At 47.6% G+C, this 65,020-nt stretch overlaps 1 protein-coding gene and 1 long non-coding RNA gene across 5 annotated transcripts; one reads left to right on the forward strand and one right to left on the reverse strand.

Annotated features, from left to right (window-relative positions):
* Window positions 1–9,016: 9,016 nt before the first annotated feature.
* LOC120385930 (zinc finger protein 2 homolog) lies at window positions 9,017–33,962 on the reverse strand. The gene is made up of 7 exons (XM_039504535.1): window positions 33,924–33,962; window positions 29,778–29,891; window positions 28,900–29,403; window positions 22,929–23,042; window positions 13,219–13,722; window positions 11,839–11,952; window positions 9,017–11,468 (listed from the first exon to the last, which is right to left on the reverse strand). Exons 1-7 carry the CDS (start codon window positions 33,955–33,957, stop codon window positions 10,873–10,875), a joined length of 1,980 nt encoding a protein of 659 aa, XP_039360469.1. The 5' UTR covers window positions 33,958–33,962; the 3' UTR covers window positions 9,017–10,872.
* An 8,982-nt stretch (window positions 33,963–42,944) lies between these two features.
* On the forward strand, window positions 42,945–53,809 carry LOC120386417. Of its 4 annotated transcripts, XR_005589710.1 has the most exons (4): window positions 42,945–42,983; window positions 51,453–51,557; window positions 52,453–52,546; window positions 53,508–53,809. It is a non-coding gene; the product is annotated as an uncharacterized LOC120386417 (long non-coding RNA). The 4 variants fall into 4 exon arrangements; XR_005589709.1 differs by lacking the exon at window positions 53,508–53,809 and having other exon boundaries at window positions 52,453–52,634; XR_005589711.1 differs by lacking the exons at window positions 42,945–42,983; window positions 53,508–53,809 and adding an exon at window positions 43,052–43,280 and having other exon boundaries at window positions 52,453–52,634.
* The last annotated feature ends 11,211 nt before the right edge of the window (window positions 53,810–65,020 follow it).

The raw sequence follows: 65,020 nt of genomic DNA on the forward strand, positions 1-65,020 counted from the left end.
CTCCTGCACAATGCAGGCCACAGATTCTCACCCACCCACTCCTGTAACAAACCCCTAACCTATGTCTGAGCTATTGAAGTCCTCAAATTGTGGTTTAAAGACCTCAAGGTGTAGAGAATCCTCCAGCAAGTGACCCAGGCCCCATGCTGCAGAGGAAGGTGAAAAACCTCCAGGGCCTCTGCCAATCTGCCCTGGAGGAAAATTCCTTCCCGACCCCAAATATGGCGATCAGTTAAACCCTGAGCATGTGGGCAAGACTCACCAGCCAGCACCCAGGAAAGAATTCTCTGTAGTAACTCAGATCCCAACCCATCTAACATCCCATCACAGACCACTGGGCTTACTTACCTGCCGATAATCAAAGATCAATTAATTGCCAAAATTAGGCTATCCCCTCATACCATCCCCTCCATAAACTTATCAAGCTTAGTCTTGAAGCCAGATATATCTTTTGCCCCCACTACTCCCCTTGGAAGGCTGTTCCAGAACTTCACTCCTCTGATGGTTACAAACCTTCGTCTAATTTCAACTCTAAACTTCCCAGTGTCCAGTTTATATCCATTTGTTCTTGTGTCCACATTGGTACTAAGCTTAAATAATTCCTCTCCCTCCCTGATATTTATCCCTCTGATATATTTATAAAGAGCAATCATATCCCCCCTCAACCTTCTTTTGGTTAGGCTAAACAAGCCAAGCAATTTGAGTCTCCTGTCATAAGACAAGTTTTCCATTCCTCGGATCATCCTAGTAGCCCTTCTCTGTACCTATTCCAGTTTGAATTCATCCTTCTTTAACATGGGAGACCAGAACTGCGCACAGTATCCCAGATGAGGTCTCACCAGTGCTTTGTATAATGGTACTGACACCTCCTTATCTTTACTGGGATGCCTCAGACGAGGTATTTCCAAGACCGCATTAGCTTTTTTAATGGCCATATCACATTGGCGGCTCATAGTTATCCTGTGATCAACCAATACTCCACAGATTATTATATTGACTTTAGGTTTCTCAGAATCAGTGACTGAGGTAGCAAACTGTCCCAACAAAGTTGTCTTCATGAGGGGTCTTCAGAGTGGTATGCTGCAGTAGGCAGCTCCATGGTGTAATGGTCAGCAGTCAGGGATTCAAAGTCTGTGATCTGAGCTCAAGCCATGCACCTTGTGATAGCTCTGCATTGCTATTGATCTCTCTGCTATTGATATCATTACTGCATTGAAATAAGGTGAGGCCCTAGGGTTTGGCTTGCTCTCCCACCTGTGTTGCCCATTAGCTTTTGACACTTGAGCGCTCAAGGGGCGATTTGCTGCAGATGGCTGGAAACGCTTGGAGCCTTCGGGGGTAGCAGGATGAATGGATTTGCATGGAGTCCTGAAGCAGGGCTGTATGCGTAGAGATGTATGCAGCCAGATGTTGGAATTCCCTCCGAGACCTTTTCTACTCGGCTTATCCAGAATCCATTGTCCCGTTCTGGGAGATCCCCTCATCTAGGCCTCTGTGATCCAAAATCTCTGTTTGATGCCACATCATTATTCATTACTATATTAGGCATGTTATGGCTCTATGCCTGCCCTTGTCAGGCCCAGATGCAGTGGTTTCAGGTACAGGGTGATATCACAGTTCCCAATCATGTCACACACTACACAATTTGTATACATTGTTCCTAACTACTAACATCTACACCTCTGGAATATAATGGGTTTGGACATTGTAGAGATCATATGTGGACCACGCGCTTTGCAGGCCACATAAGGAGCAGACACTGATGTCCTCCCCTTATCTGCACTGCAAGCTTGTCAGTTCAGAGTATTCTCACACAGTCCAAAAACACCAGCTCCAGGACAAAGCCTTTTTTACAGTTTAACCTTGCACTCAAATCAAGCTCTGTGCCAGTTCTATGCCTACAATCCAGGGCTTCTGTTTGTCTTTGTATGTTAGTAGTTGTTTCATTTGCATCACATTCTTTTCTTTGTGAACAGTTTTTTAGTTTTATTGGCCAGCACCACATTCCCAGGAGCACAATAGTTTGAATTATTTAAATTTCCATGAAGACTAAACTTACCGTACACTCCAGGATGCAAGTTCATGGGCATACGGTGCTGGCCACAAATTGCTGGTGATGGGCTATCAGTTGGGTAACGGGCACCTATTGTTCTCTGTCTCTCTTTACTAAAACAGTTGGGTTAATGGATAAGGGAGGATGGGTACAAAGGGGTAATTATTATTATTTAATGTTTCCCATCACTTTCTCCACCATGCTGTCCTCAATCTGTACACCTGGCTATAGGGCAAGGGTTCCAGTTGAGACAGAGAGGTCAGGTTTATACAACATCCATCCAGGTGCACATGCCATGGCATTATCCCAATCAAAAAGTGATGGTATCCCAGCACGCTCACACTGTTGTTAACCGTGTTCCTTGTCGCTAACTTGTCACTAGGATAGTGTTGCTTATGTGGTCCATTCTCAATAGTACCCACAACATTAATATAAACTATTTCTCTAGGATGCCCTATCCATGTGGCAATAGCAATTGTGACTGGCACAATTCAATTATTCATGTTGTGTGGTAATAATTGGAGATATATCAATCTCTAGAAACTGAAGGGACCTGAGAAAGGTCATTGTCCAGCCCCTGCCTCTTCACTAGCAGAACCATTTTTCCCCCCCCCTCCTAAGCCCCCCTCAAGGATTGAACTCACAACCCTGGGTTTAGCACACCAATGCTCAAACCACTGAGCTATCCCTCCCCACGAGTGGACCTTCCAGCCTTGTAAATTGCAAATTTGCAAGGGACTAACACCAAGAATTTTTGATAGAAGCTGGGGATTTATCAGTTGGAAGAAATAGAGCATGCAAAAGACCTGGGTAGATTGGCAGCTCATAGTCATCCTGTGACGAACCAATGTGATGCAGCCATAAAAAAGTCTAATGCAATCCTAGAGGATGCATCAGGCGAGGTATTTCCAGTAGAGACAGGGAAGTGTCATTACCATTATACAAGGCACTGGTGAGCCTTCATCTGGAATAGTGTGTGCAATTCTGGTCTCCCATGTTTAAGAAAGATGAATTCACACGAGAACAGGTACAGAGAAGGGCTGCTAGGATGATCAAAGGAATGGAAAACCTACCCTACAAGACTTAAGGAGCTTGGCTTCTTTAGCCTAACCAAATGAAGGCTACGGAGAGAGATGATTACTCTCTCTAAATACATCAGAGGGATAAGCACTCAGGAGGGAAAGGAGTTATTTAAGTTAAGAGCCAATGTTGGCACAAGAACAAATGGATGTAAACTGGCTATCAACAAGTTTAGGCTTGAAATTAGATGAAGGTTTCTAACCATCAGCGGAGTGAAGTTCTGGAACAGCTTCCCAAGAGGAGCCATGGGGGCTAAACACCTATCAAGGTAATTATTGAAACCAGTTAAATTTCTAGAGGAAATGGCATGTAGCCCATCTGCAACTCCTAGTAGCAAATATCTAAATGGTAAGAAATGGGACATTAGATGGGGAGGGCTCTGAGCATGGGTGGCGGGTGAACCACCCCAAGTCCCGGCCTCTCTAGCCCCCGCCCTAGCATGCTGCTTCCCTGGAGAGGAGCAGCCTGCCTGGGCTGGGACCAAGGGGGAAGGGCAGACAAGGGGAGGAGTGTAGGTGGGGCCAGGCACAGCCTTCCCCAGCCTATGTGACATGCCGCCCATGGCTCTGAGTTAACACAATTAATTCTTTCCCAGGGGTCTGGCTGGTGGGTCTCACCCAAAGGCTCAGGGTTGAACTGATCATCATATTTGGGGTCAGGAAGGAATTTTTCCCCAGGTCACATTGGCAGAGACCCTGGGAGTTTTCATCTTCCTCTGCAGCATGAGGCATGGGTCACTTGCCAATTTGCAAATGATGGATTCTCTCTAACTTGAAGTCTTTAAATCAGGACTTGAGGACTTCGATAACTCAGCCGGAGGTTATGGGCCTATTGCAGGAGTGGGTGGGAGAGGTGCTGTGGCCTGCAACGTGCAGGAGGTCAGATGAGATAATCAGGATGGTCTCTTCTGGCCTCAAACTGTATGAGTCTGTGAGTAGCTCAAAGGTTGTGTCTTGCACCAACAGAAGTTAGTCCAATAAAACATATTTCCACACCTACCTTCTCAATTGTGTATTCAACCAATAGGCAATTAAATAAGATCACATCAGTGAGTCAATGAGTTAGAAATGATATTAGACTGGAATCAAGTAATCATATTAAAACAACAGAAAATCAACCCTTATAAATCCTAAAACAGTAATTCAGAGAGGCAGCTGTTCATTTAATTATAAGACCCAGTCAGAGAACTTCACACTGAGACAACTGAATACTGAAACCAAATGATCGTTCATGTTTAAGCTACAACCTCATGGCCAATTAAAGCTTCCTCCTTCAATTTCCCTATTGGCTAAACCCTTCTGCCTCCCTCTCCAACCGAGATCCAGACTCTACTGGGACTTCAATAAGCAGAGGTTTAACAGCTCTGACTGAATCGTTTACAGCTGAGTTTAGTTTCTTCAGACTTTCACAGAATGAGGAGTGCACGTTCAATCATTTCAGAGGACAGCGTGGAAGGGCTATTTGGATTTGGAGAACTATTCTATCTGGTGCCTTCCCTGTGTGGATTTTACAAGGGATCAACACTGATGCACACAATGAGCCACATCCTAATACAGGGGCTCTCAACCTTCCCAGACCACTGTACCCCTCTCAGGGGTCTGATTTGTCTTGTGTACCCCTGAGATTCACCTCACTTAAAAACTACTGGCTTACAAAATCAGACAAAAATACAAATGTGTCCCAGCACACTATTGCTGAAAAATGTCTTGCTTTCTCATTTTCACCATAGAATTATAAAATAACCAACTGGAATATAAATATTGTATTTATATTTCAGTGTATAGTATGTACAGCAGTATAAACAAGTTGCCTCTGTCTGAAATTTTAGTTTGTACTGATTTCGCTGGTGCTTTTTATGTAGCCTGAGGTAAAACTAGGCAAATCTCTAGATGAGTTGATGTACCCCCAGAAGACCTCCGCGTACCCCAGGGTACGTGTACCCCTGGTTGAGAACCACTGCCTTAATGTAACAGAAAAGCCAGGACATCTCCCCGTTAATAAAAATGAAGGCTAAAAAGCAGAAAAAAGAACACTAAAACGACAAGGGGTTGGAACTCTCCAGCTCTCTCAGTGTTTGGACTCACATATAGTTGAGGCGGTAACTGTAGTTGAGAAACAAAGTGATTGGGCAGCTGGCCCGGCACTCCACACCAGCAGGCTCTCTCGGATATAGGGCAATGGAAAAGGCTGACAGAGCCTGTCACTGATGACATGACTTCCTTCCCCAGAGGAGATCGATCTTTCTTAGACAGCTTGTTGACCTGAAAGGTGAAAGATTTCAGCCTTTACTTTGGTCTTTATGGCTGATGATTCCAGCTTACTCCATTTTATGGTGAGATCTTGGAGGTGATGTATGCCTTGGATACCGACACCATGACCCAATCCACTTGGAATGAGGCACACTTTGAGCTAACATCATTTTGGATAATTCTCCCTTAATCCAGCAGTTTTCTTAAAATAGCTGTTCTTGAAAACCACATTCAGTGTGGATCCCACAGATAAAAATGAAAGAAAAGCAAGGCCAGTTTTGAGGAGCTCTCCATAGCCTGGCCTAAGGAGACAATGTCCAGGCTTTAATGGGTGGCCTTCCCAAAAGGAAAAGGGGTCTGGGATTCCCATGAAAATAATTGGTTGCAGAAGTTTTTAGCAAAAAAATGCATCCATCATCTTTCTTATAAATAAATGTGGACGTCTCATCACAAAGGTCATGTCTTTCCTTTGCTAACAAGGGAGGTGAGGAACTAAGTGACCTTTACAGTCTAACCGGTAAAAGGATACACAGCTCGTCGTCTTGACTAGTTTTCCTCTTAACAGAATAAATTCCATTTGGAAATAATTCATGTCTATACTGACCCGTATTCTCAGATACCTCATTTCTCTCACATATTCCATCACCGCAACATTTGGAGTAAAGTTTTATTTCAGAATTCCTTAGTCAGAAGGGAGTAAAATACATCAAACAAGCCTTTAAGGATTAGCCACCATTTCCTATATTACCAATAAAAAGAAAACATAAATCAGAATTATACTGGAAAGTTGAAAGTCATCACATAATTAGTCTCTTGTTCATTAACAAATAATTAACGTCATGTTTAATTTCATTCTCACGGGTAACAAAAATTGTATGTGTTACTTTCCTTTAATTCAATTTAACACCCATTTCCACCAAGTGAACCCTATGTAAAGTTGTGGTTTACACCCATATAGAATCATAGAATATCAAGGATGGAAGGGACCTCAGGAGGTCATCTAGTCCAACTCCCTGCTCAAAGCAGGACCAATCCCCAACTAAATCATCCCAGCCAGGGCTTTGTCAAGCCTGACCTTAAAAACCTCTAAGGAAGGAGATTCCACCACCTCCCTAGGTAACCCATTCCAGTGCTTCATCACCCTCCTAGTGAAAAAGTTTTTCCTAATATCCAACGTAGATCTCTCCACACTGCAACTTGAGACCATTACTCCTTGTTCGGTCATCTGCTACCACTGAGAAAGGTCTAGATCCATCCTCCTTTGACCTCCTTTCTGGTAGTTGAAAGCAGCTATCAAATCCCCCTCCATTCTTCTCTTCTGCAGACTAAACAATCCCAGTTCCCTCAGCCTCTCCTCATAACTCATGTGCTCCTGCCCCCTAATCATTTTTGTTGCCCTCCGCTGGACTCTTTCCAATTTTTCCAATCCTTTTTGTAGTGTGGGGCCCAAAACTGGACACAGTACTCCAGATGAGGCCTCACCAATGTCGAATAGAGGGGAATGATCACGTCTCTCCATCTGCTGGCAATGCCCCTACTTATACATCCCAAAATGCCGCTAACCTTCTTGGCAACAAGGGCACACTGTTGACTCATATCCAGCTTCTTGTCCACTGTAACCCCTAGGTCTTTTTCTGCAGAACTGCTGCCTAGCCACTCGGTCCCTAGTCTGTAGCAGTGCATGGGATTCTTCCATCCTAAGTGCAGGACTCTACACTTGCCCTTGTTGAACCTCATCAGATTTCTTTTGGCCCGATCCTCCAATTTGTCTAGGTCCCTTTGTATCCTGTCCTTTCCCTCCAGCGTATCTACCACTCTTCCCAGTTTAGTGTCATCTGCAAACTTGCTGAGGGTACAGTCTACGCCATCCTCCAGATCATTAATGAAGATATTGAACAAAACCAGCCCCAGAACCAACCCTTGAGACACTCTGCTTGAAACCGGCTGCCAACTAGACATGGAGCCATTGATCACTACCTGATGAGCCTGACAATCTAGCCAGCTTTCTATCCACCTTATAGTCCATTCTTTCAGCCCATACTTCTTTAACTTGCTGGCAAGAATACTGTCGGAGACCGTATCAATAGCTTTGCTAAAGTTAAGGAATAACATGTCCACTGCTTTCCCCTCATCCACAGAGCCGGTTATCTCCTCATAGAAGGCAATTAGGTTAGTCAGGCATGACTTGCCCTTGGTGAATCCATGTTGACTGTTCCTGGTCACTTTCCTCTCCTCTAAGTGCTTCAGAATTGATTCCTTGAGGATCTGCTCCAAGATTATTCCAGGGACTGAGGTGAGGCTGTCTGGCCTGTAGTTCCCCGGATCCTCTTTCTTCCCTTTTTAAAAGATGGGCACTACATTAGCCTTTTTCCAGTCATCCAGGACCTCCCCTGATCACCATGAGTTTTCAAAGATAATGGCCAATGGCTCTGCAATCACATCTGCCAACTCCTTTAGCACCCTCAGATGCAGCGCATCCGGCCCCATGGACTTGTGCTCATCCAGCTTTTCTAAATAGTCCCGAACCACTTCTTTCTGCACAGAGGGCTGGTCACCTCCTCCCCATCTGTGCTGCCCAGTGCAGCAGTCTGGGAGCTGACCTTGTTCGAGAAGACAGAGGCAAAAAAAAGCACTGAGTACATTAGCTTTTTCCACATCCTCTGTCACTAGGTTTCCTCCCTCATTCAGTAAGTGGCCCCCATTTTCCTTGACTTTCTTCTTGTTACTCTTAACATCTCTTGCTAGCTGCAACTTCAAGTGTGATTTGGCCTTCCTGATTTCACTCCTGCATGCCTGAGCAGTATTTTTATATAGGTGCCTTCCATTTCTGGAAGTTAGTTTATTTATGGCTCTTCTGCCATAAGCATTGGTGGAAGGGGTCTCACACTATGTGGCAAAGTTTGCAACATGAGAAAAACCTTCTATTCTATTTTCACACTTTTTAATCTTTCAAAGTAGCAGGAGATAGAGACGCGATGCAAAGGCATAAAACACAAGACCAAAACCAAGAGATCAAAGCATAGAATCAGGATTCAACATTCATAGATCCTGCAGTCTGAACTTGGAGCTTGACCCACTCATTTCCTCATGGGTTACCATCACTTGCACAGAATGAAAGTGCTTATTGTCCAACAAGGCAGCGAGATTGGGATCCTTCTGAGGAAGGAATGTCCTCTGAAGGCATCAACTTTTTTTCTTTGCCTCATGAAACTTTGGTTTCAAATGATAAAGGACAATTGTTCTCAATTGAAGTGGCATCTGTTGGGACTCTAATCAATGTCACAGAACTAGGGAGTTGTGTTCTAAACACATTTCTGCTTAGACCGTAGCTCACCATAGCTTTCATCTCTGTGCTGAAAACCAGCAATTACGTGCCTGTGGTTTCTGAGTTCTTGCCAAATCCTTCGTCTTGAGGAGGACAAATTTACATTTCTCTGGAGAAGAATCCTTTACCAGCCCACCCAGAATGTCAGCTGTGCTAGTGAGGAATGACTTCCTCAAACATGCCCAGTTTAATTCTTTAATCTGATAGCACAGGTCTAAATAAGAAATCAGATACAGGCCTGATGAGAATCATTGGACGGTACAAGAGGTTGGGTTCTGTTCAAAGAGAGTTATTTTTCTTTCAGATGACTCACACTGAATATTGATTTTATTTTATACACATTTGCAGCATTACAAAGGGTGAATTCAACAAAAACACCAGTTCTATTTCCCCCACATCTGCATTGCTAAAGGCAGTATTTCCCAAATATTAGGATTAGCTAGGAGATATCTTCAGGAGTAACTTCCTGTAGAAGCTGGGTCACAACTGTATTGAGAACCAAATACATGGGCATTTTGCCTAGTTCCAAATCACTTACCGTGGCACTCTCTCCCTGCGTTATCAGATATAATAATGACTTAAATAACTGACCAACACTGTGATTATACCTAGTTACTTCAGATAGTTGCAGAGTTTGGGGTGTGCTGTTGTTCACCACTGGAGAATTAAAACCACTCCTGTTTCCTTGGTAGCTTATCCCAGAACTGGGAGTATTCTCTCCAGCTGACTGAGCTGCGTTTGAACTTCCCCCATGTCATCATGGAGGAGTGGAGGAAAAGGAAAAATAAAGGAAGAAATGACTATTGAAGCAACTGGTTATTTGACTCAAAGTCCCCAATAAATCTGAACTACATTCTGCCACAGAATACTAATGTCCAGTTGTGTAACCAAACAGCCTTCAGGAAAGAGAGAAAAATCAGGGCCGGATTTACACCTTGTGCTCCTAGGCACAGCATCATCAGTGGCCCCCCTGCCTCCCCATGTGGCCCTGTGACCTCCCCCGCCCAGCAGCCCTGTGTGGCCTGCTCTGCCTCCTAACCTGGCTCCAAGAAGGCTGCTGCAAGAAATGCCCCTGCCACCCGCCTGCCAGCTGTTTGCCGCTGCCCACCGGACCAGTCAGCCTCAGCCAGCTCAAGCTGTTCTGGTGTCACAGTGACCTCTGGTGGGCGAAAGACAAAACTGCAGCATATTTTTGCAGAAAAAAAATTCTGCCTCCCTCGGACAAGAATTCTACACATGCTGCAAATGTCACCTAAGGGGAGGGGCCACGACCTGAGACAAGTGGTGTGTGGGGCATCTCGGCAAGGGACGGGACAGATCAGGAGGCTCCCTCCCTCCTGAGCAGTGCAGCCAGTGGCAGCAGGGTAGCAAAACAGCTCAAAATACTGCAACTTCCAACTGCTAAAAAACCCTGGCAACTGACAGCTAAAAATAGCCCATTGGGCTAGAAAATCGCATACTTGGCAACCTGCCCACTGTGCCTAGTTGGAAATCCAACCCTGCTCACAGAGGTATAAGACATTTTCAGTTTCAGATGGAATGAGATTCTAGAGCAGGTTACATCTGATGACTCAGAATGAGAACCACAGATTTTCCCGTTGCATTCTCCTCTGATCCACTGAAACCTGATTCACACTCAGCACTGTCTCATTATTGTTGAGTTGTGTTATTTACAAAAGTTTTAGCATCAGGATAATGGTTTGTCTAGACTAGGAACAGTGGAGGAGGTTAGGACAAGTCGAGAGAAAAGTGCTACCTGCCCAGACTATTGTACTTGGGTCATGTCAGCGCAGAAAACAGAGTTGTGATTTTCCATCTGGATAGTTCACTCGAGCTGGCTAACTGCAAAAAATGCTAATGGAGACAAGGCCCAGGTAGATTTTACCACAATGCAGCTAACTGAGGTCATTCGTGTTCCCCTCACCTGGGGCTGATGCACATTCCTAGTAAGAGGGACTCACACTCCCACGACTCACAGAGCAAAGCAGCTGGCAGAACGGGGCTTTGGGGATTCCCCCAAAGAAGGGCTAGCTGCAAAAAGCAGAACAGGACAACTCACGTGGGGTACCTGAGCCAACAACCATATAAATGGCACTAACAGCCTTAAAGGCCAAGTGTGGGAAGTACCAAAAATATTAAAGAAAAAAATTTATGTTTTGCCAGCCCTAGACAAGGATTTTATGGTGTTTATCTCCCTGGTGGATTCTCCGATGATAAATAAGGTGTGACCCCTGATGGAAGCTTTTCCCGCACTCACAGCATTCATAGGGTCTCTGTCCTGTGTGGATCCTCTGATGCCTTCCAAGGTCTGAGCGGTAAAGGAAGGTTTTCCCACACTCACAACATTCATAGGGTCGCTCACCGGTGTGGATCCTCTGGTGTCTAATAAGGTGTGAGCGTCGAATGAAGTTTTTCCCACACTCACAGCATTCATAGGGTCTCTCTCCCGTGTGGATTCGCTCATGGTTAATAAGGTGTGAGCGACTTCTGAAGTTTTTCCCACACTCAGGGCACATGTGTTTCCTCTCTCCCATGAGGATTCTCTGCTGCGCTGTGGTTTCCTGGAGGTCCTTGTGATCTTCCTCACAATTGATGGATTTGCCCATTTTCTCCCCTAGCTGGTTTCCCTGCTGCCTTTCCTCATGACTCTTGGACACGTCCCCCTTCGTTCTTTGTGATACTTCCCAGTGCGGATCCACATGCTTAGCATCTTCCTGCTGTGGACTGTGCTCCCCGTTCTCACTCACCATCCCACCATCTCCTGTGACACAGAGAGAAACCTCAGAAGCAGGAACAAAAATGGGGAGAGGAAACCAAGGGTAAGTGCTGGAGAGATGGGGAGAAAATATTAGGAAATGAATTTCCCGAAATTCTTCCCCATAAGGGAAAGAGGAGGGGATCAACTCTGTCTCCACATCCCATCCCAAAGCTGAAGGGAGATTAGGAAGGGAGCTTTGGCCAGGAGTCGCTTAGGATGGGAAGGAAGCCATGAGCGATATCTGCCCCAAGGATATAACACCTGCTGGGGGACAATCCAGAACTCAAACTGCTCTCAAGGGCTTGGTAGGGAATCCCAGCTGTTTTCTTCAGGCACAGACAGTATTTGAGTTGTTGGACTAATGACTCCTCACCTGGGAAGGTTCCTCTCAGGATCTGTCTTTCCTCAGAGCCCTGGAGATCTGAGACCCACAGCTCTTCCCCTCGTTCCAGCTGGGACATCATCTCAGGCTTGGAAACTGGTAACCCTGCTCAGAGGAAAGAATCAAAGGAGATCAGGTGAATTCATGGGACATTTGTCACAAAGAACATGGCCCTTTTTTAACCACTGCTCATTTTAAAGCACCAAAATTCTGTGGCTAGCTCTCCAGGTGCTCTAATGTGCCAGACACTCTGCCTATAAGGGGATTAACCGCTCTCCTACACACACACGACCAGACAGTCCTGCTCAAAGGGGCTCCTAAAACCCAGGGAAAGTAACTCCACATCACAGAAAGCCAAGGGGAAATCACGTTGGAACTGATTCCTACCAACAGAAACCCAAGGATAATGAGACAGTCAGGGAAATGAGCTGGTGGGGCTCAGCACAGTAAGGAATAGGAAGGAGTGGGGATTTCACTGTGTGAGGTATATCAGGGGTGTTGGATATCAGGAGAGCACATGCTGAGGAATTAGGAAATACAGAGAGTCAGGTGTAATGGAAAAAAGTACGAAAATCCCCCAGTGTATGGAGAAAATTACATAATGATAGAACCACAGAAATGTAGGACTGGAAGATCATTTATCCAGCCCATGCACAGAACCATGCACAGAACCACCTGGACAATCCCTGAGAGGTATTTGTCTAAACTGTTCATAAAAACTTTCAACGATGGGGATTCCACAACCTTCTTTGGAAGTGTATTCCAGAGTTTAACTATCCTTGCACTTACAAGTTTTTCCCTAATATCTAACCAAAATCGCCCCTGCTGCAGATTGAGTATGATCTTTCAACCAGTTTTGTGCGCTCACTTTATCATAATTTCATCTAGATCCCATTTCCCTATGAGAAGGGCATGTGGGACTGTGTCAAAGATGTACTAAAATGATGATACATCAAATCTGCTGCTTCTCTGTAATACCCTAGGCCAATCTCCCTGTCAAAGTAGGAAATCAGATTGGTTTGGCATGATTTGTTCTGGACAAATCCATACTGACTATTCTTATAAAGCTTTTATCCTCCAGGTGCTTACAAAAGAGAATGTTTAACAGTATGTTCCAGTCTCTTTCCAGGTATCAAAGAAGAGGGATTGGCTGCAAAAAGCAGAACCGCACAACTCACCTGGGGGAGCTGAGATCACAATGAAGTAAATGGCACTAACAGCCTTAAAGGCCACATGTAGAATTACCATTAATATTAAAGAAAACTATGTTTTGCCAGCCCTAGACAAGGATTTTATGGTGTTTATCTCCCTGGTGGATTCTCTGATGATAAATAAGGTGTGACCCCTGATGGAAGCTTTTCCCACACTCACAGCATTCATAGGGTCTCTGTCCTGTATGGATCCTCTGATGTCTCCTCAGGTCTGAGCAGTAAATGAAGGCTTTCCCACACTCACAACATTCATAGGGGCTCTCGTCTGTGTGGGTTTTCTGATGTCTAATAAGGTCTGAGCGCCGAATGAAGTTTTTCCCACACTCACAGCATTCATAGGGTCTCTCTCCTGTGTGGATTCGCTCATGGTGAATAAGCTGTGAGCGTTTACTGAAGTTTCTCCCGCACTCAAGGCACACGTGTTTCCTCTCTCCCATGAGGATTCTCTGCTGCGCTGTGGTTTCCTGGAAGTCTTTGTGATCTTCCTCACAATTGATGGATTTGTCCATTTTCTCCACTGGCTGGTTTCCCTGCTGCCTCTCCTCATGACTCCTGGACACATCTCCCTTCATTCTTTGTGATACTTCCCAGTGCGGTTCCACATACTCAGCATCTTCCTGCTGTGGACTGTGCTCCCCGTTCTCACTCACCATCCCACCATCTCCTGAGACACAGAGAGAAACTGTAAGGTCTGAGGCCTTTTTCTGTACCCATAATAGGACAGCAGCAGCCATAAGCTAAAAAGCAGGATGTCACATCCTCACATTCCCTCTAAATTATATCAGAATGGTGCAATATGTGGCTATTAAGGAGGTTCCTGTCATAATAGCACCATCACCAGACAAAGAAAACTTTGACAGCATCTGTCTGGCAAGGAATCACCTAACAGATGTGGTTGTGAAATCTATACTTCTTTATTGTTTTGCCTTCATGGTCCCTGCTTCTCCATTGTTTATCTATGTGGTTTTGGGCTGGTTCTTTGATCATTTCTGCCTGATGCATCACTAAGTTTGCAAGATTTAAATAAGCTCAAGTGGTGGGGTTTGATTGGGTAAAGAGTGGTTTCGTTATGGGCGGGGATGGGTGAAATACTGCTTTGTAGGACTTTCATTTACAATGGCTGGTGACAATAGAGCTAAGCAAGACTCAAGTTTCACTATAATAACTGGGGTCCAAAAGGAATTTCTTGGAAACTAACTCCAGGGCACAGCCCAAGATCAGAGCTGCCAGACCTCAACACCCTGCCAACTACATCATGCAGAAGCTGGTGGAGCCGCAGATAACCTGATCCTGGCTGGCCACCAAGAAAAGTTTGTCTGATTATAGGGAGTGGTGACCATTGAATGCTTAGTGTGTGTGTTCTGCTTAGGTAACTGTTAATAAATAGAAGTTAAGGGTATTACTGTGTAGGGCTCTTTCACTAGTAAAAGACCCCGCAAACCTGAAGAAGATTATGCTTAGGGGATTGGGGGAGACGACTCAAATTAACCAGGCTATGCCCTAAGCCCATGGAAGGGTAAAGGTGGGACACTCTAGAGCATGCAGGAAGAGGACCTGAACTAAAAGGGGAGAGGAAACCAGAGTAAGTGCTGGAGAGTTGGGGGAAATATCAAGAAATTAATTCCCCCAAGCTCTTCCCCATAAGGGAGAGAGGAGGGGATCAACTCTGTCTCCACATCCCATCCCAAAGCTCAGGATGAAGGGAGGTTAGGAAGGGAGCTATTGCCACAAATCGCTCAGGATGGGAAGAAAGCCATGAGCGATATCTGCCCTGAGGACATGACACCTGCTGGGGGACAATATGGAACTCAAACTGCTCTCAAGGGCTTGGTAGGGAATCCCAGCTGTTTTCTTCAGGCACAGACAGTATCTGGGTTGCTCTGATGACTCCTCACCGGGACACGTTCCTCTCAGGATCTCTCTTGCCTCAGAGCCCTGGAGATCTGAGACCCACAGCTCTTCCCCTCGTTCCAGCTGGGACATCACCTCAGGTTTGGAAACTGGTAACCCTGCTTAGAGGAAAGAATCAAAGGAGATCAGGTGAATTCATGGGACATTTGTCACAAAGAACATGGCCCTTTTTTAACCACTGCTCATTTTAAAGCACCAAAATTCTGTGGCTAGCTCTCCAGGTGCTCTAAGGTGCCAGACACGCTGCCTATAAGGGGAATAACCACTCTGCTGGCACACACACACGACCAGACACTCCTGCTCAAAGGGGCTCCTAAAACCCAGGGAAAGTAACTCCACATCACAGAAAGCCAAGGGGAAGTCACCTTGGAACTGCTTCCTACCGACAGAGAGACCCAAGGATAATGAGACAGTCAGGGAAACAGGCTGGTGGGGCTCAGCACAGTAAGGAAGGAGATGGGATGTCACCGCATGTGGTATCAGGGGTGTTAGCTATCCGGAGAGCACAGGCTGAGGAGTTAGGGAATATAGCGAGTCAGGTGTAATGGAAAGGAGTACGAAAATCCCCCAGTGTATGGAGATGGTTATAGAGTGACAGAGCCGCAGAAATGTGGGGATGGGAGGGACTTCAAGAGGTCATTTAATCCAGCCCATGCAATGAGGTAAGACCAAGTACACCTAGAACCCGTCCCTGATAGGTATTTGTCTAAGCTGTTCTTAAAAACTTCCAATGATGGGGATTCCACAGCCTGCTTTGGAATCCTATTCCAGAGCTTAACTACCCTTGAGTTACAAGTTTTTCCCTAATATCTAGCCTAAAGCACCCTTGCTGCAGATTATGATCTTTCAACCAGTTTTGTACGTTCACTTTATAATAATTTCATCTAGACCTCATTTCCCTAGTTTCCCTATGAGAATGGCACGTGGGACCATGTCAAAGGATATACCAGGGGTCGGCAACCTTTCAGAAGTGATGTGCCGAGTCTTCATTTATTCACTCTAATTTAAGGTTTCGCGTGCCAGTAATACATTTTAATGTTTTTTAGAAGGTCTCTCTCTATGTCTATATATTATATAACTAAACTAGTGTTCTATTGTAAAATAAACAAGGGTTTCAAAATGTTTAAGAAGCTTCATTTAAAATTAAATTAAAATGTTGATCTTATGCCGCCGGCCTGCTCAGCCCACTGCTGGTCTGGGGTTCTGTTCACCTAGGCCAGCAGCGGGCTGAATGGGGCCTGCGGCGGGGACCCAGCTGGGAAGGGTCTGGCAGCCAGAACCCCAGACCGGCAGTGGGCTGTGCGGGGCCGGCAGCCAGGACCCCAGACCGGCAGCAGGCTGAGCGGCTCAGCCCACTGCCGCTCAGAGGTTCCATCCTCCGGCTCCTGCCAGCCGGGATCCCAGCTGCCGGACCCGCTCAGCCTGCTGCCGGTCTGGGGTCCCGTCCCTGCCCACATACAGTGGGTACCTACCTTCTCCCTGGTTCTGGCCCATTCTCTTCCTCTCTCTGCACTGAGCTGAGGGTGGGAGTGCACTGAGCACAGGGCTGGGGGTGAAGGGTCTGGCCAGGAGCTAGAATGAGGGAGGGGGCTCAGGGTTGGGGCAGGAGGTTTGGGTGTGGGACAGCTCCCATTTGGAGTGGGGGTGCAGGCACTCCCGTTTGGTGCTCAGGGTGGGGGTGGGGATGGGGATGTGCGGGAGGCATGGGATGTGAGGGGGCTGGGGCTGTGGGGGGTGCAAGAGTCAGGGCAGAGGGCTGGGGGCATGTGAGGGGGGTACAGGTGTCAGGGTAGGGGGGCTGGGGATGTGTGGGGGTGCCAGAGTCAGGGCTGGGGTCATGGTGGGGGGTGAAGGAGTCAACAGAGGGCTGGGTGGTACAGGGCTCAGGGCAGGGGCCTGCGTGACTGCCCCCCCCAGAACTCCCAACCCCCCCCCCCACTTGTCCAGACTATCCCCTCCTGGGACCCCACCCCTATCTAAGCCTCCCTGCCCCTTGTCCCCTGACTGCCCCACTAGGACCCTACCCGTCCCCTGACTGCCCCAACCCTTATCCACACCCCCGCACCCAGACAGAACCCCTTGGACTCCCATGACTATCCAACCACTCCCCGCCCCGACAGGACCCCCAGAACTCTAGCCCCATACAACCCCGCCTCCTACCTGCCCCAAGCCCTCTCCACACCCCTACCTCCTGACAGCCCCCAACTCCCGACTCATCCCACCCCCAGCTCCTTGTCTCCTGACCACCCCTCCAGAGACCCCCACCCTAACTGCTCCCCAGGACCCTCCTTGCTCCCTGTCCCCTGACTGCCCTGACCCCATCCAACCCCCTGCGCCCTGACTGCCCCCTCCAGGGACCCCTACCCCTAACCACCCCTGGGATCCCACCCCACCATCCAACCCACCCTGCTCCCTGTCCCTTGACTGCCCCCATCCCTTACCCAACCCCATCCGGCCCCAGCCCCAACCCCCTCACCATGAGGCTCCCCGCTCATCCGGCCGCAGCCCCACCCCACCCCTCCTCTCAGAGTGCTGTGCACGCGGCAGCAGGGCTCCGGATGAGCGGGGAGCGTCTTTCCCTCCCCACGGAGTCAAACGCTGCCCCGCGGGAGCGCGCAGCCCCAGCCCCCAGAGCGCTGCGCGCATGGCGGCAGGGCTCTAGGGGAAGGGGGGGAAGGCGGGGGAGGGGCCGGCGGCTTGCTGCGCTCAGGCCGGCGCTCTGGCCCGGGACTGTGGACCCTGCGGCTTGCCGCGTCGGCAGGATTTTTAATGGCACGTGGAGTCCCAGCAGGCAGCCGCGTGCCATTAAAAATTGGCTCGCGTGCCATCGGTTGCCGACCCCGGGATATACTAACATGAAGATATTGCAAAGTTGCAGGTTCTCTGTAATACCATAAGCCAGTGTAGTTGTTTATTTTTTGTCAAGGTCCAAATATCTTGGTCAAGGGATAGTCAAGATCCAGACTTGAAAGAAAACAATTAAAAAAAACAACCCAATGATAATAAGTAGGGCTGTCGATTAATTGCAGTTAACTCACATGATTAACTAAAAAAAAATTAATCATGATTAAAAAAATTAATCGTGAATAATTGCTGTTTTAATCACACTGTTAAACAATAGAATGTATTAAATGTATTAAATATTTTTCAATATTTTGATATTTTTCTAATTTTCAAATATATTGATTTCAATTACAACACAGAATACGAAGTGTACAGTGCTTACTTTATATTATTATTTATATTATAAATATTTGCACTGTAAAAATAAGTAAAATAGAGTATTTTTCAATTCACCTCATGCAAGTACTGTAGTGCAATCTCTATCATAAGAGTGCAACTTAGAAATGTAGGGTTTTTGGTCACATAACTGTATTCAAAAACAAAACAATTTCAAATTTTAGAGCTTACACATCCCTTCAGTCCTACTTCTTTCGAGTAGAACCCATCATCAGCACAGACACATGTCCTCTGGAATGGTGGTCGAAGCATGAAGGGACATATGAATCTCTGGTGCATCTGGCACATAAATGCCTTGTGACACCGGCTACAACAGTGCCATGCAAATGTCTGTTCTCACTTGCAGGTGACATTGTAAATAAGTGGTCAGCATTATCTCCTGTAAATGGAAACAAATGTGTTTCTCTTAGTGATTGGCTGAGCAAGTGGGAGGACTGAGTGGACTTGTAGGCTCTAAAGTTTTATATTGTTTTATTTTTGAGTGCAGGTTTTTTTGTACATAATTCTAAATTTGCAAGTTTAACTTTCACTGTAAAGAGATTGCACAACAATTCTTTTTTACAGTGCAAATATTAGTAATAAAAAATATAAAGTAAGCACTGTACACTTTGTATTCTGTTATAACTGAAATTAATATATTTGAAAATACAGAAATCATCCAAAAACATGTACATAAATGGTATTCTATTATTGTTTTACAGTGCGATTAATCACAATTAAAAAAATCACGATTACTCACACGATAAAAAAATTAATCTCTTGACAGCCCTAGTAATAAGAAAATAAAAAGATTTCAGGGTCCATAAAAAAGTGTCTGGTGGTCTGGATTTGGCCTATGGTCCACCTATGGACTAGCCCTGCCTTAGGCCAATCTAAGGTTAGTGTGGCCGCAATTCGACGGTATTGGCCTCCGGGCCCTATCCCACAGTGCACCATTGTGACCGCTCTGGACAGCAATCTGAACTCGGATGCACTGGCCAGGTAGACAGGAAAAGCCCCGCGAACTTTTGAATTTTATTTCCTGTTTGCCCAGCATGGAGCTCTGATCAGCACAGGTGACCATGCAGTCCCAAATCCAAAAAGAGCTCCAGCATGGACCATACGGGAGATACTGGATTTGATCGCTGTATGGGGAGACAAATCTGTTCTATCAGAGCTCCGTTACAGAAGACGAAATGCCAAAGCATTTGAAAAAATCTCCAGGCTATGATAGACAGAGGCCACAGCAGGGACTCAGCACAGTGCTGCGTGACAAATGTAGTGGAAAGCCAAAGAATCAAACGGACACTCATGGAGGGAGGGAGGGGGGACCGAGGACTCCAGCTATCCCACAGTTCCCGCAGTCTCCGAAAAGCATTTGCATTCTTGGCTGAGCTCCCAATGCCTGAAGGGTCAAAAACATTGTCGCGGGTGGTTCAGAGAATATGTCGTCAATTTACCCCCCTCCCCCGCCCCGTGAAAGAAAAGGGAAAAAAATCGTTTCTTGACTTTTTTCAATGTCACCGTACGTCTACTGGATGCTGCTGGTAGACGGGGTGCTGCAGCGCTAAACAGCAGCAGCCCTTCCCTGATGGCAGAGAGTACAATAGGACTGATAACCGTCGTCATCATCCCGTGAGTGCTCCTGGCTGGCCTCAGTGAGGTCGGCCGGGGGCACCTGGGCAAAAATGGGAATGACTCCCGGTCATTCCCTTCTTTAAGCTTTGTCTCCTGGAGATTCAGTCCTGCCTGGACTATCATAGCGGCTGGAGGCTGAGCTCCTCTCCCCCCGACCCTTTAATGACTAATGGAGATTCTGTCCTACCTGGACTATCATAGCAGCTGGAGGCTGCCTCTCCCTCATTTTATCTCACTAAAAAGTCAGTGTTTCTTATTCCTGCATTCTTTATTACTTCATCACACAAATGGGGGGATAACTGCCACGGTAGCCCAGGAGGGGTGGGGGAGGAGGGAAGCAACAGGTGGGGTTGTTGCAGGGGCACCCCCTAGAATGGCATGCAGCTCATCATTTCTGCAGGATGTCTGGGGCTCTGACCCAGAGTGTCTGTGCTCTCTGGTTCTTTAGTAGGCTTGCCCCATATTCTAGGCGGGTCTGACTCTATTTTTAGACAAAACGTAAAGAAGGGAATGACCTGGGGAGTCATTCCCATTTTTGTCCCTGCACCCCTGGCCGACCTCAGCGAGGCCAGCCAGGAGCACCCATGACAGCAGCAGACGGTACAATAGGACTGGTAACCGTCATCGCCAATTTCCAAAGCAGCAGATGGTGCAATAGGGCTGGTAACCGTTTCTGCTACCTTACAAAGGCAAATGAATGCTGCCACGTCTGTCAGCAGCATCCAGTACACATACGGTGACAGTGAAAAAAGGCTAAACAGGCTCCATGGTTGCCATGCTATGGCGTCTGCCAGGGCAATCCAGGGAAAAAGGGTGCGAAATGATTGTCTGTCGTTGCTTTCATGGAGGAAGGATTGAGTGACGACATTTACCCAGAATCACCTGTGACACTGTTTTTGCCCCATCATGCATTGGGATCTCAACCCAGAATTCCAATGGCCGGGGGAGACTGCGGGAACTATGGGATAGCTATGGGATAGCTACCCACAATGCAACGCTCTGGAAATCAACGCTGGCCTCGATACATGGACGCACACCGCCGAATTAATGTACTTAGTGTGGCCGCGTGCACTCGACTTTATATAAGCTGTTTCCAAATACCGGTTTCTGTAAAATCGGAATAATCCCATAGTGTAGACATACCCTGAGATATAGCTAGTCCTGTCACTCACTGGGACACTCACTCCCCTTCCTCCCACTGCCCTCAGCCCTCCCTGCTGTGTGGTATTGCCGGGTCGCCAGCACCCCATCAATTTATCCCTCCACTGCTCCCCCTTCTCCTAAAACCTGGTCTACACTGAGAGGCTGGGGGTGGGGTGTCGACCTAAGATACGCAACTTCAGCTACGTGAATAGCGTAGCTGAAGTTGGCGTATCTTAGGTTGATTTACCTGGCCGTGAGGACAGTGGCAAGTCAACCGCGGCCGCTCCCCTGTCGACTCCACTTCTGCCTCTCGCCACGGTGGAGTTCCAAAGTCTACAGCACAGCGATCGGGGATGGAATTCATCGCGTCTACTAGACGCAATAAATTGATCCCCGATAGATCGATTAGCGTAGATGTACCCTAAGAATAGCAACCTCACACTGTCTTCTATCACTGGATGGGCCCAATTGACTCCCACACGCTCCATGTGTTTGGGAAGTGATTACAGCTGACCACCAGTTCTGACACTATTATGGTTCAGCACAACTTTCCGTGTAAAAGGTGACTAATCTAACTGCTCTGAAATCCACCAACTATTGTACTTGGGTCATGTCAGCGCAGAAAACAGAGTTGTGATTTTCCATCTGGATAGTTCACTCGAGCTGGCTAACTGCAAAAAATGCTAATGGAGATAAGGCCCAGGTAGATTTTACCACAATGCAGCTAACTGAGGTCATTCGTGTTCCCCTCACCTGGGGCTGATGCACATTCCTAGTAAGAGGGACTCACACTCCCACGACTCACAGAGCAAAGCAGCTGGCAGAACAGGGCTTTCCCCCAAAGAAGGGCTAGCTGCAAAAAGCAGGACCAGACAACTCACATGGGAGAGCTGAGACCACAATCATGTAAATGGCACTAACAGCCTTAAAGGCCACGTGTAGGAAGTACCAAAAATATTAAAGAAAAAAAATTATGTTTTGCCAGCCCTAGACAAGGATTTTATGGTGTTTATCTCCCTGGTGGATTCGCTGATGATAAATAAGGTGTGACCCCTCATGGAAGCTTTTCCCACACTCACAGCATTCATAGGGTCTCTGTCTCCTGTGGATCCTCTGATGTCTCCTCAGGTCTGAGCAGTAAATGAAGGCTTTCCCGCACTCACAACATTCATAGGGGCTCTCGTCTGTGTGGGTTTTTTGGTGTCTAATAAGGTCTGAGCGCCGAGTGAAGTTTTTCCCACACTCACAGCATTCATAGGGTCTCTCTCCTGTGTGGATTCGCTCATGGTGAATAAGGTGTGAGCGTCTACTGAAGTTTCTCCCGCACTCAGGGCATATGTGTTTCCTCTCTCCCATGAGGATTCTCTGCTGCGCTGTGGTTTCCTGAAGGTCCTTGTGATTTTCCTCACAGTTGCTGGATTTAATCATTTTCTCCACTGGCTGCTTTCCCTGCTGCCCTTCCTCATGACTCCTGGACACGTCCCCCTTCGTTCTTTGTGATACTTCCCAGTGCGGTTCCACATGCTCAGCATCTTCCTGCTGTGGACTGTGCTCCCTGTTCTCACTCACCATCCCACCATCTCCTGAGAGACAGAGAGAAACCTCAGAAGCAGGAACGAAAATGGGAAGAGGAAACCAAGGGTAAGTACTGGAGAGATGGGAGAAAATATCAGAAAATGCATTTCCCCAAATTCTTCTCCATAAGGGAGAGAGGAGGGGTTTCAATTCTGTCTCCACATCCCATCCCAAAGCTCAGGATGAAGGGAGGTTAGGAAGGGAGCTATTGCTGCGTGTTGCTCAGGATGGGAAGGAAGCCATCAGCGATATCTACCCTGAGGATATAACACCTGCTGGGGGACAATCCGGAGCTCAGTGAGCTCTCAAGGGCTTGGTAGGGAATCCCAGCTGTTTTCTTCAGGCACAGACAGTGTTTGAGTTATTGGACTAATGACTCCTCACCTGGGAAGGTTCCTCTCAGGATCTCTCCTTCCTCAGAGCCCTGGAGATCTGAGACCCACAGCTCTTCCCCTCGTTCCAGCTGGGACATCACCTCAGGTTTGGAAACTGGTAACCCTGCTCAGATGAAGGAAAACAAGTGAGATTAGATGAATTCATGGGACATGTCTCACAAAGAGCATGGCCTTTTTTTAACCCCCTACTCATTTTAAAGCACTGAAATTTTGGAGCTAGCTCTCCGGGTAAGGTGCCAGACACTCTGCCTATAAGGGGATTAATTCTCCACTGCTCTGCTGATCCATGGCCAGACACTCCTGCTCAAAGGGGCTCCTAAAACCCAGGGAAAGTAACTCCACATCATGGAAAGCCAAGGGGAAATCACCTTGGAACTGCTTCCTACCGACAGAGAGATGCAAGGATAATGAGACAGTCAGGGAAATGGGCTGGTGGGGCTCCGCACAGTAAGGAATAGGAAGGAGAGGGGATTTCACTGTGTGTGGTATGTCAGGGGTGTTGGATATCAGGAGCGCACATGCGGAGGAGTTAGGGAATATAGCCAGCTGTAATGGAAAAAAAGTATGAAAATCCCCCAGTGTATGGAGAAAATTACAGAATGATAGAACCACAGAAATGTAGGACTGGAAGATCATTTAATCCAGCCCATGCACACAACCAAGTACACCCGGACAATCCCTGAGAGGTATTTGTTTAAGCTGTTCTTAAAAACTTCCAATGATGGGGATTCCACAACCTCCTTTGGAAGTGTATTCTGGAGCTTAACTACCCTTGCACTTACAAGGTTTTCCCTAATATCTAACCTAAATCGCCCCTGCTGCAGATTAAGATGGTATGATCTGTCAACCAGTTTTGTGCGCTCACTTTATAATAATTTCAGCTAGACCCCATTTCCATAGTTTCCCTCTGAGAATGGCATGTGGGACTGTGTCAAAGGATGTACTAAAATGAGGATACACCAAATCTGCTGCTTCTCTGTAATAGCCTAGGCCAATCTCCCTGTCAAAGTAGGAAATCAGGTTGGTTTGGCATGATTTGTTCTGGACAAATCCATACTGACTATTCCTTATAACGCAATCATCCCCCAGGTGCTTACAAACCGATTGTGTAATAACATGTCCCAGGTATACAAGTTGGGCTGACTGGTCTATAACTCCCCAGGTCTCCTTAGTACCGATCTTGAACAAGGGGAACAACCTTTGCCCTTCAGCAGTCCTCTGGGACCTCACCTGTCCTCCGTGAGTTCTCAACGATACTTGCTAAGGGTGCTGAGATTGCCTCAGCTAGTTCCTTAAGTACCTAGGATGAGGGTGGGGAATTAGATAGGATTATAACTCAGTAGCAACAGACTAATTCCTCTGGGAAAGTAAGAATAAGACCATGGGATCTCAGCAGGGACCGACTCAGAGATCCAAGGAGCCTGCAGGGAAGAGAGACTGCGGCTGCTGCTGACAGGGACAGGGGAGCAGGAGCCTCCCCCAGAAGTTTCATTACCAACCGATGATGTCACCAAGCAAATGCACATTAATGCCAGGGAAGGCGTCACCTTAGGAGGACTCAGGAACAGAGGCTGGGGTCACAGTTTGTAGGGAAGAGGGTGGGAGGGAGGGAGGCCCTGAACAGCGGAGAGAGAAGAATGAGAATTGTAATATTTGAAAATATGTGAACTGAAAGTGGACTGTGATCAGAATGGAGTGCAGGCTCTCCACCCATGGGGACTGGGCAGGGATTCTCTCACAACAGGCTCTAGGATCCCCACCCCACCCTCCCGCTCACTAACCCCACCCTCCCCACTTACCTGGTGTCCCTTAGGCCACTCAGAAGTTCAGCTGACCCATCACTCTTTAGGGGTGAAAAAATCCACGCCCCCGAGTGACACAATTAAGCTGACCTAACCCCCAGTGCAGACCGCGCTAGGCCAATGGGAGAACTCTTCCAGCAACCCCTAGCTAGCACCACTTGGGGAGGTGGATTGACTATGGTGAGGAGAGAATCCCTCCCATCCCTCTAGTTCATGTCTATGCTGAAGTGCTACTACGGTGCAGCTGCAGCGCTGTGGCTCTGCTACTGTAGCATTCCCAGTAGACAAGCCCTTAGTCCTAGTTCCCCGAGCCCCCTGGGGTGGAGCTGGAGTGGCTCTGTAATAACGGTGTGTTGTCCTGGATACTGGGATATTTACGGCATGAACACTTTGGTTTACTTCAATAGGGGGCTGGCAGGAAAAGCAGCAGAAAGGGAAGAAGACTGGCTCAAGAGGAGCCACACCTTGGTAAACTCTTAAGGACTGTTAAGAGACAATGTCTGAACAATTAGCTTTGGGCATTCTACTTCCTAGCTCCAGCGATTGTAAAGACATGGATTAGACGAATAGGACCAGAAAATCAACCGGACTGGAGCAGTTAAAAAAGGGACTCCCTCTTGTGATGGGCACGGCTGTTCTGGTGACTGTTTGGGGGAAGAGACAAGACGACCCCGCTGGGGTGTCTGAAGGCCTTAGACCTGCCTCGCTGACCATCCAGGGACACACAGGCGTGAAGACTGTTTGCTATTTTAAAATCCTTTTTCCCCATTGCAAAAATAAAACAGCCTTCTGCACATCAAAGGAGCGTTTGTGTCTATACAGCACTGATCCCAGGCTCCCAATAGTGTCAGCACCCAGCCTGGCCTGCGGGGTAACCACAGCTGGTACGTAGGGTATGGTAGCCCAGGGCCCAGCCGAGGAGAGAAAGAATTGCGGAAACCATAAGTGTAGTTTGACTTCTGTATTTGCGAGGCAGCTCTATTCAGGCCAACAGGACCACGTGGGGTGGGGGGGGGTGGGGGAAGAGGACACAACAAAAATCTGTGCCTGCCCACAGGGGCACCATTTCATATTTGGGAGGGCTGGGGGGAAGAACTTCCACCGTGATTCCAGAGGCTACTTAGGCAACTGAAAACTCTGGTGTTTTTCCACATAAAACTTACAGTGCTCCTGTCAGATATTTCTAATTCCTATATCAAGAAAGAAAATTAAATAAATATTCGACCCACTCAGCTCTAATACTAACATGTTCTGACATCTTGTGGCAAGTCACTTATGGGTCACTGGTTGGGTTTAAAATTGTAATGTCTATTCTTACTCAGATACGCTTACTGAAGTCCGAAGGGGCCATCATGATCATCTAGTCTGACCCCCTGCACATCGCAGGCCACAGAACCTCCACCACCCACCCCAGAGCTCTGGCTGAGTCACTGAAGTCCTCACAACGTGGTTTAAAGATGGAAAGTTACAAATAATTCATCATTTACACTCGTTTAAACCTGCACGTGACCCACGCCCCATACTGCGGAGGAAGCGAAACTCCCCCCAAAGTCGCTGCCAATCTGACCCAAGACAAAATTCCTTCCCAACCACAAATATGGTGATCAGTTAGACCCTGAGCATGTGGGCAAGATCCACCAGGAAGATACCTGGGAGAGAATTCTCTGTAGTAACTCAGAGCCTGTCTCCAGCCATTGGAGATATTTGCTACAGGCAGTCACCGATGGGCCACACACCATTCTAGGCAGTCCTGTCATACCATCCCCTCCATAAACTTATCAAGCTCAGTCTTGAAGCCAGTTTGAGTTTTTGCCCCCACTGCTCCCCTTGGGAGGCTGCTCCAGAACTTCACTCCTCTGATGGTTAGAAACGTTCACTTAATTTCAAGCCTAAACTTGCTGATGGACAGTTTATATCCATTTGTTCTGGGGTCCATATTGGCGCTTAACTCCTCTCCTTCCCTGGTATTTATCCCTCTCCGATGTATTTATAAAGAGCAGTCATATCTCCTCTCAGCCTTCTATTGATTAGACTAAACAAGCCAAGCTCTTTGAGTCTCCTCTCATAAGGTCGGTTTTCCATTTCTCAGATCATCCTAGTAGCCCTTCACTGCACCTGTTCCAGTTTGATTTCATCTTTCTTAAATATGAGAGATCAGAATTGCACACAGTACTGCAGATGAGGTCTCACCACTGCCTTGTATAATGGTACTAACACTTCCCTGTCTCTACTGGAAATACCTCGCCTGATAGATCCCAGGACTGCATTAGCCTTTTTCACAGCTGCATCAAATTGATGGCTCATAGTCATCCTGTGAATAACCAATACACCAAGCTCTTTCTCCTCCACTGTCACTTCCAATTGATAAGTCCCCAGCTTATAGTAAAAATTCTTGTTGTTAGTCCCTAAATACATGATCTTGCACTCTGCCATATTTAATATCATCCCATTTCTATTATTCCAGCGTACAAGGTGATCCAGATCTTCTTGTATGATATTCCGGTTCTCCTCTGCGTTGGCAATACCTCCCAACTTTTGTGACCTGATAGGAACCTCACACTGTCTTCTATCACTGGATGGGCCCAGCTGACTCCCACATGCTCCATGCGTTTGGGAAGGGATTACAGCAGAGCACCAGCTCTGACCCTCTTACGGGTCAGCACGACTTTCTGTTTAGCGACTTTCTGTTTAGACTGATCTCACTGCTCTGAAATCCACATGCGTGCTCAGATTGTCTTGACATCTGCTACTCTCTATGGGCATGCAGGGCATAGTTAGTGGTTCTAATTTGGGGTTATTTGAGCAAGGAGTTCCCCAGATTTTCCCCCAGGTCTCCCCCCTCAAAAGGATCTTTTTATAAAATCCCCGTTTTACAACCTTTTAAACACATCTAGGCTGAAACTATGCTGCTTATTGTCCCCCGACTGACCTCAGTCACTTGGCAGTTATCTCAGCCAGTACCTGGTAACCTCCAGTATTGCCTTGATACAACTGTTTTGGGAACCAAATACATGGGCATTTTGTGTAGTTCAAAGTCACTTAATGTGGAACGCTCTCCCTGGGTTATCTGAGATAATACTGACCTAAATAACTGAACAACGCTGTGATTATGTCCAGTTAGTTGCAGAATGTGGAGTGTGCAGACGTTCACCATCTCAACTGGCGATTTAAAACCACTCCTGTTTCCTTGGTAACGTATCCCAGAACTGGGAGTATTCTCTCCAGCTGACTGAGCTGCACTGAACTTTCCCCATGAAATCTCGGAGGGGTGAGGGAGAAGCAAACGTAAAGGAAGAAATGACTACTGAAGCAAATAGTAATTTGACTCAAAGTCCCCAATAAATCCTAACTACATTTTGCCAGTTGTCTGACCAAATAGCCTTCAAGAGAGAGAAAAATCTACATCTTACGGAGGTATAAGACATTTTCCATTTCAGGTAGAATGAGATTCTAGAGCAGGTTACATCTGATGACTCAGAATGAGAACCACAGATTTTCCCGTTGCATTCTCCTCTGATCCACTGAAACCTGCTTCACACTCAGCGCTGTCTCATTATTGTTGAGTTGTGTTATTTACAAAAGTTTTAGCATCAGGATAATGGTTTGTCTAGACTAGGAAAAGTGGAGGAGGTTAGGACAGGTCGAGAGAAAAGTGCTACCTACCCAGACTATTGTACTTGGGTCATGTCAGCGCAGAAAACAGAGTTGTGATTTTCCATCTGGATAGTTCACTCGAGCTGGCTAACTGCAAAAAATGCTAATGGAGACAAGGCCCAGGTAGATTTTACCACAATGCAGCTAACTGAGGTCATTCGTGTTCCCCTCACCTGGGGCTGATGCACATTCCTAGTAAGAGGGACTCACACTGCCACGACTCAGAGCAAAGCAGCTGGCAGAAAGGGGCTTTGGGGATTCCCCCAAAAAAGGGCTAGCTGCAAAAAGCAGAACCAGACAACTCACTTGGGGGAGCTGAGACCACAATCACGTAAATGGCACTAACAGCCTTAAAGGCCACGTGTGGGAAGTACCAAAAATATTAAAGAAAAAAAATTATGTTTTGCCAGCCCTAGACAAGGATTTTATAGTGTTTATCTCCCTGGTGGATTCTCTGATGATAAATAAGGTGTGACCCCTCATGGAAGCTTTTCCCACACTCACAGCATTCATAGGGTCTCTGTCTCCTGTGGATCCTCTGATGTCTCCTCAGGTCTGAGCAGTAAATGAAGGCTTTCCCGCACTCACAACATTCATAGGGGCTCTCGTCTGTGTGGGTTTTTTGGTGTCTAATAAGGTCTGAGCGCCGAGTGAAGTTTTTCCCACACTCACAGCATTCATAGGGTCTCTCTCCTGTGTGGATTCGCTCATGGTGAATAAGGTGTGAGCGTCTACTGAAGTTTCTCCCGCACTCAGGGCATATGTGTTTCCTCTCTCCCATGAGGATTCTCTGCTGCGCTGTGGTTTCCTGAAGGTCCTTGTGATTTTCCTCACAGTTGCTGGATTTAATCATTTTCTCCACTGGCTGCTTTCCCTGCTGCCCTTCCTCATGACTCCTGGACACGTCCCCCTTCGTTCTTTGTGATACTTCCCAGTGCGGTTCCACATGCTCAGCATCTTCCTGCTGTGGATTGTGCTCCCTGTTCTCACTCACCATCCCACCATCTCCTGAGACACAGAGAGAAAACTCAGAAGCAGGAATGGAAAAGGGGAGAGGAAATCAAGGAGAAGTGCTGGAGAAAAGAGGGATATATTAGGAAATGAATTTCTCCAAATTCTTCCCCAGAGGGGAAAGAGGAGGGGATCATTTCTGTCTCCACATCCCATCCCAAAGCTCAGGATGAAGGGAGGTTAGGAAGGGAGCTATTGCCGCGTGTTGCTCAGGATGGGAAGGAAGCCATCAGCGATATCTGCCCTGAGGATATAACACCTGCTGGGGGACAATCCGGAGCTCAGTGAGCTCTCAAGGGCTTGGTAGGGAATCCCAGCTGTTTTCTTCAGGCACAGACAGTATTTAAGTTGTTGGACTAATGATTCCTCACCTGGGAAGGTTCCTCTCAGGATCTCTCCTTCCTCAGAGCCCTGGAGATCTGAGACCCACAGCTCTTCCCCTCGTTCCAGCTGGGACATCACCTCAGGTTTGGAAACTGGTAACCCTGCTCAGATGAAGGAAAACAAGTGAGATCAGATGAATTCATGGGACATGTCTCACAAAGAGCATGGCCTTTTTTTAACCCCCTACTCATTTTAAAGCACTGAAATTTTGGAGCTATCTCTCCGGGTAAGGTGCCAGACACTCTGCCTATAAGGGGATTAATTCTCCACTGCTCTGCTGATCCATGGCCAGACACTCCTGCTCAAAGGAGCTCCTAAAACCCAGGGAAAGGAACTCCACATCATGGAAAGCCAAGGGGAAATCACCTTGGAACTGCTTCCTACCGACAGAGAGACGCAAGGATATTGAGACAGTCACAGGGAAACTGGGGCTGGTGGGGCTCAGAGCAGTTAAGGGGACATCACTGAGGGCAGTATGTCAGGGTGTTGGATATCAGGAAAGCACTTGCTGAGGAATTAGGGACTATAGTGAGTCAGGCGTAATGGAAAGGAGCATGAAAATCCCCCAGTGTACGGTGAAGGTTATAAAGTGACAGAACCACAGAAACGGAGGGCGGAAAGGGACTTCAAGAGTCACTGAATCCAGCCCGTGCACTGAGGCAGGACCATGTACACCTAGACCACCCCGATAAGTATTTGTTTAAGCCAGTGGTTCTCAACCTGCAGTTCCCGGGCCACTTGTGGCCCAATCAGCACACAGCTGCAGCCCATGTGACAGCCTCAGGGCCATAGAGGTAGTATACATATTGTGCGGATGCAGCCCATGTAACATGCGGCCCACAACAGTAAATAGGTTGAGAACCACTGGTCTAAGCTGTCCTGAAAAGCTTCCAATGATGGGGATTCCACAGTCTCCCTTGGAATCTTGTTTCAGAGCTTAACTACCCTTGTGGTTACAGGTTTTCCCCTAGCGGCAAACCTAAATGACCCTTGCTGCAGATTAAGATTGAGTGTGATCTTTCAACCGGCTGTGCTGCTGTAGGTCTCCTGTGTAGCAGCTTTTTGCCAGCAGGAGAGAGCTCTCCTGCTGGCAAAATAAAACCAACCTCAACAAGTGGCAGCAGCTTTGTCGGCAGGAGAGCGTCTCTCACAGACAAAGTGCTGTCCACCCCGGTGCTTTTCGTCAGTAATTCTTTGGTCGGTTAGGGGGTGTTTTTTTCAAACACCTGATCAACAAAAGTATTACTGCCAAAAGTGCAGTGTGGACACAGCCTCTTTCGGTATCTTTAACAAGGGGAACAACCTTTGCCCTTCAGCAGTCCTCTGAGACCTCACCTGTCTTCCATGAGTTCTCAACGATAATTGCTAATGGTGCTGAGGTTACCTCAGCTAGTTCCTACTGCAAAATAAAACAGCCTTCTGCACACTAAAGGAGCGTTTGTCACTGTACACCACTGATCTCAGGCTCCCAAAAATGTCTGCACTCAGCCTGATCTGTGGGGTAAGCACAGCTGGTGTGCCAGGTATGGTAGCCCAGGGCCCAGTCAAGGAGAGAGAAAACTGCAGAAATCCATTCCACGAGATGGAAAGGCATGAGGCTGACAACTTGCTGTGGGGGGCCGCTTAGAGATCCTGGGAAGGGGACAGAGGTATAGCTAGCTCTGTCACTCAGCAGGACACCCACTCCCCTTCCTCCCACTGCCCTCAGCCCTCCCTGCTGTGTGGTACTGCAGTGTCACCAGCACCCCATCAATTTATCCCCTCCACTGCTCCCTGCTCTCCCTTCTCCTAAGAATAGGAACCTCACACTGTCTTCTAGCAGTGGAATGGCCCAGCTGACTCTCACATTAAAAACTATTTAAAAGTTGACTAATCTAAAAGCTCTGAAATCCACGTGCGTGCTTGGACTGTTTTGACATTTGCTATGGGTATGCAGGGCATGGATAGTGGTTTAAATTTGGTGTTATTTGAGCAAGGAGTTCCTGAGATTCCCTCCCAATCCCCCCTCCCCCCTCCCCAAAAATAACCTTTTTACAACATCCCTGTATTCTTACAACATTATGCACACACCTAGGCCGAAACTGTCCTTCTATTTGTCCCCCGACTGATCTCAGTCACTTGGCATTTATCTCAGCTAGTACGTGGCCTCCACTGCCTCTCTGGGGAAGCAGTATTGAAAATGTTAACTGCAGAATTTGGAATTTCAGATCAGTATGAGCCAAACTGATGAATCGAAGAGACTGAAAAGCACATTCGCAGGAAGACTCAGACTCTTAACCACAGAGAACTTCTTGTCATAAGAACGACCATACTGGGTCAGACCAAAGGTCCACCTAGTCCAGTATCCCGTCTTCCGACAGTGGTCAATGCCAGGTGCCCCAGAGGTAATGAACAGAGCAGGTAATCATCAGGGGATCCACCCCCTGCCATCCATTCCCAGCTTTTGGCAAACAGAGGCTAGGGACACCATCCCTGCCCATCCTGGCTAATAGCCATTGATGGACCTATCCTCCATGAACTTATCTAGTTCTTTTTTGAACCTTGTTGTAGTCTTGGCCTTCACAACATCCTCTGACAAAGAGTTCCACACGTTGACTGTGCATTGTGTGAAAACATACTTCCTTTTGTTTGTTTTAAACCTGCTAGTTATTAATTTCATTTGGTGGCCCCTAGTTCTTGTGTTATAAGAAGGAGTAAATAACACTTCCTTATTTACTTTCTCCACACCAGTCATGATTTTATAGACCTCTATCATATCCCCCCGTAGTCATCTCTTTTCCAAGCTGAAAAGTCCCAAGCTTATTAATCTCTCCTCATATGGAAGCTGTTCCATACCCCTAATCATTTTTGTTGCCCTTTTCTGAATCTTTTCCAATTCCAATATATCTTTTTTGAGATGGGGCAACCACATCTGCACGCAGTATTCAAGATGTAGGCGTACCATGGATTTATATAGAGGCAATATGACATTTTCTGTCTTCTTATCTATCCCTTTCTTAATGATTCCCAACACTGTTCATTTTTTTGACTGCCGCTGCACACTGAGTGGATGTTTTCAGAGAATATCCACAATGACTCCAAGATCTTTCTTGAGTGGTAACAGCTAATTTAGACCCCATCATTTTGTATGTATAGTTGGGATTATGTTTTTCAGCTGTCACAGTATTTAGCTGTCTCTAGGGGACATGCTGTGGCCAATACCGCAGTAACTGTTGTACAGGAGGTCTGAGCACATGACCTAACTTCTGGCCTTTTAATTTATTAATCTATAATAGCTACGAGGAAGGACTAAAAGAACACGCCATTGTTTGTGTTGTGTTCCACAGACTGGAATACCAGCACTGATCTGCATGCACTGCAACTGCATGCACTGTGTCAGCTGTAGCTGTAATTGGACAGTGGAGGACTTAGTTGAAGCAGCTTTGCAGAGCTGTGACTGTGATATGAAGAGAGGTGTATGGGAACCTTGAAGGACCAATTTTCAGAGTAGCAGCCGTGTTAGTCTGTATCTGCAAAAACAACAGGAGTACTTGTGGCACCTTAGAGACTAACAAATTTATTTGAGCATTAGCTTTCGTGGGCTACAGCCCACTTCTTTGGATGCATAGGACCAAGTTTGCCTCATTTTGCCTCATTTCAGTGCTGTGTTGCAGGCTGTGTCAGCAAACGTGCACAAGGGTGTGTTCTTGCCATGAGGACTGTCAGCACTCTGATGGGGTACATGCCAGTTGTCTCCTGGGCTCAGTCAGGGGTACGTGAAGGCAATGACCCAGAAGCAATCCTCGGGGAGGGGGATAAAGGGGTAGAAACATTTTGCAAGTTGGAGATGGTTTGAGTGGAGCGGGCTCAGGGTCTGAGCGTCAGCCAGAGGTGCAGGCAGCTTCTGTTCTTTATGCCAAACCTACACCCGAGTTTTGCCTTATCGAACAGAAGATGTTAGACTTTGTGCTTTACAGCTCCTGAGCTCTGCTCCCAAAGTGTTCTCTAGCAGCAGAGGGTAGAGAGCTAGTGTGTGTGTCACTGGCATGTCACGTGTTGCGGAAACAGGGCAGAGTTAAGGTTGTATTACGGAGATGATGTGAACTTTAACTCTTCATCTCCCCTTCTAATAACCAAGGGACAGAAATCCTTACCCAGAGTGGTCACCTTCTCATAGTTCTCCTGCATGACATCCCAGTAGAGGTCTCTCTGAGCAGGGTCCAGCAGAGCCCACTCTTCCCTGGTGAAATACACAGCCACCTCCTCAAAGGTCACCAGCCCCTGAAAAAACAAGAGTCCCACACTCAGCACCTGCTACCCCAGTCACAACTCACTAGTCATGGGGAAGCAGGGCCAATCAAATGGAAGCTCTGAGAGGCAGTCAGCAGAGTCCCACCCGCACCCCTCTCAGGAGGCATCAGGGTGAGGGGAGAAAGAGTCCCTCATCCCTCACAGGAAATAGAGGGGAGCAGGATATTCTCATGCCTCACACACCTGCTAGACAGAGGCTGATATAGGAGATGGAGCCCTCTGGCGGGAATCCAAATACCCTCCTCACTGCCAGCAGCTGGATGCGAGGGGATAGGGCATATGCCCTACGCCCCACTGCTGGGTGCCCCCTTCATATCTCATAGGAGCCACTGGTAGGTAGGTTCCAGCTTCAGCACTGGCAGTCTAATAATTTCCCCAGCCCTGTCCAGGTGGGTGTTTTCTGTTCCATAAATAGGCCAATTTCCTCCCTCAACCCCCCATGGGTCTGTTCCTAGAACGTGAGCCTCAGGTTAAACAAGTCCCAGCAGGTTTGTCACAGCCTGTCCTCCTCCTTTTCTCCATCCTGTGGATTTCCTGCCCCCTCCCATCTCCAAACTAAACTCCCCAGAAGCTCCCACCGCCTGTATCAGGAGGTAGCCGGGTTAGTCTGTATCCACAAAAACAACGAGTCCGGTGCACCTTAAACACTAACAGATTTATTTGGGCATAAGCTTTCGTGGGTAAAAAACCTCACATCTGAAGAAGCTGTTCCTTGTTGTTCCCATCTCCTATGTGTTTACTGCCCCTCACAGTCCAGAGGGAACTCATGAGCAACTCTCTCATAATCCCTACCTGAGCCAGCTCCACAGCAGCCATTTCCCTTCCCCGTCCCCTGGGAGGCTGGGCCCATCTGGAGTGAAACGTGGATGTTGTTCTGCAGCCTGCCAGGGTGAGAAGGGGGATTGGAGAGATTTGAGAACCGGCTTTAGATCATTTCACAGCACATCCCCCAGGCTCTTTCCCTGCAGAGAAATGTTCTAGGCTCTCCTAAGGGCAAAACACTCAGTCCGTTTATTACAGTGCAGACCCAACCCTTCCCACCAGGGCTAAACCCACTGAGACCCTTTAACACCTGACTTGGTTCCCGAGGGCAGCACATTCCCCTGGCAGGGTGGGATCTAGGCAGAGGCAGTGACTGGACAAAATCTGTCCAGTGCTGAGACAGGAACTGGATAAGAGTAGGTCTGGGCGCTTGTGGCCTCTCTCCCCACTTACTTCTCCTGAGTTTCTCTCTCCCCTCCCTCTGGCGGGGCGACCTGGTTACTGTCTATTCATGGAGGCCTTCACTATCCTACAAGTGTGAAATTTTGGATCCAATCTTTGTGCTTCATCCTCATCTCTGCTAACCCCTGGCTGGGTTTCAGTCTCTCTGGCTGTGACACAGACACAGCAGAGAAAGGGTCACTGGGCACAGGTGCAAGCCGCCTGATTTCACAGCTGGGATTCTAAAATAAGGAAAAGATTTTTGAAATGGTGGTTTTATGGGAATTCATTGTCCTTTGACTCAGTCCATATGTGGTATAGTAGCCAACTGCTCATTCACAGTACGCCCACATACACAGTAATACCCTCTTCCCATTCACAGCCAATAGGGATATAAGAGAATGACTGATCTAGTCTGTTATTTCTCAAGCACTGGTTCACAACCCCAAGTGGCTCGCGACAGGCAATAAGATGGACCTTTGAGATACACCGCTACCTCGATATAACGCTACCTGATATAACACGAATTTGGATATAATGCGGTAAAGCAGTGATCCGGGGAGGCGGGGCTGCGCACTCCAGTGGATCAAAGCAAGTTCAATATAACACGGTTTCACCTATAATGCAGTAAGATTTTTTGGCTCCTAAGGACAGCGTTATATTGAGGTCGAGGTGTATTCTCCATTTTGTTATGATCTAAAGCAAAGAAAGTCTCATTCTCCCACTTCCTGCCACTTTTCAACTTCAAGGTCAACTATTCTCTGTCAGCCTCGTGACACACACATCCAAGTTATATAAGCTCAGCCTTGATACACGTTTTATTCTGACTTTCACCGTGAACGTAAGGGATTGGACCAAATGGGGAAAATGAGAGAAACACTGAGACGCACGATAGCAGCTCCCTTCTCGTTCAAACTGATCCCATATGCAATCTAGTGCTCTCTTCCCCTTCACAGCCAGTCTGTACACAGGGTACCAGCCCCATTTCTCACGCAGGGTCAGTCTCTATTCAGGACACAGCTGGGCTCCACCCCTTCCTGACACCTGAGACTCGGCTGCCCCCATGTGGCCATGCTCAGTCACTCATTGAAGCTGTCAGACTCTTCAGTGTCTGGATATTTCATCCTTGTCTCACCCCATTCACATCATTCAGGGTGTTGTTCCTCTCCCCAGAGGGAAACACACCTGAGATCAGGATTTACTTTGAATCCCCATCAGATGCCACAGGAGGAGTAAATGGGGCAGTCACAGGGCTCACACTATTCAACAGTTTCCTGGTGCAATAACATAGTGATTGGTCTGAAATCTCTGCTTAGCCCATCAGAGACAGAAACGTACCTGTGTCGCTCCCCAGCTCCAGTCGCAGCGTCTCTAGAGGAAGGAGAGGACGGGAGAGGTGAGAATTCAGGCCCTGGCATTCGTGGGGTTGTTCCTAGTGGTTATTAAGGTAACTGCTGTTAACTCTGAGATGGTGACACAGACCGCTGCAGACAGAGCCAGCCCCACAGGGTACTCCCATGGAGAAGGCGACTCGCTGCATTGGGCTGTGAAATGGAGCTCGGCGTCAGTAACATCACTAGATCCCCGACGCCTCCCCTGGATGAGCCAATCTAACTAGAGGAGACGTCACCCCAGACTCCAATTCACCTTTGAATCCCAGCAGCACCTCTTGCAGGACGGCACTTTTCAGAGAGAAATCGCAGAGTCTCTTCTCCAGCACCACAAACCCCGGCTCTGACTTCTGTAACTTCCTGTCCTCCCTGCTAAGGGAAGCAGGAGGGGTGAGAAATGGGCCGCAGCCCCAGAAGCCCCCAAACTCCAGAAACCTGGATCTGAGCTTTGTAGCCTAAGATGATCACAGTTTTGGTGAGTCACCTGCCCTCAGCCCTGTGCTCTCCATGGGCCCAGAGAGGCAGGACATGAGGAGGAATGGATACAGGGTGGGAACTTTCTCTGGGACACTCTCCTTGTCTGGGGAGCTGAGGCACCTCCCACACTGGGTTATTCCGGTAACAAGGGGCACTGGGATTATGGGGAAAGGGAGGAGACGTGGACTAAAGAGTGGGCGTCTTTCATGCTCACTGAGGCCCCAGAGGCCAGATCTTCAGCAGGGAATGAGCCTGGGCCCTTTAATGCCAAGAGCCCTAAGCCCTTCAACAGAAGCAGTAACCCTGGGGTGTCCAACTTAAATGGTGACGATGGGCGTATTCCACTTCCTGTTGCGGCCAGCGGGCCAGGGCATCAATTTAGGACTCTGTACACTGCTCCATTCATGGCAGGACACCTACTGCTCTCAGTGGGACACCCACGTACCAAGGTCAAGGCGAGAGTCTGCCCTTTCGATAGGAAATACACTTTTGAGTTACTACTATTTGTTAAGTCCTTTATTGTCACAGTCAGTATCACTCAGTGGGAACATAGCCCCCTCCCACCCGGCTAGGGCTCCTGCATTTCTACTCTATTTCCCTTCCTTTCTCTATTTCTCCCCTTCGCCCTCGTATCTTCCCTCTGTTCTGTCCTTCCTACAGAAACTCCCTGTTCCCAACCCTCAAGGGCTTCACCCCCACCCCGTCCCCATTCCACTCGCTAGAGCGATCAGTCGTGGAATATTGAATGTTGACATTGAAGTGGCATCATTTCAGCTGACACACCAATGAGATTAATGGAGGACGGGGGGAGTTCACAGCCATCTCAGTCCCGGCTTCAGGCCGTTGCTAAATCAGACTGACAACAGCGTCTCTGTTTGCATATGGGAGGGTTTCTTTGCAACCATGAAGATTAGAAACTTACTATAAAATTGAAAGCTGAGTTTCTACACAGTGTGAATATGTGATGTGGCCACATAAATACGCCAGACAGGCAGAGTCTGGCCCATATGTCTGACAGCGTGGGGTGACCTCATTAGCTGTCAGATAGTCACAGACTCTATCCCCTGGTGAGGCAGCCACTAGGGGAGATGTGATCACAGGCACTAACACTGCAGGGGGAAGCTCCATCTTCAGTGCAGTTCCCAAGCACAATTGAGCAGGAAGGGGAGTGAAAGGAGCCAGGGACTTACCTGCTCCCCGTGCTTCCAGCACCCTGAGAGGGAGAGAAAGGAGATGCAGTCAGGTGGGGTGTCCAAGGCTGGGGAGCCCTCCCGCTCTGCAGGGCAGGCACCATTGGAGTCTTGGGTGTTTGGAGAATTTCAGACACTCAAAATCACGTCCAGAGAGCAGCTGCCGCCCCCACAGGGATCCCTGCTGGGACGTCGTCATCGGGGAAAGTTTCTGCCCATGCACTTTACAAGGAAGAAAATATGCATCTGCCTGGAAAGTGAAATTCCCACTAGTGCCGAGAGTCCCGCAAGCGCCCTACCCCTTAAACCCACTCACCTGGGGTGATGTGGGGCTTTAGGGTCAGGAGGACCTCGGCATGGTGGGGAGGAGAGGTCACACTCAAGCCCAAATGCAGTTAGACACGTACAAGGCATTTACTGTGTGACCTCGGTCAGACCTTAACCTTCCCCCCGTGCCCCACTGTCCCCATTGTAAAATAGGGACCTTGCCCTGACCCCCTTTGTAAAGTGCTCTGGGGTCTAGGGCCAAGACACTCCTATAGAAACACTGCATATTATCATTGCAATAACATGGCCCGACCTGCAAGGACTGGCTCAGTGGCTGCTGTCCCTTCTCTCCTCTTCTCTCACGCAGCACTGAAGTTTCCCTGGAAAGTTTGCAGAGGCCCTCGTCCCTTCTCTGGACAATGGCTCTCTCTAGCTCTTCCAGCTGGGACAGCAGACGCTGCTCCTGCTCCTCCAGAAACTCCTGCAGCTCCTTCCACTCCCAGATGATCTTCTGCCTCTCGACTTCCGTCTGTTTCTGCAATCACAGGGAAAGAGCAGAGCAGTCACAAGGGAGAACCATAAATGTGCCTCCTGCAGATGGAGGAGTTATTTACCAGAACACAGGATCTCCTGCAGCGGGTGATGGGAAGTTCATTTAGGCCAGGAAGGATGGAGGGATCAGGGCAGGGGTGAGCTGTACATCGCTAACAGAAGAGACTTTTCTCCCCAAAACCTCATCAAATTGCCCTGGGCTAAACTCTCCATCTCTGCAGCCCACGTTTCATCTCCTTCCTCCCCATCTCCCCTCACCACTATAAAGGAACCCCAGTCACTGTACCATACAGATAGCCCGTGGGCAGGGTTACTGGGTTAACACACAGTCTGACCCTCTCCTGCACAAAGGGGTGGCTCCAGGCCCCAGCAGCCAAGTGCGTGCCTGGGGCGGCAAGCCATGGGGGGTGGGGGGCGCTCTGCCGGTCGCCGCAAGGGCGGCAGGCAGGTTGCCTTCGGCAGCATGCCTGCAGAGGGTCTGCTGGTCCCGCAGCTTCGGTGGACCTCCCGCAGGCGTGCCGCCAAATCCACGGGACCGGGGACCTCCCGCAGGCAAGCCGCCGAAGGCAGCCTGCCTGCCGTGCTTGGGGTGGCAAAATACCTAGAGCCGCCCCTGCCTGCACAGAAGCCTCTTGCATCCGAAGGACACCACATTACCCACCTGTCTGACCCTGCATGCTCCCTGGACTCTAGTGGGGATCGTTTCCTGGCAGGCTGGGCCCTGCATTCACCTCATCGCTCAGGGCACTCTGATCCCAGGCAAACCTGAGGGGCAGGGGGCACCTACCAGCAGCTCCTCACTTTGCCGCTCCTCCTCGGCTTTGTCTACTTCTCTCTCTTTCCGCAGAGGGGCCAGACACTCTTCTGGTGCCTCCTGGGAGAAGCAGGGGAGAAGGTTACAGCCTGCTACAAACGGCCTCACAACTGCACGACTTGAAAGCCCAGCCTGCCCTGAGGATGCCCAAGCAGAGTCCCTGGGATGCACTTAGACCTTTTTTCTCTCCAGGGCCAGTTCAACCACAGCAAGGAACATCCAAGAGGGGTGGTGAGAAGGGGGGCAGGTTTTAGAGAGAAAACGCAGGACCCCTTGGTGAACATCCCCCCGGCCACACCCACATCCCTAACAATTAACTTCAGACATTCCCCCCACCCTTCCCCAGCTGCCTCCCCCAACCCTGCCCATGTGCTGGATCTAAACATGGATCCCCCCTCCAGGCCCCAACCAAATATCCCCCAATCCCCAGCTCTGAGCCCCACACCCTGACACGCTATAAACACCCCGGCCCCGGCTCCCACCCCAGAGCCGCGGCTCGGACCCCCCGACACCCCCAGCCCCAGCCCCTCGCTCCCGGGCCCAGCCGGGGCTCCGAGCTCCGCAGCCGAGCCGGGCTCCGGGCACCTCCTGCACCTCCCGGCCCGGCCGCTCCCGGCTCCGTCGCCCCGGCCCCGCAGCAGGGGCCGCTCCGCCCCGCCCGGGACACTCGCCCCCCGCAGCCCCGCTCCGCCCGCGGGGAGCTCGGGGACCCCGGCAGGGGGCGAACCAGGCAGCCAGGCCCGGCCCCTCCCGGCAGGAGCGTGTCCGCCCCACACGTGTCCCCGCCCCACGGCCTCCCCCCGGGCCCTGCCCGCTCCGCGCTGCCCCTGGCCCCACCGCGCGGCCCCGCGGGCTGCAGGGCTGGAGCAGCCCCCGCGCGGCGCTCCCGGCCCCGGCCATGGCCCCGCTGCGACGCGCAAACACAAAGGGGACAGGAAGGGGCGGCGCCTCCCCGGCCTGGCCCGGCCCCCGGCGGGCCCCTCGCAGGGGGGTTGGGACTCGCGGTGACGGGACCTGCTGTGGCCGAGACACCGCCTCCGCTCCCCGCCGTGCCAGGGAGCCGGGGCGCTGCCCTGGCCCGTTCGCTCCGGCTAACGGGGCCCAGCCCCTGGGCCAGGGCTAATGACCCTACGAGCCTTTATCAGCGCCCTGTAGATTCCCCCTGTCTCCACCTCGGGGGCCCCTCGCCCAGCCCCCCATGTCCTCGCTGAGGGTCAGGTTTCAATCAGTCTCACGTCTGGGGTATTTTCCCACCCGTTTTAGCGGCGGGAAATTGCCCTTGTTTGGCTGGGACATGGTTGCTCGGAGCCAGCCCCCGGGCGCTGTAGCGGTGCGGGTCCCGGGATATCAGAGAGACAAGGGGGTGGGGGCGATACCGTTTATTGGACCCGCTTGTCTCTTTCCCCAGGAGAGGTTGGGCCACTAAAAGAAATGGCCTCACCCACCTCCTAGGGCGGGAAGCGGCCTCTGCGGTGGGCATGGGGGGCCCATTCCCTGCCACCAGCAGGGCCTGGAAGGGATGCAGGAGGGGGCTGCTCAGCGTGGGACGGGGTCCTTGCTGTCTGCTGTCCCGGCATCACCAGGCTACTGTGTTAGCCCCACACGTCCCCATCACCGGTGTCACCGGGAGTATCCCAAACCCCACGACAAACGGTCTCCACGAGGGGTTACTTCAGCCACTGCTGAGATGTAGCCACCTCTGGGATGGATGGGTCCATGGTGACCGTTATTTGGCAGCATCAGGGCATAGAAATTGTTTCTATTTTGGTTCCACCATTATCCCGTTAAAGAAGCATCTCCCTACACCTGTGTGGATGCTACCTGGCAGCATTCGCTGTACTGGGAGGACTGAGCATGCTCAGTAACAGCTGCTGAAGCCAATGCCCTTGCTCTGCCCTCACTTGGGATTAAAATCTGCTGCCTGCTGTTCACAGGGGCTAAAAGGGAGTCAAAGGGGACAAATCGGGGGGGGGGGACGTGCAGGGGGCAGAAACTGACTGTGCAGGGGGATCAAACAGCTGGTGGCAGGGGAAGGAAAGGGGCTGAGGTGCAAAATCAGGAACAAGGGGTAGGAGCCAGAATTAAGAACTGGGTTGAGGAGGCACAGCCAGAAAGCAAAGCCCCAGCCCAGGGAGGGTAACAATTACCCCGATGGGATGAGCCACCTGCAGTGTTTGCAAAAATAGGGTGGGGGTAGAGAGGCTTTTTTATTTCCTCTCTCACAGAACAGGACAACTCAGCTTCCCAGGGCTGTGTCCTTAAAGGCACAGGGCATCCCAATGCCTAGCCAGGCAGCTCCTCTCTGTCTGACATAATCTACTGAGGGGCTGCAGGAGGCTTGATTCAATGAAATATTCTACATACATCTCCAAAAACCGTGTCACACATTCTGAGTATGTAGAAGAATCCCTTATCAGTGTATATGTCTGCAGAAAGTCTCCTAGCAGTTCAGATATTTGCCTTGCGTATCTGCTGCTGCCATTCCTTCAATTGCACTCCCTTCCTTGTAATCCATTTGAAATATACTTTTTGCTCCTTCTTGTTTACTTTAAAAAAATTATTACTCATTACTTTTAGCATTTCATCATTGACCTTTGTTAACATAGTGCAGATGGATCTCATTGTGCTATTTAATCTACATTTTAATAGCAAATAATCACTGAAAATATTTCTAAGTAAATAGTTGCTAGTAGCTTTAGCAATGCCATCTGTGTTCCTAGTATAGCATTTCCTATGACTTCTAATTTGGAATTTTTAATTCTAAATTTTTATTTTATAGCACTGTAGTGGGGTGGCTGCCCCACTCCATGAGAAAAAGGGCTGGAACAGGCCAGAGAGACTGTGCAGACCAGCAGCCAATCAGCAAAGGCCTGTGGAGAGCCAATCAGGGCAAAGAAAGAGGCAGCCAATCAGGGCCAGACTGGGCCCTATATAAAGGCTGCCTAGGCTAAGCTAGGCAAGTGGGTGTTTGTCTCTCTGACTAGCAAGGGAGAAGAATGGGTGCCCGAGGTAAGGTAGTAGTTCCTTGGACAGAGCTGTGCTGGGCAGGCTTGGGGGAGCAGAGGTGAAATCTGCCAGGCTGTAGCCCCTGACTAGAAGGGCTGAGAAGGTGCAAGGGGGAAGTGGCCCAGGGAAGATAGATAGACAAGAGGGGAGAGAAGGAGGGAAGAGATATCCTACTGCTAGAGGGTGCCTGGGTCAGGACCCAGAGTAGTGGGTGGGCCTGGATCTCTCCCCCCTTGTTCCCTTGCACTGCATCTGGCCATGGAGGAGTGTGGCTGAGACTGACTGCAACTTGCCCCTGAGGTGAGAGGCTAGACTTTGGGGTTGTGGTTGGCCACTGAGGCAGGTGCAAGCTGAAGGACTGCTGTTAAACTTTCACACACCCCAGAAGGGGGGTGAGAATGGAGTACTGGGTACTGCTGGAGGGCAATGTCCTGAGGTGAATGCTGCTGAGCAGGGAACAATGCAGGTCCCAAACCAGCAGAGCAGACAATGGGCATGACACCATGTGTAGAGGGTGCTCCATGGCTGATGAGCTAATTCCTGGAGCAACCAGCAGGAGGTGCCAGTGGTGGTAAGTCCTGACCATTACAAACCCAAGTTTATGGGAGTAAGGGTGAAAGAGTTGGGAGTGCAGGTGGTGGTGGTCTCTTTGGCCTGGTCTACATGGGGGGGGTCGAACTAAGGTACTTACCTGTCCTCACAGCGTGGGATCGAAGTCCGCGGCTCCCCTGTCGACTCCACCACCGCCGTTCGTGGTGGTGGAGTTCCGGAGTCGACAGAGCGCGTTCGGAGTTCGATATATTGCATCTCATCTAGACGCAATATATCAAACTCTGAGAAGTCAATTGCTACCCAGCGGGTAGTATGGCCGTACCCTTTGATGCTTCTGTTCAAGGGTAGGGGCCCAAGCAGAGACAGATGCATCATGGAGGTGAATGCCTGGCTGCGAGGATGGTGTTGCCAGGGGGGCTTTGGCTTCCTTGACCATGGGAAGCTGTTCCAGGAAGAAGGACTGCTAAGCAGAGATGGGGTCCACCTATTGAGGAAGGGGAAGAGCATATTTGGATACAGACTAGCTAACCTTGTGAGAAGGTTTAAACTAGGTTCGAAGGGGCAGATGACCAAACCCACAAGTAAGTCAAAAACATGGAGACCTGGGAGAAGCGTCAGAATTTGGGAGGTGCATGGGCTGTTATAGCAGGGATAAAGGAGAGACCAGACAGAGCGGGGGGAATCAAATCAGTATCTTAGATGTCTGTATTTTATGTGAGAAGTATGGGAAATACAGGGCTGCTTGGGGGGGACAAGTGGGGCAATTTGCCCCAGGGCCTGGGGCATGCAGAATATAGTATCCTATAATATTGCAACTTCCTTGTATGGAAGGGGCCCCTGAAATTGCTTTGCCCCAGGCCCCCTGAATCCTCTGGGTGGCCCTGGGGAATAAGCAGGAAGAACTTGAAATGGTGGTAAATAAACACAACTCTGACATGCTTTGCATCACAGAGACTTGGTGGGATAATACACACGACTGGAATATTGGTATAGAAGGGTACAGCTTCCTCAGGAAGGACAGGCAGGGAAAAAAGGAGGAGGTGTTGCCTTGTATACACTTGGACTGAAGCTGAGATGGAAATAGGAGATAGACTTCTTGAAAGTCTTTGGGTAAGGATAAAAGGGGTTTAAAAAAAAAAACCAAGGGTGGGAATCTACATGATAGGTGGTCTGTAGTAGATCCCTAAGAGAAGAAGAGGTGGATGAGGCTTTTTTAAAACAACTAACACAATCATCTAAAGCACAGGACTTGGTGGTCATGGGGGACTTCAACTACCCAAAAATCAGGACTGTCCCTATAAAATCGGGACATCTGGTCACCCTAAAGACATGAGAAGTAATTATTTTGCTCTACTCTGTGCTTATTAGGTCTCAGCTGGAGTATTGTGTCCAGTTCTGGGCACCACATTTCAGGAAAGATGTGAACAAATTGGAGAGAGTCCAGAAAAGAGCAACAAAAATTACTAAAGGTCTAGAAGACATGATCTGAGGGAAGATTGGAAAAACTTGGGTTTGTTTAGTCTGGAGAAGAGAAGACTGAGAGGGGACATAACCTTTTATGTCCTTAAAAACTTGTTACAAGGAGGAGGGAGAAAAATTGTTGTTAACCTCTGAGGATAGGACAAGAAGCAATGGACTTAAACTGCAGTAAGGGCAGTTTAGGTTGGACATTAATCACCCTGACAGTTAGGAAGCTTTTCTTATGCACTGGAATAAATTGCCTAGAGAGGCTGTGGAATCTCCATCATTGGAAGATTTTAAGAGCAGGTTAGATAAAAACCTGTCAGGGATGGCCTAGATAATACTTAGTTCTGCCATGAATGCAGGGGATGGGACTAGATGACCTCCCGAGGTCCCTTACAGTCCTATAATTCTATGAATCACTCATTATTTATCCACAGTGGAACAGCTTCAGCAGGAGAGATTGAGGGATCCCCCCACATCAGAATATCCCATAGCCCAATGGTGAGAGCATTCTCCTGCAAAGTGGGAGACCCCCTGTGGCAGAGAGGGGTGGGGGGGGGACTGAACCTGCTTTCCCATATCCCAGGAAACTAAAGTGCTCTCACAATGTATCCTAGGGTAAGGTGGGCATGGACACCACCATCACCACCCTGGACCCAATCCAGCAGGCAGCCTCTGAGCATGCCTACTGGATAAGCATTCTTCATGTGCAGGGCCTTATCTTCCTGCAGGTGTGAGCCACTCTGGTTGTAAAAGGAGGTAAACAGCTTGCACGTTTCAGCAACTGTGGGGCTGACAGAGTAAAGATGTGTGTATTAATGGGGCATAGCTGAAAGCAGGCAAAGTTAAGGCTGCACAGGCCACCTTAACTCTGCATTTCTTGGTTTTCAGAAGTTTGAGTTTTGCTCTGCATTCTGCAAGGGGACCCCGTACCACAAGCAACCTTCAACTGGCATTAACATTGTTTGCCATTGAATTTCCCAGGTTTTTTTAATATTTAGGCCAGAGGTCCCTAAACTGTGGGGTGCATCCCCCTAGGGGGCACAGAGGAATGTTCAGGGGAAGTGCATCTGGGGCCCGGGCCAGCCTTGACAGCAGGCAGGAAGGAAGCATCACCCAGCTTTGCTCCTAGCCCTGGCCCAACCCGTGAGCTGCCAGCCTCTGCCCCTGGCCCCCAGCCTTGGCTCCCTTACCCCTGTCTGTGTTTCCTGCTCCCAGCTCTGGAGGGGGGCACAGAAAGCAGTAAAGGGGAGCACAAGGTAAAAAATTTGGGGACAACTGATTTAGGCAGTTGTACATACCATGTTCTGCAATTTACAGACTGAACCAGCCATGCCCCCCATCCCAAATAGGTGCATTTCACCTCCCCACATGACACATTCAGTGTGTTCCCCACAACCCAGCTCCCTCCCTTCCCCCTGTACCTAGGCCTCCACACAGCAAGCAGAGAATGCATCTCCCTGAAGTCCTCACTGCCTGATAGACAAACTTTTCAATTGTCATTACTACCCCCTCCCCCATAACCACACTCAAATGCAGTGCCTATTTCCCCCAAATCCCTTCACCCCCTTTCCTGAGGAGGCTTGAGAATAATCTACCAACCAATAGGTTAACAAAGTGAGCACAGACCCTTGGGTTTTTAGTGTCCTAAAAACCCATCAGGTTCTTAAAATAACTTTATAATAAAAAAAGTAAAAGAAGCACCTCTGTAAAATCAGGATGGAAGGTAACTTTACATGGTAATAAAAAGACTTAAAACACAGAGGATTCTCCTCTAGGCTCAACTTTGGTTCCAAAAACAGGAATAAACCTCCCTCTTAGATTATTTGTTTTAGCTTGTGAATTTTTTCTATGCTAACATGTTTCCTTACTATTACTTACAATTTCTGTAATCTTAGATTTATCATTTCAGTAGGAGCTGGGTTACCTGCTTGGTCTGTGTCTCTATCCAGAGAAAGCAAAAATAACACAAACAACCCCCGCTCCCTGATTTGAAAGTATCTTCTTTCCTTATTGGTCCTTCTGGTCAGGTGCCAACCAGGTCATTTGAGCTTCCTAACCCCTTAGAGGTAAAGGAGGGATTTTATGCTACCCTTGTCTGTATGTTTGACAGACCAATAGTCTGTCCAGTCCAGTATCCTGTCTTCTGACAGCAGCCAGTGCCAGGTGTTTTGGAGGGAATGAACAGAACAAGCAAATCAGTGAGTGAACCACCCCACTGCCTGCTCCCAGCATCTGGCAGTCAGAGGTTTAGGGACACCGAGAGCACAGGGATGCATCCCTGATTATATCGGCTAATAGCTGATGCACCTATCCTGGGGAACTGATCTAATTCTTTGTTGAACCCATTATAGTTTTGGCCTTCAGAACATAATGAACACACCTCTACAACCCCATGATATAAATAAGTTGGCATCTGTGGTGGCACACAAAATGTACAGAATTATAATGTGATGGGGATGTCCACAGCATATACTGACAGATTGTGGGTCAGAATTCACTAATGAGGTAAATACTTATTTCTGAGGTTGTTTTTGACTCTGTCTTCAACCACACATTGTCACAGACAGCTGACAGTGAACATGGGCTTCATTGCCCTCGTGAGTTTTTTCTTTATGGTCAGCAACAATGCCCAGTTTCTATGAACGCCCACTCAGCTTTGGCAAGGATTACTGCTGGTCACCTCATCAGGGTTGCTATAACATTTTATTCTTTGGTCTCTTTTTACCCACCACACCTATCCAAAGGAAAGTTTATAACTTATTTTCTTTCAGTGTAACCTAGAGCTTTGCAAAAAAAAATTGGGAATACAACATAGCTTCACCAGCCCATACTACCCACGACCAATGGATTGGCTGAAAACACAAACAAATCCGTCAAAAGGTAATTTTTAGGGCTGGGGAAATTATAGTATTAATAGCTAGGATAATGCACTATGACAGAAGCTGCAAATTGCTTCAAAATCTTGAGTTATTTTAGTACATTGCAAGTCTGCTTTTCTTACATTTCAAGAAAAAGTAATCATACCAGTGCACTAGGATGGCCACCTCCTTGCATCTTTTGGATTCTGTAGAATTTCTCTCAGTAAAGACAGTTCTTTCCCCCGCCAATAAAATAATCCATCGCCATTTGTTACAGAGCATTGCAGAAGCTGGTTGACATGGGGAGTAATTGGGATGAATTTCTTGGTGACATTTTATTTTCTTTGCAATCAAAACCAAACATAACCAAAATGTCACCTTTTCGACTACTGTATGGCTTTGAAGCAACATTCCCAGACCAAGTCTCAGACAATTTCACAGTTGGTGTCTTTAAGAACCATCAGCTTTTGGGTGCACATGTTCTGTGACTGTTCATTTTACAAACACAATGACTCCTCCATTTGTTTTCCAAGCTAGCAGATGTCGAGGAGCTCGGTGAAGAATACTACAAGGAGTGCAGCACACATTTGAAATGTAGAAATGATGCTGACATTGAACTGCCTCTTAGTAGTATTTCTAAAGCACAAGAAAAACCACAAACACGGTTTGACAAAACTGAGACATGTAAACATGGAAAACTCCCATTGGAGGTTGGGGACAGTGTCGTGTTACTGAATGCAAGAAGGAAAACAAGAAAGGGGGGGCTGCTGCAAGCAACCTACTTACTATGGACCATACAAAGTTACCACTGTCGAGAGTATAAGTTAAACTGTAAACCATCTCAGGGAAACTTTTAGGATCTATGTACAGTATCTCCCTCTTAAAACTATTTAAAGAGCCCAACATTAGGCCCTGAAAAGAGATCACAGGAAAACATGGAAATGGAAACTGCTGTGGGTGACAGTGAGAAAACAGTCGCCTCAGAAGATTGGAGAAATGGGAAGTGATGTATCTCACCAGCCTCACAACTGCCAAGTGATCAAGGTGGAGGTCAGACATGGAAGAAGAGGAGCATCTAGTGGCAGAAGTTGCAAGCTGTGATCCAAGGAATGTTGATGTGCTCATGGAGGACGGTGAAGGCAAAGAATGGTTTCTCAAAGGTATTGCTTTACCACACATTTTGCTTTTAAACCATTTGTTAACATACTTCCATTTATGAAGCATATTAAGTTTCCATGTAAGAATGGCAGCATTCATGATGGTCAAAGAGGAAAAAGTAATTGTTACCATGCACATAATATGCATTAATTTTTTTTCTAGTAAGATTTGTGTAACCTTGTGGGTCAGTACAGAGACTGGAGGCCAAACTAAGAAAAAATGGCTTGTATGAGACTGTATTTCGTGACCTGATGCTAGGAAGATGGCTGGGTGCTGAGGTAAATTGAAATAGCTGTAAACATGGAAGGTGACTGGATTGATTCCTCAGATGGTTTTTGAAATGTTAACTATTCTTTCGACACCCGTTGTAGGCTATTGATGTGTTTGAGAAAACAAGTGGAAAGGTAGGCCACTTATTGTGATGCTACATGGAAATATTGATTATTGATAATCAAACCATCAGATGAATATGTGCTAAGACATGTTTAATGCCACATAGCTTGGAATTGTGAATACAAACCTCTAATTACTGCATCTCACTGTGATTACTGCTGCCAAACCTGTACTCAGAAGTAATTTGAGGTGTATATACCTGACTAGATACAATCCGTGACATGTATAGGGCCACATTAGTTCTGATATACAGGTCAGTGGGGCCATGACATCAACATGAGTACATGCACTGCTTAGTCACTTTTTAAAGTAAGTACGACAGAGCACGTGGGCAGGGCCGGCTCCAGACCCCAGCGCGCCAAGCACGTGCTTGGGGCGGCGTCCCGCGGGAGGGCGGCAGGTGGCTCCGGTGGACCTCTTGCAGATGTGCCTGTGGAGGGTCCGCTGGTCCCGCGGCTCCGGTGGAGCATCCGCAGGCATGCCTGCGGATGCTCCACCAGAGCCACGGGACCAGCAGACCCTCCACAGGCACATCTGCAAGAGGTCCCCCGGAGCCGCGGGACCAGCGTGCTTGGGGCAGCCAAATTCCTAGAGCCGCCCCTGTCTGCAGGAGGTCAACCGGCGACCGCCAGAGCGCCCCCCTGCGGCGCGCTGCCCTGCTTGGGGTGGCGCAATTCCTAGAGCCGCCCCTGCACATAGGGTCTTAAAAACACAAGATTTGTAAATGGACTTGCATAGGGTTTTTTGTAACAGTAAGGATCCCTTCCATGCCTTTTTTGTTACAAATTAGTGTGTGTACACACACAAGCCATCTGGTCAGTAGTTGCCACTAGCATTCTGTCAGGCAGAGCAAGACAAATGAAACTGGAGAAGGTAAATGTTAACAAGCTTTCATGCCCAACATGGGCACATCCCATTTTCAGAAAGGCAGTTAAGCACAGGCTTAGCATTGTTTTTGCTGTTTCTTATGTCAGGGAATGAGCAGTAGTAAATGTGCCCTGAAATTGGGAAATACAAAGTAATCCACACTGACGGCTTTGCTTCACAGGCAAATGTAACTGCATTTTTAATTTTTTTCAATGATCAGAGTGGAATTCTGCAAAGTGAATTATTGCTTCCTTTCAATGCACCAAATCCTTGGGTTATTATGGTAAGATGTCTTCCATTGTTATACTTTAGGATTGTCTGTACTTAATGTATTGTATAGGATTCAAATACACATGTGTACCAGTGATATAATTTCCTTTATCGTGGGGTTTTAATAACTTTAATACATGACAATGGAACTAATGTAAGTCTTGAAATTGAGGACTGCAGTTTAGGAAATGAAATGCTAGTTTGAACACTTCTGTTGGCAATGTAAATATAAAGAATATAGTCTGCACTGTTATCAAGGAATTGACATTATGACTTTTCTCTTGTTAGTGAGACATTACAACTGATAAAATCTGCATGCAATGTTGAGAAATAATTTCAACAATTTTATAATATTTCCAATAACATGCTTATGCATGTACACTTAACATTAATGGAAACCAAAGAATTGTTAAAAATTGACCCCTTGGGTAATGAGATGACATATGAAAGGCAATTCCTGAGGAATTGGAGGTGAGTTTTTAGACACTTGCTTTCAGAGTTCACATGTAGTGTTATTGTGAAACAGAGGTTTTTTTTTTAAAAAAAACTAACAATGAAGATAATATCTTCCAGACAGCTCCAAAGAGAAATGGACACAGCATTCACTTGTGCTGACTGTGCTTCATAATGGACATTGAATGAACTTGTGTGACTTGAGCCTGGCTAACTACTTCATTGAACATGGGTACAAAACACTAGCATTTAGCATGAGTCAGGTGTTGGTAGCAACACTGGCCACAGCAAATCAAGTGATATAATTATATCAGTCTTATGCTACATATATGTATTCGCTTGCTTTCATATGAGCATTGAGTCGTTGCAAGTAGAAAAAGAGTTACAAAACATGTACAGAAATTGTCAGAAAAAGCAAAACAGTCAGCTATGGTACGGTCCTTTCAAATTTCAGGTCTGTCCTCTACCAAGGACCTGGAAAACTTAGTGGACTGGAAAACCAAAATAGTGGAACACGAGACATAGTGATGGGCACAACTGTGGACCACTAAGCCTAAAGGTATTCAATGCCAAATATTCATATTGTTAATGATGCATGATTATGATTTTTTCTAATTAAAGTGTTATTAGTTTGCAGAAACATATTTACAGCATAAAGACATCAGTACTGTGGAAACCACACAAGGCTCTAACTATGTTTAGAAGAAAAATAGCAACTTTTTAAATGAGTGTCAGGTAATAACTTTGTTACATATACTTTGGTGAGCCCATAGTATATGGGAAGATAACAGAGTGGAATAAAGTTGTCATTTTAAGTAGTGTTAAATATGTGGCGGGAGTGAATGGTTGCTATTGATAAAGCTGTGAAATCCATTTGAACAGCATTTATATCCACCAGCAGTAAACCAAGATTTGGAGAAACATAGACTGAGGCTCCAAATATAATTTAAAATATGACCACCAATAAGTATTTGCAGCCAGTTAATTGGAGTAATTGACATGTGAATAAATCAAGATTTCTAGTTACAGTTTTGGTTACAATGTAGCCACCATTTGATTATCTTTCTCTTCCCCCCCACCCCGCCCCCTGCTAGTGTGGAGGACTACAGCTCATACTGCAATTATGTGACTTGCAAAATAAAATAATGATGGTATGATACCATTTTGTGTTTATCAAAAAAACACCATATGTTGGAGCAGATAAATAAGGAGAACATGATTATTTGCAGTATAAGAACAAAACTTGTAGCCAGTTGTAGATTGACCCAACATCATAACCTGCCTAAGGATCAGGATTTTTCTAATTCCACAGTAGCAAGTATCACTATCGGCAGTGGTGGAAATATCTTGAGTAATGATATGTTCAAGGAATATTTTATAAATCTTACCAGTTAATTGAAATGATCTGTAACACTGTTTTGTGATTTCATTTTCTCATCTATTACTTATTAAAGGTCCAGTGTGACTCTTGTAAGAGTCAGGTATGTGCCCTTCCTTCCAGAGGGAACCAATGAAAACCTGATTGAGAAGAGAGTACAGCTGCAACTGGTGTGCATAGATCAGATATTTAACTAAAGTGTACATTGTATAATTTTGTTGAGGTGTATCTTGGTTCAAATAACACCACTGAAATATAAATGAGAAATAGTGAAGTGTAACATTTCTGTACATTTCAGTAGTGTTAATAACATATCTATAAATATGTCCAGATGCTTTTTTTTAAACAGTTGAAATGAAACAAAACATTTTAGTTATCTTGTTACAATATGAAAAGTTTTGTATTTTGAAAAATAACTCTTTGTAGTTGTGTCCATATTTACAGGGGAGATTTCACAATGGTAACAAACTGTGACAGGGCATTTAATCATCCAAAAGACTTACTCCCTCTGAACTTGCTAATCTTGTGCTCTGGGTTGATGCTCCGTCACACTCATAGCAAATTGTGACAGATACCCCCCTCCCCCTTGGTCACACTTTGCTACCCCCTGGACCAGAGGCAGGGAAAGTTGAGAGGAGAAACTGGAGGCACAGGAGGTCACATCACCTTACCCAAGGTTACACAGCAAGTCAGTGGAAATCCTGGCTCTCAGTCCCCCTGTACTTTTCTGGATTTCCCCTTGTAAGTTCTCCAAAAGCCTGATCAGTTTAACCTGTCTGTAGTACCAGCAGCAGCTATTAACTGGCAGGTTCATCAACTGAAACTCTCATCTTTCCAAATGTCATCTTGTGTGCATTTGGCTCTGTCCTGAGTGAGAGAAGCTGGATGAAAGTAGGGAGTGTGGCTAGGCATTTGCAGAGCTGAGCCAAAAGCTCTGGGAATGATAGAGAGCTGTGTGATCTTGTTTAAATTGTATTCTGTCAGCAAGTGGCATAGTCAAGCAGGATAACATGCACAGCTTATTGCCCTTAGACACTGGGGGTGATTTAAGTGAAATTTTTAAGGGTTTTGGCTAGAGAACAAAGTGGTTACTGGTTTATTATTGTCCTGTTTGCTTATTCCTGGCAAAAGAAGTAGGAACAGGAGAAACAGCAAAATGAGTGAAAGTGAAGTTACCAAAAAGCTGGTGCTCCACAGGTTGCAAGCAGAAGAAAATGACTGACTGCATGAGAGAGATGGGATTAAAATAGATGGAAATTGACACAGAAGCAGCCAGGCAGAAAGCTGACCATGAGATGGCCCTGGAACTGAGAGACAAAGAAATGAAGCATGAATTGGCCATAATGGAGTGGAGGAGACAGAACCTCCCACCAGGGGGCTCCACCTCTCCAAAAATCCACAAGTGGGAGTGGTTGTGTCCAGCATATAGGGAATCTGGGGCCATTGCTGGATACTTCATCACAGTTGAAAGGCTGTGTGTGCTCCATGCAATTCTGACAATCAAAAGATGACCTCTTTGGTTGCAAAGTTGACTGGGAGAGCTCTGGACATATTCAATAAGATGCTAATTGGTGAATTATGGTAAATGTAAGGACGTGGTTTTGAAACCATTTCAGATTACACCTGAAACTTACTGAGTAAAATTTTAGAACCTTTAAGAGAGGGGCTGGGTTACATAATGTGGCTTATGTGAACCACATGAGAGAGCTACTGGATTAGTGGGTTGGGGAAAAGGTAGTATAAGCTTTGAAGGAATGTGTGATTTGGTCGCTCAGGAACAGTTCCTGAATATGTCTAGTGCTATGAAACAGTGTTTATGGGCTTAAAAAGGTAGAGACAGTCTAAGAACTTGCCACTCTTGCAGATAAATTTTGAGCAATCTCAAGTACCCAGCAGGAATAAATCACTGGCAGAGGCGTTAAAGTTTGGTGGGAAGCCAGGTCCCTGTTCTTCCCCTGGGAAGGAGGAGGGTGGATGGGAGGCTGGGCATTCACCTCCCTAAATTCACTCCTAGTCCTCATCCCAAATCTCCTGAAGACAGCAGGAGCTGTTATCATTTGTAATTCCACTGAGCACCTGAGGAATAAATGCCCTGTGCTGAGTGGGAATGCTGCTACCCAGGGCAGAAAGGCACCTCACACCGTTGCCACTTATACAGGATTTGTAAAGGCTGCCATGGCACAGCCAGACTGTAAGCATAGGGTTGTCAGAGTAAAGGGTAAGGAGCTCCCTCCATGGAGAGATACTGGTGCAGAAAATCACTGTGATCAGGAGCAACCTGGTTCAGGAGAGAGACATACTGCCAGGACTATCGACTGAAAGAGCTTAATCTTCCTGTGGCTGCTCCAGACAGCCTACAAGTAATGGCTGCCACAGCCCTGCAGAGACATGGGTCTGAGTCCTCTGGTACTGGAGCAGAGGCCACTAGCTCCACAAAGTTGGGAGATCACTCTGAGCCTCCTTTCTCTTCCCCCCCGCAGCTGGGGACATGGACTCAGTGACCCCTCTCCCCACACCTGAGGCACAATGGGGGCAGGAAGCAGGGGAGGATGCTGAACTTGCAGCTGGGGGAGGTTTCTAGGGGTGGGTCTGACAGCCCCAGCCACTCCTTGCAGGGGAAGAGGAAGTCCTGTCCTCTCCTGCTTCCAGCCCAGCTGGGCCTAGCAGCTGATCCTGGTTCAGGGTAGGAGCTACTGACTGGAGTGTCCCCAGCCCTGCAGTGATTTACCTCTCCACCAGCTGCTCTGGGTGCCTGAAACAATGTATCTGCATAGTTAGGGAGTGGTGTATGACTGCTCTTGCAGCTTCTCTGTCAGAAACTCATTTTTCTGTGGGGAAGTAAATAAATCTGTAGGAGACATGAATTCTATGCATGTGCAGTGGCACAAAATTCCCCCAGGAGTAGCAGATCTAACCACTGCCTCCACTATTTAGTACCGTTACACCTGATACCAACCACACTCATTGTACCTAGAATGCAGGCAGATAACAAATGATTCGACTACTCTTATAACCCAGTTCACATTGCCAATACCCTTGATAATAAAATCCCTGTGCCCTGGTCATATTATACAATGTACACAATTCTGCACTGACATAATGCATATTGGAGCCTGAAGGCCCACATACAGCTCTTCTCTTTGCTCAGACACATTAGAGGGTACAACATATAGATCCCCTCACCTGATAATCACAGCTCTGTCACCCACCTCAAAGTAATCCACACATGTTCTCAGATTACAAACATACCTTTATCAAGCAGGCCCAACTACTGCCTGCACCATTTAGCATAGGTACACCTACCACACTAACTGCACCTGGAGTGCATGCAAATAATTAACCCTGATATTCTATGATTCTAATTCTCATTGGCTACTGTGAGCTCCAGGGGAACAAGATGTAGTGTTGGCAACGTTTATTCCCCTCTCCTTTTTGACATTTGATGGAATCCTGTGGGTGAGAGTGAATGGGCTGTAAAAGGAGCTGAAGAGCCTGTAGATTTCAGCAACTGTGGGGTTAGCAGAGGGAAGGTGTGTGTGTGTTAATAGGCTGTATTGGAGCATTGCTGAAAGAGGGCAGAATTAAGGTTTCATGGGCAACCTTAACTGTGCATTTCCTGGTTCTCAGAAGTCCGAGTTTTGCTTAACTCAGCATTCTGCAAGGGGACAACCTGCCACCAAGCAAACTTAATTCTGTGTTAACATAGTTCTTTGCCACTGAAATTTTGTTTTCTAGCTTTATTTTCTAAACAGGAAAAGAACTGTTGCTGGTAAGAGCTCCTGGACACACATCTCTAAGGTGGACCAAACCTGCTCTCATACGTTGTATTGTATGAAGCGTACCACAGGAATAACACCCAGATTATTTCCACCTGAGTGACTCACCACAGTTTCCAGTAGATCGTAACCTTTTAGGTCAGTGGTGAGATGCTGCAGCGTGGGCAAGACACAATGCCAATGCAGACCATCTCTCACCACCCAAAGCAGCCTGGGGTCAGCAGTCCCCATGCCATGGTGAACACTTTGCTCTCCCGCAAACTTCTGCTACCATGTGATCCAAGATTTGCCCAGCATTCACATGTTGTAGCAACCCTGGCAGCGCCCATATTTCTCTTCCCTCAGCAGTCATGTCAAGGTACCGGTGCTGTCAGTTCCAAGCCTTCACACTGAATCTTTGGAAACACCACATTAATCTGCCCCAAGATCAGGAACTAGCCCCTCCTCCCACCTCTTCCCTCAGGGGCTGGTAAAATACAGAATTTCTCAAACAGTAAATCCAGGGTTTACTACCACCCATCCTCATTTCCCAGCCCCTCTGCAGGTGCAATCCTCTCTCTGTCCCCCCAACTCACTCCGCCCAGTCTTCTGGCCACAGCTCCTCCTCACCTGACATAACAACTTAGGTTAGATCAGCTGCCGACTAGTCTGCTGTGTCCACAGCAAACCTCTCGATAAGATAAAAAACAAACAGAAAACTTGTAGCAAGCAACAGGACTTATTAAATCTCTATTACACAAGTGTATAAAGGTTCAGACTAGAAAACATCAGTGGCAGGCTATTCACAGGTGCACTGGCCTCAGAACATTCCCTCCGCGTACCCAAGCCAGCATGACGTGGGGACCTAGACCAGAGGTTCTCGAACTGCTTTGTTGACGGATTCCTTTTCAAACACAATGTCAATCACAGACCCCTCAACTAAGAAACTGACTGACAAAAATGTACGTGTAATTCATAGAAACATCCTGTTAGTAATGCGTTAAGAAAAAGGGTATAAAAGTATTTGCAGATATCAGTGAAATGGGTGTGCCTGCTTCTTACTGCAGAGTCTATCCAGAGGTGATGCGTGGGGGGTGGGTATATGGGGTCACAGGCCCCTCCCCACAGATTTCTGCCTTCCACGTGGCTCTGCTCCCTGAAGAGCTGATAGGCAGAGCAGCGGTGTGTCTCCTTGGCTAGCTGCTGCCGGGTCATGGAGTCATTGGCGGTCAGGCAACCCCTTCTGATGGCAGGGGAGAGCTCTCGTCTGCAGTGACTGCAATTTTTGGTTGCACCCCCAAGCCAGACAGGCTGGGTGGCCCGCTGAAGTGAAGTCAGGGGTTGAGAATGGCTGCTTGCTCCCCTGAACGTTCCTCCATCAATGAAAGGCAGAAATTTGGGGTCCACATGACCTCAGGTGCCCCCCCATGTGTTGTCTCTACTTGTAATATTTTGCACACCCCCTGTGCAGTCTCTAAGGACCCCCATTTGAGAACCACTGGCCTAGAAACCCTCGTTTTTTGCCCTTTATTAGCGCATGTGTACTGCGATCCTCCCAGACTGCACAGCTATGCAAGCGAAGACGTGATCACATGCTCAAATAACAGTCTCAGTGTGGATCTGCAAACATTTAATGGGTGCTCTGCACTACCTTGGATTGAACCCTTTCTCACCCGCATCACAGCAGTAGTTGGAGTCTAGCTCCATGCAAAAATAAAAAAAGAAAATCCCGCAGCCAGGAAACTTTTTGAAAAATGGTTAGTTATTTCAAGCTTATATCTCCACAACCCCTACCTCAAATGACCTCAAATTTGGCTCATTAACCCTACCCTGCACCCTCCTGAGGCACATCAAATTTCAAAGAAATCTGACTAAGCATGTCAGTTTTAGAGGACTTAAAAATGTAGATCTTCAGACAGAAGTTGTGATGCAACCTTCACTACAGCTGGCATGGCATAGCAGAGACAGCCCCTGCCCAACAGAGCTCATGTGTGCAGGCTTTGTGCCTGGACTGGGCTGGGCTGCATTGTCTGAGCTGTGGGTGCAGGGGACCACTGGCAGGGTTGGGAAGGCAGGGTGGTTGGGGTGCACTGGCAGAGCTTTGGGAGGCAGGGTAGTAGGGGTTGGGATCTCAGGTCCCTCGCTAGGGTGGGCTGGTGAATTCCTGGGCGGCTTCTCTTCTTGGGTGGATTCTACTACTCCCACTGGCTGGTGCTCTTAAGCTACCGCAAGCAAGCACCAGGGACTCATCTACCTTACACCTCCTCCTCCCCGCTCCTGCTGATGGGGGGAAAGACTCTAGCTCCTCCATTGCAGCACCTAATAGTGGCTCCAGGTCCAGAGGTGCCGCTAACAGTGTCCTGGGAAGTGTGGGGCTTTCCCTGAGCCTGCAATGCCAGGTGAAACTCTGGGGCAAGAGCCACAAAACCACATGTCCTGAACCCCCTACAGTCCTAACAGTTCAAAGGAAAAAGCCAAATTCTGTGACAAAGTCCTACCCGAGCAGAGCCCGTACCAGCTTTCCCCTCATAAGAACATGAGAATGGCCAGACTGGGTCAGACCAAAGGTCCATCCAGCCCAGTATCCTGTCTGCTGACAGTGGCCAATGCCAGGTGCCCCAGAGGGAGTGAACCTAACAGCCAATGATCAAGTGATCTCTCTCCTTCCATCCATCTCCATCCTCTGACGAACAGAGGCTAGGGACACCATTCCTTACCCGTCCTGGCTAATAGCCATTAATGGACCTAACCTCCATGAATGTATCCAGTTCTCTTTTAAACCCTGTTATAGTCCCAGCCTTCACAACCTCCTCAGGCAAGGAGTTCCACAGGTTGACTGTGCGCTGCGTGAAGAAGAACCTCCTTTTATTTGTTTTAAACCTGCTGCTCATTAATTTCATGTGGTGGTCCCTAGTTCTTATATTATGGGAACAAGTAAATAACTTTTCCTTGTTCACTTTCTCCACATCACTCATGATTTTATATACCTCTATCACATCTCCCCTTAGGCTCTTCTTTTCCAAGCTGAAAAGCCCTGGCCTCTTTAATCTCTCCTCATATGGGACCCGTTCCAACCCCCTAATCATTTTAGTTGCCCTTCACTGAACCTTTTCTAATGCCAGTGTATCTTTTTTGAGATGAGGAGACCACATCTGTACACAGTATTCAAGATGTGGGCATACTATGGATTTCTATAAGGGCAATAAGATATTCTCTGTCTTATTTCTTCCTCTGCAGCATGGGGCATGGGTCACTTGCTGGAGGATTCTCTGCATCTTGAAGTCTTTAAACCATGATTTGAGGACTTCAATAGCTCAGACATAGGTTAGGGGTGTGTTACAGGAGTGGGTGAGTGAGATTCTGTGGCCTGCGTTGTGCAGGCGGTCAGAGACGATCATAATGGTCCCTTCTAACCTTAAAATCTAAGATTCTATGCTTTTATATCCCTTTTTTAATGATCCCAACATCCTGTTGGCTTTTTTGACTGCCGCTGCACACTGCATAGACGTCTTCAGAGAACTATCCCCAGGGCCGTCCCTAGCTATTCTGGGGCACTACACAGCCCCCCTGCGGTGGGGGGGGGAACCCAGGCCTCTGTGGGGGGGAGCGGACCTCAGGCCTCCATGGGGGGGCTGAGCTGGCTTGGGGGGCAGGGGGAACCACCCCCCAGCACTCACCAGCAGCACGGCTGGGGCTGGGTTGCTGCACTCCCACCGCCAGCGAGTGCAGCTCCGGCCCTACTGCAGAATCCTCAGGGGAGTGGGGGTGGGGCTGGAAGAGGCAGGGCTGGGGCAAGGAAGGGGCGGGGCGGGGGCCCTGGGGAAGAGCTGGAGCAGGGGCTGGAGCAGCACGCAGCTGTGTACTTTGTATATGGGTAAGGACGGCCCTGACTATCCAACATGAGTCCAAGATCTTTCCTGATTAGTTGTAGCTAAATTAGCCCCCCATCATATTGTATGTATAGTTGGGGTTATTTTTTCCAATGTGCATTACTTTACATTTATCCACATTAAATTTCATTTGCCATTTTGTTGCCCAATCACTTAGTTTTGTGAGATCTTTTTGAAGTTCTTCACAGTCTGCTTTGGTCTTACCTATCTTGAGCAGCTTAGTATCGTCTGCAAACTTTGCCACCTCACTGTTTACCCCTTTCTCCAGATCATTTATGAATAAGTTGAATAGGATTGGTCCTAGGACTGACCCTTGAGGAACACCACTAGTTACCCTTCCCCATTCTGAGAATTTACCATTAATTCCTACCCTTCGTTCCCTGTCTTTTAACCAGTTCTCAATCCATGAAGGGATCTTCTCTCTTATCCCATGACAACTTAATTTATGTAAGAGCCTTTGGCAAGGGACCTTGTCAAAGGCTTTCTCGAAATCTAAGTCCACTACGTCCACTGAATCCCCCTTGTCCACATGTTTGTTGACTCTTTCAAAGAACTCTAATAGATAGTAAGACACAATTTCCTTTTACAGAAACCATGTTGACTTTTGCCCAACAATTTATGTCTTCTATGTGTCTGACAATTTTATTCTTTACTATTGTTTCTGCTAATTTGCCTGGTACTGACGTTAGACTTACCGGTCTGTAATTGCCGGGATCACCTCTAGAGGGCTTCTCTGAACAAGGCGGATGTTTGTTCCTGAGTTCAGCAGCTGGTGGGGACATTTCCTCTCTCTCCAAAAATCTACTTTCCCGTCCCTAGTACAGAGAGATGCACCTAGACACAGTATAAAGGCTCTTCGTTATGAAATTACTAGCAGCTAAAGAGGGAGATGAGACAGGGAGGCTGCCTGGATACACAACCCCCTTCTGAGCAGTTTGATCTCTGGGCAGTACCTCTCAAGCCATATGCCTTAAAGAGGTCACAGCTGAGTAGTTTCCCAGATGGTCAGACCATTGGCCACTGGAGCTGAAGGGAACTTGTTTACAGAGCTGGTCTGCATTTTTCAGCCAGCTCTGCTTGCTTCTTTCATTCACTCTGCAGGAGTTTGAAGCCAGTTTTGCTGCATGCCCATTCTTGGTCTAGTGCCGAATAGAGCTCACATCTGGCCCATGCTCAAAGTTTAATATATTGCATTATTAACATTTTACAAAGCAAGCTGCAGGGGAATGAGACATGCCTCTCCTCATCCTTCACCACTGTGACCAGCGAGTGGAGTGAGGCAGTACCCACCTTCCTTACACATCATGCCAACACCTCTATGAGTCCACCACCATCTTACCCCTTCTTGCCCCTGCCAGCACCTCTGGGATCCCAGCACAATACTCCTTCTTGCTGCAGACAAATACTTTAATAGCCTGAGCTACATGGAAAAAATCATTTCCAATAAGCATGTTAATGGGGAGTTGTCCACCACTCCCACCTTTAATTCACTTTCTAAACCATCAGTTTCTATGTGCATTTTGTCCAAAGGCACAAAAATCCTGAAATTTCCTACTAATAAAAGCTCTGCCCTTTGTCCCGGTGGTCTGTTACCTTCTTGAATTACACTCTGCTTAACCACAGAATTCTCTGCACCTCTATCTGCCCATCCTAAGTATTCCCTGCCATTCATCTTAAACGTTATGTGCGCCATGTCTGGTTCTGCAGATGCTAATCCCACAAAACCAGTATAAGTGTCAGGCACCTGAGAGGCTTCTGTGCCGAGAACAGCAGTGTTAACATGGGCTATTTGCTTCCTCCCAGCACAGGCCATTTATTCCTCAGGTGATCAGTGGAATTACAGTGACAGCACCTTTTTAGCTCTTCTGTTTTTACAGAAGGTTTGGAATGGAGATTAGAGGAATGGTTTTGGGGAGGTGAGTGCCCAGACTCCCAGCCACTCTCATTTTTCCCCAGGGGTAAAATGGGAACCCTGCTTCCCACCAGGATTAAACCCCTCTTTCTGTGGTTTACGCTCAATAGATGCCTGGGTGTGCTCAAAGGCATCAGCTAGAGCTGCCATCTCATCCATAGTTCTCACATTTTTATCCCATAGTCACGATTTCACATCATCTTTACATATGCTTAGAAAATGCTCCTGAGCAACAAGGTCAAACATTTGTTCAAAACTGTAAATACCTTTTCTGCTCACCCATTTCCCCATTAGTCTTTCATCCTGTTTACATAGTCCCCATTACTCATACCAGCATCCCTTTAAAGATTTCTACATTTCACCCTCTATGTTTCAGGGGTAATCTGAAATCGTTTCAAAATGTTGGGTTTTTTAAATGTACAGTAATCTAAAGCATCCTGAATTAGCATTTCTTTGACTATATTCAGAGCTGTACAGTTAACTTTGCAATCCGGGTGGGGACTCTGTTCTATATTCTGTGATATCGTCTGTCTCGTTCTATGCAGGACACAGTTGTCCCCATCTGTGGGTTTTTGGAGAGGTGGGAATCAGTGGGGTGGGAGGGTTCTGGTTCTGCTTTTCTAGCAAGTTCAATTGGTGTCTCTGCTCTTTTTCCTTTTCCTCAGCTTCTGTGGCTTGCAGCTCTAGGACCTGCTGCTGTGCTAACTCCTCAGCTTGCTTCTGGGCCTCTGATACTAAACTTGGAGGAGTGGTAGATACGCTGGAGGGTAGGGATAGGATACAGAGGGACCTAGACAAATTAGAGGACTGGGCCAAAAGAAACCTGATGAGGTTCAACAAGGACAAGTGCAGAGTCCTGCACTTAGGACGGAAGAATCCCATGCACTGCTACAGACTAGGGACTGAATGGCTAGGAGGCAGTTCTGCAGAAAAGGACCTAGGGGTTACAGTGGACGAGAAGCTGGATATGAGTCAGCAGTGTGTCCTTGTTGCCAAGAAGGCTAACAACATTTTGGGCTGTATAAGTAGGGGCATTGCCAGCAGATCAAGGGATGTGATAATTCCCCTCTATTCGACATTGGTGAGGCCTCATCTGGAGTACTGTGTCCAGTTCTGGGCCCCACACTACAAGAAGGATGTGGAAAAATTGGAAAGAGTCCAGCGGAGGGCAACAAAAATAATTAGGGGGCTGGAGCACATGATTTATGAGGAGAGGCTGAGGGAACTGGGGTTGTTTAGTCTACAGAAGAGAAGAATGAGGGGGGATTTTATAGCTGCTTTCAACTACCTGAAAGGGGGTTCCAAAGAGGATGGATCTAGAATGTTCTCAGTGGTAGAAGATGACAGAACAAGGAGTAATGGTCTCAAGTTGCAGTGGGGGAGGTTTAGGTTGGATATTAGGAAACACTATTTCACTAGTAGGGTGGTGAAGCACTGGAATGGGTTACCTAGGGAGGTAGTGGAATCTCCTTCCTTAGAGGTTTTTAAGGTCAGGCTTGACAAAGCCCTGACTGGGATGATTTAGTTGGGAATTGGTCCTGCTTTGAGCAGGGGGTTGGACTAGATACCTCCTGAGGTCCCTTCCAACCCTGATATTCTATGATTCTATGATTTCCAGTTCTTTCATTCTCAACGGATGTTCATAGTCTCTCTTTTCTGCCGCTGTAGTCTGTACAGTGCTAACTTTGCAACTGCATCACTCTCGCTCATCTTTCTGCTTTTTCTCTTCCTGCTTCCCTTTGCCAAAATAAGCAAACAGAAAATAACAAACTCGTAACCTTCTCTTTGACAGCTACCACACTTAAAGCTTCACGTAAAGTCTCTACCCCAGTGTGGAAAGTGCAAATCTCACTCAGAACAACAAGCTGTGCATTCACTGCGCACTGATTCAACAGGGTTCAGTCAAACCATATGCAAGTTAACACACCCAAATGGAGAGTCATACATCTAAGGACAAAGAACGTAGGTCATATTTACAGGATGAGAAACGGTATCTTAGAAATGAGTGACTTGGAAAAGTATTTGGTGGAAACCAACTGAACATGGCATCGCAGTGCAATGCTTGCAGTACATAAGAAGATTTCTGTCAGAAGGTTCTTTAATTTACCAGACAAATCCATAACTGGGTCCAATAGGTAGAAGTTGAACCTAAGCAAGTTCAAACTGCACATTTTTAACAAGGAAGGTAATTCACCATTGGAACAATTTATCTAGGAACATGTGGGTTCTCATCACATGAAGTCTTTATTTAGAGATAGACCATATATTCTGAGAAAGATAGTCAATCTCAACCAGACGTTATGGCCTTTTGATGCAGAAATCAAAGAGTTAAATTCTCTGGCCTTTGTTATATAGAAGGTCAGACTAGGTGATCATGATGGTCCCATCTCACCTTAAAAACAAACTATGACATTTTGACAGTCCTGCCCTCTCCCAATTGCTTGATCAGTCTGGCCAGCCCTAAACCACGACCAGCCTGGCACAAAAGTCACAACAATAGTTTACACACCCTCCTTTCGCCTCCGCGTGGGATGTCATTTCTGAAGGGAGCTGAAGGAGTGAGGTCAGGGCAGAGTGAAATGAGGGATGATTTTTCTGCTACACTGATTGGCGGGGATGATACCACATGCTGTGGTGCGGCAGGGTGCTATCTGATAGGGATGTGTCTTTAATTGTTGTCAGGGGGCCCAGGGCTGGTTTCTAGCCCTCTTTTACATGACTTAATCCAAATGAACAAATACAAGCTCGATTAGTCATTTTAGTGCAGGGGTAGGCAACCTGTGGCACGTGTGCCGAAGGTGGCATGCGAGCTGATTTTTATGGCACTCACACTGCCCCGGTCCTGGCCACTGGTCAGGGGGGGTCGGGGGTGGGGAGCTCTGCATTTTAATTTAATTTTAAATGAAGCTTCTTAAACATTTTACACACACACACATATATATATATATAAAGTAAATAAAAAACAATAGTTTAGTTCTATATTATAGACTTATAGAAAGAGACCTTCTAAAAACATTAAAATGTATTACTGGCACGCGAAACCTTAACTTGGAGTGAATAAATGAAGACTCGGCACATCACTTCTGA

This window comes from Mauremys reevesii, linkage group 18 (genome assembly GCF_016161935.1).
Source record: "Mauremys reevesii isolate NIE-2019 linkage group 18, ASM1616193v1, whole genome shotgun sequence".
NCBI lineage: Eukaryota > Metazoa > Chordata > Testudines > Geoemydidae > Mauremys > Mauremys reevesii.

What these genes read in the sequence shown, in the direction of transcription:
- LOC120385930 (XM_039504535.1), bottom strand. Translation starts at nt 33,957, where the DNA reads ATGCAGGAGAACTATGAGAAGGTGACCACTCTGG. An exon ending in CCTGAGAGGAACCTTCCCAG is followed by an intron (nt 29,404 to 29,777) that starts GTGAGGAATCAT and finishes TCTGTGTCTCAG; the next exon opens with GAGATGGTGGGATGGTGAGT. An exon ending in ACAGAGACCCTATGAATGCT is followed by an intron (nt 23,043 to 28,899) that starts GTGAGTGTGGGA and finishes TCATCTGAGCAG; the next exon opens with GGTTACCAGTTTCCAAACCT.